A 72,089-nucleotide genomic window follows, 5' to 3' on the forward strand; every position below is an offset into this window, starting at 1 on the left:
GGAGGGAGACACAAGACACGGTGGTTCCGGCGCACGAACGCCTGCCGCACGAACGACGTCTTCCTCGAGCACGAACTCGAGCCCCACGCAAACAACAGTACGCGGGGTGGAGCTTTAAAAAAGGGCGCGCCCACACGACACCGCGCTCCCCACTCCTCCACGCCCGCATGCTCCACACGCCCTGGCTCACGCACCCGTCGCGCACCAACGCGATCAACGCGGCTGAGCTCCAACAGAACACCGTGGTCACCCCCGCCACTATCGCCAACTACCCACGCAACAGGTGCGTACACAATGCACGCCCCGCGCCACACACACACGCACGCACACAAGCCATACACTAGTCGGACCATGGCCAGACCAAGGTCAGACTATGCCCAAACATGAGCTCGACGCGACCACGGACCGGACTGGCACGCCTGACACCGGTCACCACGGCGGGGATATGGCTTATGCGCCAACACACTCGACGTCGTGGTATCAGCCGAAGCCTTCTTGACGTCAGCGACTGAGCGGCGCGCGCCGGATTGGATTGGAACGCCTGCTCTTGTATTAGGGAGGCTAGGTCTGATTCCAGCCGCCCTCGCAACGTGCAGGTGTGCAATGGGCGATGGGCCCAGACCCCTGTGCCATAGGATTTAGACCGGCGTGCTGACCTCTCTGTTGTGCCTAGGTAGGGCTGCGACGTGTTGATCTTCCGAGGCCGGGCATGATCCAGGAAAGTGTGTCCGGCTAGAGGGATCGAGCGTGTTGGGTAATGTGGTGCACCCCTGTAGGGAAGTTTATCTATTCGAATAGCCGTGATCCTCGGTAACAGGACGACCCGGAGTTGTACCTTGACCTTACGACAACTAGAACCGGATACTTAATGAAACACACCCTTTCAAGTGCCAGATACAACCCGGTGATCACTCTCTCACAGGGCGACGAGGAGGGGATCGCCGGGTAGGATTATGCTATGCGATGATACTTGCTGAACTTACCATCTACTCTCTTCTACATGCTGCAAGATGGAGGCTGCCAGAAGTGTAGTCTTCGACAGGACTAGCTATCCCCCTCTTATTCTGGTATTCTGCAGTTCAGTCCACCAATATTGCCCCTTTACACAGATACCCATGCATATGTAGTGTAGATCCTTGCTTGCGAGTACTTTGGATGAGTACTCACGATTGCTTTGCTCCCCCTTTTCCCCTTTTCCTTTCTACCTGGTTGTCGCAACCAGATGTTGGAGCCCAGGAGCCAGACGCCACCGTCGACGGCGACTCCTTCTACACCGGAGGTGCCTACTACTACGTGAAGGCCGCTGACGCAGGAGGCCTGCGCCTCTTTCGATATGTATCCCAGTTTGTGCTAGGATCTTATGGCGACCTGTTTAACCTATGTCCGTACCCAGATATTGTTGCTTCCGCTGATTCTTCTATGATCGAGCAATTGTATTCGAGCCCTCGAGGCCCCTGGCTTGTATTGTGATGCTTGTATGACTTATTTGTGTTTAGAGTTGTGTTGTGATATCTTCCCGTGAGTCCCTGATCTTGATCGTACACATTTGCATGCATGATTAGTGTACGATTGAATCGGGGGCGTCACACTTTCCCTCTCCCTCTCCCTCTCCTTCCTTCTTCTCCTAATTGGAGTAGGAAAGGGGGGATCCTATTCCTACTTGGAGTAGGATTCCCCCCCTTGGGCGCGCCCCTTGTGGCCGGCCGGCCCCCTCCTCCCCTCCTTTATATACGGGGGAGGGGGCACCCCATATACACGCAAGACAATCTCTTAGCCGTGTGCGGTGCCCCCTTCCACAGTTTTACACCTCGGTCATATCGTCGTAGTGCTTAGATGAAGCCCTGCGCCGGTAACTTCATCATCACCGTCACCACGCCGTTGTGCTGATGGAACTCTCCCTCGTCCTCAGCTGGATCTAGAGTTCGAGGGACGTCACCGAGCTGAACGTGTGCAGATCGCGGAGGTGCCGTGCGTTCGGTACTTGATTGGTTGGATCGCAAAGACGTTCGACTACATCAACCGCGTTACTAAACGCTTCCGCTTTCGGTCTACGAGGGTACGTGGAGACACTCTCCCCGCTCTTTGCTATGCTTCTCCTAGATAGATCTTGCGTGATCGTAGGAATTTTTTTGAAATACTACATTCCCAACAGTGGCATCCGAGCCAGGTCTATGCGTAGATGTTATATGCACGAGTAGAACACAAAGAGTTGTGGGCGATAATAGTCATACTGCTTACCAGCATGTCATACTTTGATTCGGCGGTATTGTTGGATGAAGCGGCCCAGACCGACATTACATGACCGCGTTCGTGAGACTAGTTCTACCGCCGTGCTTCGCATACAGGTGGCTAGCGGGTGTCTGTTTCTCCAACTTTAGTTGAATCGAGTGTGACTACGCCCGGTCCTTGTTGAAGGTTAAAACAACACACTTGCCGAAAAATCATTGTGGTTTTTGATGCGTAGGTAAGAACGGTTCTTGCTAGAAGCCCATAGCAGCCACGTAAACTTGCAACAACAAAGTAGAGGATGTCTAACTTGTTTTTGCAGGGCTTTCTGTGATGTGATATGGTCAAGACGTGATGATATATACATTGTTGTATGAGATGATCATGTTTTGTAACAGTTATCGGCAACTGGCAGGAGCAATATGGTTGTCGCTTTATTGTATGAAATGCAATCGCCATGCAATTGCTTTACTTTATCACTAAGCGGTAGCGATACTCGTAGTAGCAATAGTTGGCGAGACGACAACGATGCTTCGATGGAGATCAAGGTGTCAAGTCGGTGACGATGGTGATCATGACGGTGCTTTGGAGATGGAGATCAAAGGCACAAGAAGATGATGGCCATATCATATCATTTATATTGATTGCATGTGTTGTTTATCCTTTATGCATTTTATTTTCCTTAGTACGGCGGTAGCATTATAAGATGATCTCTCACTAAATTTCAAGGTACAAGTGTTCTCCCTAAGTATGCACCGTTGCGACAGTTCGTCGTGCCGAGACACCACGTGATGATTGGGTGTGATAAGCTCTACATTCACATACAACGGGTGCAAGCCAGTTTTGCACACGCAAAATACTCGGGTTAAACTTGACGAGCCTAGCATATGCAGATATGGCCTTAGAACACTGAGACCGAAAGGTCGAGCGTGAATCATATAGTAGATATGATCAACATAGTGATGTTCACCACTGAAAACTACTCCATCTCACGTGATGATCGGACATGGTTTAGTTGATATGGATCACGTGATCACTTAGATGATTAGAGGGATGTCTATCTAAGTGGGAGTTCTTAATTAATATGATTAATAGAACTTTAATCTATCATGAACTTAGTACCTGATAGTATTTTGCATGTCTATGTTGTTGTAGATAAATGGCCCGTGCTACTGTTCCGTTGAATTTTAATGTGTTCCTAGAGAAAGCTAAGTTAAAAGATGATGGTAGCAACTACATGGACTGGGTCCGTAACTTGAGGATTATCCTCATTGCTGCACAGAAGAATTACGTCCTGGAAGCACCGCTAGGTGCCAGGCCTGCTGCTGATGACATTAAGATCGTCTGGCAGAGCAAAATTTATGACTAGTCAATAGTTCAGTGTGCCATGCTTTACGGCTTAGAACCGGGACTTCAACGACGTTTTGAACGTCATGGAGCATATGAGATGTTCCAAGAGTTGAAGTTAATATTTCAAGCAAATGCCCAGATTGAGAGATATGAAGTCTCCAATAAGTTCTACAGCTGCAAAATGGAGGAGAATAGTTCTGTCAGTGAACATATACTCAAAATGTCTGGGTATCATAATCTTTCGGTTGATAGTGTCATTGACAGAGTTCTTCAATCACTGCCACCAAGCTACAAAAGCTTCGTTATGAACTATAATATGCAAGGGATGGATAAGACAATTCCCGAGCTCTTCGCAATGCTAAAGGCTGCGGAGGTAGAAATCAAGATGGAGCATCAAGTGTTGATGGTCAACAAGACCACTAGTTTCAAGATAAAGGGCAAAGGGAAGAAGGGGAACTTCAAGAAGAACGGCAAACAAGTTGCTGCCCAAGTGAAGGAGCCCAAGTCTGGACCTAAGCCTGAGACTGAGTGCTTCTACTGCAAAGGGACTGGTCACTGGAAACGGAACTGCCCCAAGTATTTGGCGGATAAGAAGGATTGCAAAGTGAAAGGTATATTTGATATACATGTTATTGATGTGTACCTTACTAATGCTCGTAGTAGCGCCTGGGTATTTGATACTGGTTCTGTTGCTCATATTTGCAACTCGAAACAGGGGCTACGGATTAAGCGAAGATTGGCTAAGGACGAGGTGACGATGCGCGTGGGAAATGGTTCCAAAGTCGATGTGATCGTCGTCGGCATGCTACCTCTCCATCTACCTTCGGGATTAGTTTTAGACCTGAATAATTGTTATTTGGTGCTAGCGTTAAGCATGAACATTATATCTGGATCTTGTTTGATGCGAGACGGTTATTCATTTAAATCAGAGAATAATGGTTGTTCTATTTATATGAGTAATATCTTTAATGGTCATGCACCCTTGATGAGTGGTCTATTTTTACTAAATTTTGATAGTAGTGACACACATATTCATAGTATTGAAGCCAAAAGATATAAGTTTAATAATGATAGTGCAACTTATTTGTGGCACTGCCGTTTAGGACATATTGGTGTAAAGCGCATGAAAAAATTTCATGCTGATGGGCTTTTGGAATCACTTGATTATGAATCACTTGATACTTGCGAACCATGCCTCATGGGCAAGATGACTAAGGCTCCGTTCTTCGGAACAATGGAGCGAGCAACAGACTTGTTGAAAATAATACATACTGATGTATGCGGTCCGATGAGTGTTGAGGCTCGCGGCAGGTATCATTATTTTCTTACCTTCACAGATGATTTGAGCGGATATGGGTATATCCACTTGATGAAATATAAGTCTTAAACATTTGAAAAGTTCAAAGAATTTCAGAGTGAAGTGGAAAATCATCGTAACAAGAAAATAAAGTTTCTACGATCTGATCGTGGAGGTGAATATTTGAGTTACGAGTTTGGTCTTCATTTGAAACAATGCGGAATAGTTTCGCAACTCACGCCACCCGGAACACCATAGCGTAACGGTGTGTCCGAACGTCGTAACCGCACTTTATTAGATATGGTGCGATCTATAAAGTCTCTTACTGATTTACCCCTATCGTTTTGGGGTTATGCTTTAGAGACGGCTGCATTCACGTTAAATAGGGCACCATCTAAATCCGTCGAGACGACACCATATGAACTGTGGTTTGGCAAGAAACCCAAGTTGTCGTTTCTTAAAGTTTGGGGCTGCGATGCTTATGTGAAAAAGCTTCAACCTAATAAGCTCGAACACAAATCGGAGAAATGTGTCTTCATAGGATACCCAAAGGAAACTGTTGGGTACACCTTCTATCACAGATCCGAAGGTAAGATTTTCGTTGCTAATAATGGATCCTTTCTAAAGTAGGAGTTTCTCTCGAAAAAAGTGAGTGAGAGGAAAGTAGAACTTGATGAGGTAATTGTACCTGCTTCCTTATTGGAAAGTAGTTCATCACAGAAATCAGTTCCAGTGATTCCTACACCAATTAGTGAGGAAGTTGATGATGATCATGAAACTTCAGATCAAGTTACTACTGAACCTCGTAGGTCATCCAGAGTAAGATCCGCACCAAAGTGGTACGGCAATCCTGTTCTGGAAGTCATGTTACTTGACCATGACGAACCTACGAACTATGAGGAAGCGGATGAGCCCAGATTCCGCGAAATGGCTTGAGGCCATGAAATCTGAGATGTGATCCATGTATGAGAACAAAGTGTGGACTTTGGTTGACTTGCCCGATGAACGGTAAGCCATAGAGAATAAATGGATCTTCAAGAAGAAGACTGACACTGACGGTAATGTTACTGTCTACAAAGCTTGACTTGTTATGAAAGGTTTTCGACAAGTTCAAGGAGTTGACTACGATGAGACTTTCTCACCCATAGTGATGCTTAAGTCCGTCCGAATCATGTTAGCAATTGCCGCATTTTATGATTATGCAATTTAGCAAATGGATGTCAAAACTGCATTCCTGAATGGATTTCTGGAAGAAGAGTTGTATATGGTGCAGCCAGAAGGTTTTATCGATCCAAAGGATGCTAACAAAGTGTGCAAGCTCCAGCGATCCATTTATGGACTGGTGCAAGCTTCTCGGAGTTGGAATAAATGTTTTGATAGTGTGATCAAATCATATGGTTTTATACAGACTTTTGGAGAAGCCTGTATTTACAAGAAAGTGAGTGGGAGCTCTGTTGCATTTCTAATATTATATGTGGATGACATATTGTTGATTGGAAATGATATAGAATTTCTGCATAGCATAAAAGGATACTTGAATAAGAGTTTTTCAATGAAATACCTCGGTGAAGCTGCTTATATATTGGGCATCAAGATCTATGGAGATAGATCAAGACGCTTAATTGGACTTTCACAAAGCACATACCTTGATAAAGTTTTGAAGAAGTTCAAAATCGATCAAGCAAAGACAGGGTTCTTGCCTATGTTACAAGGTGTGAAGTTGAGTCAGACTCAATGCCCGAAAACTGCAGAAGATAGAGAGAAAGTGAAAGTCATTCCCTATGCTTTAGCCATAGGTTCTATCATGTATGCAATCCTGTGTACCAGACCTGATGTGTGCCTTGCTATTAGTTTAGCAGGGAGGTACTAAAGTAATCCCGGAGTAGATCACTAGACAACGCTCAAGAACATCCTGAAATACCTGAAAAGGACTAAGGATATGTTTCTCGTTTATGGAGGTGATAAAGAGCTCGTCGTAAATGGTTACGTCGATGCAAACTTTGACACTGATCCGGATGACTCTAAGTCACAAACCGGATACGTGTTTATATTGAATGGTGGAGCTGTCAGTTGGTGCAGTTCTAAACAGAGCGTCGTGGCGGGATCTACGTGTGAAGCGTAGTACATAGCTGCTTCGGAAGCAGCAAATGAAGGAGTCTGGATGAAGGAGTTCATATCCGATCTAGGTGTCATACCTAGTGCATCAGGTCCAATGAAAATCTTTTGTGACAATACTGGTGCAATTGCCTTGGCAAAGGAATCCAGATTTCACAAGAGAACCAAACACATCAAGAGACGCTTCAATTCCATCCGCGATCAAGTCAAGGAGGGAGACATAGAAATTTGCAAGATACATATGGATCTGAATGTTGCAAACCCGTTGACTAAGCCTCTCTCACGAGCAAAACATGATCAGCACCAAGACTCCATGGGTGTCAGAATCATTACTATGTAATCTAGCTTATTGACTCTAGTGCAAGTGGGAGACTAAAAGAAATATGCCCTAGAGGCAATAATAAAGTTGTTATTTATATTTCCTTATATCACGATAAATGTTTATTATTCATGCTAGAATTGTATTAACCGGAAACTAAGTAAATGTGTGAATACATAGACAAACAGAGTGTCCCTAGTATGCCTCTACTAGACTAGCTCGTTAATCAAAGATGGTTAAATTTCCTAGCCATAGACATGTGTTGTCATTTGATGAATTTCATCACATCATTAGAGAATGATGTGATGGACAAGACCCATCCGTTAGCTTAGCACTATGATCGTTTAGTTTATTGCTATTGTTTTCTTCATGACTTATACATGTTCCTATGACTATGAGATTATGTAACTCCCGAATACCGGAGGAACACTTAGTGTGCTATCAAACGTCACAACGTAACTGGGTGATTATAAAGATGCTCTGAAGGTGTCTCCGATGGTGTTTGCCGAGTTGGCATAGATCGAGATTAGGATTTGTCACTCCGATTGTCGGAGAGGTATCTCTGGGCCCTCTCGGTAATGCACATCACTATAAGCCTTGCAAGCAATGTGATAAATGAGTTATTTATGGGATGATGCATTACGAAACGAGTAAAGAGACTTGCCGGTAACGAGATTGAACAAGGTATGATGATACCGACGATCGAATCTCCGGCAAGTAACATACCGATGACACAGGGAACAACGTATGTTGTTATGCCGTTTGATCGATAAAGATCTTCATAGAATATGTAGGAGCCAATATGAGCATCCAGGTTCCGCCGTTGGTTTTTGACCGGAGATGTGTCTCGGTCATGTCTACATAGTTCTCAAACCCGTAGGGTCCGCACGCTTAACGTTCGATGACGATTAGTATTATGAGTTTATGTGATTTGATGTACCGAAGGTTGTTGGAAGTCCCGGATGAGATCACGGACATGACAAGGAGTCTCGAAATGGTCGAGACATAAAGATTGATATATTGGACCATGTTATTCGGACACCGGAAGTGTTCCGGAGAATTTCGGATAAAACCGGAGTGCCGGAGGGTTACCGGAACCCCCCCCCCCCGGAAGTTATGGGCCTTAGGGGAGAGAGAGGGCCGCAGCCAAGAGGTGGCGCGCGCCCCCCCAAGGGGAGTCCGAATAGGACTAGGGGAGGGGGCGCGACCGCTCTTTCCCTCTCCCTCTCCCTCTCCTTCCTTCTTCTCCTAGTTGGACTAGGAAAGGGCGGAACCTATTCCTACTTGGAGTAAGATTTCCCCCCTTGGGCACGCCCCTTGTGGCCGGCCGGCCCCCTCCTCCCCTCCTTTATATACGGGGGAGGGGGCACCCCATAGACACACAAGACAATCTCTTAGCCGTGTGTGGTGCCCCCCTCCACAGTTTTACACGTCGGTCATATCGTCGTAGTGCTTAGGCGAAGCCCTGCGCCGGTAACTTCATCATCACCGTCACCATGCCGTTGTGCTGACGGAACTCTTCCCTGGCCTCAGCTGGATCTAGAGTTCGAGGGACGTCACCGAGCTGAACATGTGGAGATCGCGGAGGTGGCGTGCGTTCGGTACTTGATCGGTTGGATCGCGAAGACGTTCGACTACATCAACCGTGTTACTAAATGCTTCCGCTTTCGGTCTACGAGGGTACGTGGACACACTCTTCCCGCTCGTTGCTATGCTTCTCCTGGATAGATCTTGCGTGATCGTAGGAATTTTTTTGAAATACTACGTTCCCCAACAGGCTTCATTCCATTATTTTAGTGGCATGGATGAATTTGCTAGTAGAGATAGCCCTACTTCAACAACATGGCGATACTTCCTTCCAGCGGAGCCATTCTGTTGATGTGCATGAGGACATGCACATGATGTGAAACGCCAAGTTCTTGAAATTAGGAATTTAGTTTTCTATATTCACCTCCCCAGTCGGTTTGCATGGCGATGATTTTAGTGTTTAGTTTGCGCTCAACAAGATTTTGGAAGTTCTTGAAAACTTGAAATACTTCGGATCGTTTCTTGAGGAGGTTGATCCATGTAAATTTCCTATAGTCGTCAATGAAACTAACATAATATGAGTGTCGACCAATGGAGGTGGGGGCTGGCCCCCACACATCTGAAAACACAAGTTGCAATGGTGCAGTGGAAATACTGGTAGATATGGGATATGGCAACTGATGACTTTTAGCTTGTTGACATGGATCACAAACAGACTCAATACTGGACTCATGAGAGTACGGAAGCTTATTCTTGCTAAGAACAAATTTAACATAACTGACAAGGATGACCTAGTCTACTTTGCCACTTTGATGATGAAGGCTTGACAACAACGAAAGCCTGTTTATTTGATGGTGTCGATGAAGATATGAGCGGGTAGAGACCTCCCACGCATTTGCCCCTAAGAAGTATTCTCCTCGTGTCCAAGTCCTTTACCAAAAAGAAATATGGATGGAATTCAATAAGAACACGATTATCAAGGGTAAATCTATGAATAGAAAGGAGGTTCTTTGATGTTGTGGGCACATATAGAACTCTTTTAAGATGCAAGTTTTTATGGGGGTTTTAACAATTGAACTACCAACGTGAGTGATTTTCATACCAGAACCACTTGCAGTGTGCACTTGGTCATGTCCACGGTACTTGTCTCTGATTGTCAGCTTGTCAAGTTCCCCTGTAATATGATTAGTGGCACCGGAATCCGCATACCAATTTGTGTCGCCGTAGGAGTCGGTGACGACATTTGCCTCCTTTTCTTCATACTCATCTTCCTCATAGCGATCCCAACACTCACGGACGCCCCCGCGGTGATGCTTGAGGCATATCTGGCACTCGGGATAGTCCCGGTGCTGTGGACGTTGCTGCTGCGGTTGTTGGGGACGACCGCCTCTCCTGTTGCCGCCGCTTGAAGAAGAGGAGGAGGGCGAGCATCTCCCTCGGCCGCGGCCTCTGTTGTCGCGCACGCGCCCTCTGCCACCAGGCTGACCACGCTGCATGTACACCATGTTTGCGGAGGTGTTGAAGCCAGCTTTTGGACCGTCACCTAGCATCTCCACCGTTGATCGAAGGCGGCGATCTGGGTGAAGAGTTCGTCGACAGTGATGGAGGATTTGATGACGCCAATCGCCGCCACAACCGGATCATAGTCCCGATCGAGACCAGCAAGGACATAGTCCACCATCTCTGGATCAAAGACAGGCCGGCCTGCTGCAGCAAGTTCATCCCCCAGATTTTTCATCCGGGCGATGTAGGAGGTGCTTGACATGGAGCCTTCTTGGTGGTGGTGATAGCAATTCTCAAATTCGTGATTCGAGATTGAGACTGCAAAGCAAACATAGTGGTGATGGCAGTCCATAAATCAAAGGTATTTTCTTTACTCACAACTTGGGCGACGATTTCCTTTGACAGAGAGTTCAGGAGGTGGCTGAGGACTTGCTGATCTCTGGACAGCCATGGCGCATAAAGTGGATTGGGCACCATGACCGTCGTCTTGTCCGACTGCTGCTGCTCCACCGTCTTCGGGGGCGCTACATCGGTTCCATCCAGGAGGCCGGTGACCTGCGCTCCTTGCAGGCCCGGCATCACTTGAGCCTTCCATAGGAGAAAGTTCCCCTTGGTAAGCTTCTCGGCAGGTGGCGCTCCGAGGTTGAGGGCGACGGGAGCCGAGGAGGACATGGCGATCTGATTTGGTGATCGATGGAGCTTTGGCTAGATAGATGGGAAGAGGATGGCTCTGTATACCATGTCAGATGGAAGCATTCCTACTCTCTGTAGAGAGCCGCGTGTGTTTATATTGATCGATGGCAAGAAGAGCCCTTGCCGTGGCTTACAAGTCAAGCCCGATCGCTAGGATTCAGGTTCGTTACAAGGGGATAGAGATAGGAGTTTATTTTTTGCGGGGTATAGAGATAGGAGTTGTTACGGGAGAGAGAGAAGATAAACAGTTGAGATTACAATATATCTCTAATTCTAACAGTCACTTTATCCCAATTTGGTGCGTACAAATTATCATGTTGTTTCTCGAAACCTACAAGGATAAATTTCAAGCTGTATGAATCTGTTCGAAAGTACATTTTGGGGGCAAATTTCAGAAAATAAATTGTAGGTCCGCGATCGCATTTTCCATGTGAAGATTCCCTGTCCAATTCTCGCATGCGTGAAGCCAAGGCAGCGCGCACCACTGCTTCAGCCGGCCGGCCGACAACACCATTTTTGCACTGCATCCTCTTCTCTTCCGGCGAGCGAGCTTGGTGTCCAAGGCAAGTGGATCGAGCAAGCCGCACAGGGAGAGAATAATGTTTCATGCATGTGGCCATGTTGCACGTCTTTAATATTAATTGCCATATTGCATTCCATTCCATATTCTACTCTGTTGAATATAATTCCCCTGTTTCCCCCCTGATTAAAGTAGTACTACATCTGAGGAGATTCCTCTCTCACTCGCCTTTTCCCCTGTGTTTCCGTTGTTGAGCAGTAGTATAAAATTGCTGGCGTAGATTTCAGATTATGTGTTCGGCTTTTCAGAAATACAAAAAGAATCTAAAGTGGATGCCTGGTCGTAGAAAGAATCTCAAAAGCAACAAGCTTATCATTTCAGTTTGGTTCCCTGGATTTTTCTAGGATGCTGCGTACGGGTTATTCAACCTGCAGCCGACTAACGGTTGTACGCGTCCTTAGGGAAGCCACGCTGAAGCTGCGCAGGGATGCAGAGCGGCACTTTCAAGTCAAAATATCTCAGGTTAGTTTTAATTTTTCCGGCCAGATTTAGCTTATTGAACTAATATCATGCTTATGCGGGATGCCAGCCTGCACCCCTAAGCTGCGGCACATCCAGGCATCAACACATGCCCTGCTGCTTCTTTTTTAGGGGGGGAGAACACATACGCTGCTAACGGGCAATCAATCTGAAAAAGGTGTTTTTAATTTTATTATCCTCTTCTTGTTGTTTGAATTCTTTTTGTGATATTTGGTTGGAACCTTTTTTTCTGCGGGGAATTTAGTTGGAACCTTGTGAATATGTGCATGCTCCGATGCAAAGACTGAAAAGCATCCCCCTTCATCAAAATAAAAAAACCATAATTTAAATTCTCCTAAAAATACCAAAATTCGAAACATATATCCCAACAACTACTTCCTCTGTCGACTTTGCATACGAGTCATGGCTTAGCATAGCTATGTAGATGCAGAGAACAGATTAAAACGGCAGTATGGCATCTTTTCGATATTGCCAAAATTCAAAAAATACCAAAATTTGTTTGAATTGCCGTAAACTCTAACTGTATCTCTATTGCTAGCAAATATAATCACCCTTTCCCACCGTTTCTTTTTAACTCAGACACGCCTAAATCGTTCCTTGCCCAAAAGCATGACGCGACAGTAGAGCGAGAGAGATAGATGTGCTCCATCCACTAGCCCATGATGGCGCCAAATCAAGCTCACGGTACTCCACTCACTATAACCCTGCCCTCGCTCGCCATCGCCATGCATTTCGCGCCATAGCTTCCTCTCGAGAGCAACTTTGAACGCACGTCCCAGCCCCAACAAAAAAACCAAGGAAAATCCTGAGGAATAAGGCAGTTGATTAGTCCACAGAGATCATTCCTGATTAATCTCCACGTAGATTGGTTGGGGTTCAAGGCAGGTGATCCACCAAGGAGAGAATGTTTCATGGCCATGTTGCATCCTTTTAATATTGCCAAATCGTTGCACCTTTTCGATATTGTACTTTGTAGTACTACTACTTCATTGACATCCTTGGTCTAATTTAATTCTTTTGATGATTAAAGTACATGTGAACGACCCCTCTCTTGCTTGGGCCCTTTTCCCCTGTTTTTCCTTGAACAGCGTATACATTACATACGCAGGTGGTTGGGTTGGAGACTTGGAGCAGTAGAGGGGCCACTCGTTAGCCTCACCAAAATCCTCCCTATTATCAGATTGCTGGTGTAGATTTCATTCAGATGAGATAACGATCGAGGTTGCACTTTTCATTTTCTCTTCCCGTCCATAGATTTTTCTGAATTATTCAACCTGCATGCGCGGCATGACAAGTCCAGACTAAAGAGGCCAAAAGCATGACACGACAAGAAGAGCAAAGGAGATATCTCTGTGTGCTGCATCCACTAGCGAAACGATGGCGCCAAATCGAGCTCACCCAGCATGCCCGACCCTTTTGGAAGGAATTTTAACGCAACTGATGTGCACGTCCCAGCCCCATCACCAGCAGGCAGCAACAAGAGAAAGGAAACACACCATGGGGAAAAAGCAATTAGTCCACGAAGATCGTCCCTGATTGATCTCCACGATACCATGCTACCAAAACTAACCTATTTGATGATGCCCTGTCTCCCTCCCTCTCTCTGCTTTCTGTCTCTCTCTCTCTCTCTCTCTCTCTCACCAAACCTTGCCATGCTTTCCCTTGTTCCCCGTGCACCGCCTATAAGACACGCCGAGCCAAGAACGCAACTCAATTCTGCATCTTTCTTTCTCCTCCTCGTCAAACCCTCTGTGCCCTCCGTAGTGTTCGCATCAATCTCCAGCTCCGGCTCCGATGAAGGACCGCCGCGGCGGCGCCGGCTTCCCCTTCTCCATCGGCTGCATGTCGCAGTCTGCCGTAGCCGTCGCCGACCCGCTCCACAAGAAGCCGCAGCCGCCACAGCCAGCAAAGCAGGCCGACAACCCCTCCTCCTCCTCCACCACCACCACAACCATGGCGGCCACCACACTGGGTAAGTAACTAGTCTCTGAGCATACATAATTCGTATCACGATCCGATGCCACAGGCACTACATACGTAATAACAGCAGCAACCAATCGGTGGTCCATTTCAGACAGAGGCGCCGGAGAAGAAAGCAGCGAGGAGAAGACGAGAACCGCGGCGGCGGCGTCAGGGGTCCTCACGGCGGGGGTGCAGCGGCTGCTCAGGGGAATCAAGACCTTCTTCGCGGCGTACGACGGCGAGGAGGAGGACGACGACGAGGAGCGGGAGATCGTGATCGGGTACCCCACGGACGTGCAGCACGTCGGGCACATCGGCTGGGACGGGATCAACAAGGTGGGCGTGGGCATGGCCGGCGCCTTCTCGCTGCCATCCTCCCTCTCCCTCCGCCAGCTCGAGATCGCCATGGACCCCGGCGCCGCAACCACCGCCTGCATCAACTGATCCATATATAATTCTCCATTGCCATGCATCATAAATTCATAATCCACCTCACTCTGCTCGAGCGAGCAACCGTGAGTGAGGTCCAAGACTGTGTAGCACCCAGCCAGCCAGAGAAGCCCAAGATGGAGACGGAGGCCGGCAGCTGTAGAGAGTGTCGTGCTGCACTGCCTCGAGAAGAAGAGAATATATTCGTGTCTGTCCGTCGTCGCCGTGACACCGCCGATCCTGCAACAGTGGGGTCACCAACTATCCTTGCTGCTGCTGCTGCTGCACAGTTATGATCTGGTTGGTGAGACGCACACACAATCTGCTGCTGCTTCTTCTTGTTCCCAGAGTTGGCACGTTACATTGACCTGTGCTTGTGTATATAACTCTCCTTTAGTCTTACATAGATGATGACTTGATGATGGTGTTTTGCTGAGGTTTGTAACAAATGGTGTTCGCGTCGCTGCATGGTACTCCCTCCGTTCACAAATATAATATGTTTTGTATATTTCAATATAAACTATATACAGACACAAATGAGTGAACAAATATACTAAAACGTGTCTATATACATCTGATTTACGAAAAAGTTAGACCATCTTATATTTCTGAACCGAGGGAGTAAGAGGTATTATCGGATGTTATTTTATTTTATTTTTTTGAAATGGAGGCAACATCTTTGCATCATCCATTAATTAAGAGAGAAATAGAGTGTTTCTTTTCCAGTACGATGGCCAATCATCCTGTCTGGCACGTGGCACCGCGTCCGCTCCCGTGGTGGTGCCGTCAGACGACGACAATGACCCGATGGTCCGCGACATCAACCAATGCTCCCTCGGCATGAAGGAGTTGGATGTGGGCCCCCGGCATCGGATCAATGCAAAGTTCCTGGCATAGGCATCGAAGTTTCGCACTGCGATGTAGAGAAGAAGGCCGAGGACCAAGCCCGTGCTCGTGTCGTCGCCAAGGAGCAAGCCCATTCCGTTCAGTCCCTCGCCGGCCTACATGACTTGGACGACCCCATGCTTTCCGACATCTCCTCTGACTCTGGCAACAACCCCTACGCCATCTTCAATATCTCTACTACGGCAAAGACCGATGATGCTTTTCACCTAGCCTAGTCTTAGTATGAATGTATGAAGTATGTTGTTGTCGTTCTAATATATATGAACTATGTTGAACGTATGTTATCAAATGTATGTGATCGACGTTGCATGATTTTGTACGATTTGGGATAGGACAAATGAAGCGGCGTTGCGTGGTGGGAAAAATGAGGATCGACCCTTTGTTGTGCGCGGACATGTCCATGGACAATTGGGGGGGGGGGGGGGGGGGGGATTTGACCATTGCGACTGAAAATGCTCTCAGACACAACCTTGGCCAATAGGCAAATACCACCATCTCATGCATAGAGGTGCGATCGAGAAAAATCTGTCATATAGTTTTTCTATTTATGGACAATTTATGCGGCACCCACATATTAGTACTAACTTGAGGCCTTGGATGACATGTCGCATGAGTTTTGATATTAGCCTCTGCTCAGACGTGGATTACCGATGCTAAAATGTACTCCCTCCATCCCATAATGTAATGTAAGATGTTTTTTCAAGCGGCGGAGGGAGTACTTTCCTTGGGCAAAGGACAAGAGAAACCACAACACGGACATCATCAAGTGTTGCAGCATATATATGTGGTGTTTTCTTTTTTTTTGCTAGGGATATATATGGATGTTTTCGGAACAGGAAAAAACATATATGTGGATGGATGGAAGTGGATGTGGAAGTGTGTACTTGAAAAGGCTCCTGTGGCTTGTGCGCCTACGCACACGCACACGCACACACAATGGAAGCAAGGAAGAAAGGAGGGAGGAAGGAAGTGGTGGCGGTGGTTACTCACTGAGTGTCATGTCACCGGTGCAACGCAATGATGGGGGTGATGCATGTATGTAATGTACCTGCGTGTTGATTCCCCACCACAACCACCGCTGCAGTTAGCCTGTGTGCGTGCGTGCAGATATATAGGGAAATCGTTGTTGTTGTTGCTGCTGCTGCTGACGTACACATCAAGCTTAATTGTGTGTGCCCTCTTCTCAACGATGGTGCTCCTGCGACGTACGCAGTGTTATACAAGCGCAAGATGAATCATCGTGGTGGGCCGACCGTGGAGCTGGGCACGGTGCCGCGCGTGCGTGATGGTGGACAACGCGGCACCACCATGTCATCCATAATGATGAACTAATGATCATCGATGGTGCTGGCGTTGGATAGAAAGATAGTAGATAAGTTTATCATACTCCACTCCACCACAAAATCAAAGACTCTACTGGTGCAGTAGTGCAAAATTTGTGGGGTGTGGCGTTGACGGCCGGCTTCAGTTGAGGGCTCATGCTCAGTATAGTTGCTCGTACTACATCTACATCTACATCTACATCTACATGCCGGCAATCGGCGTCGGCGCATGCAGATGCAGATGCAGATGCAGCGACCACCAACTCTGCTTCACCTCATCACATACTACATGTTGCTGAATTCGGCAAAACACGTGCACCATGCATGTGTGTGTATCCCAGCTGGACCAGGTGCGGTCGCTCGTTAGCTAGGTAGCATGCATTTTTGCGTTTGCATGCATGGGGCCGCATGCATGCGTTGACATGAGTAGCAGCAGTAAGAACAAGATCTGGTCAGTGAGTAGCAGTTTACACGCACGCATGCATGCATGCATCAGTCAGCTGCCGCCGCCGATACATTTCAATTTGATCGATCGGCCTCGGAGGGGGTATACGTGGTGAGATCCATCGATCGGTATCTCCGTTGGCCGGCGATCGATCGGTATCACACCGCAGTGCTGCTTTACGACGACCATCCGGCTCTGGGCCTGATGCCTCCCTCTTGCACTAGTCTTTTTCCCCTCCTTTTCCTTGCTTGCTTCTTAGATGTACTCCCTCCATCCAAAATTCTTGTCTTAGATTTGTCCATATCTAGAAAAATCTAAGACAGAAATTTTGGGACGGAGAGAGTAGTATTTTGGAGTGTAGGGTTGCCTGCTGGGGCCGGAGCAGAGCAGGAGAAGACGAGAGAAAGATGGGATGGATGAATCGCTTGCACCCTACTCTACCCACAGATCCATGTGGATACTGCTCTGCTGCTATGCTAATGCCATGGCCACTTCCCTTCCTCTACGATTGTTTGATTGATTGGCTCTTTCTTTTCCGGGAAACTGCACGTAAAGCAAGCCGGTTGTTGGCTTCTTGCAGATTATTCATTCTCTCTCGACGACCGCCCACGCCTTTCTCGCCACCCTGGATTGCATTGCATGGCCAAATATGGTCTTCAACCCATCTCTCCTGGAAACCAATCATGTTGTTTTTGGAACTTACAATGAATTATTCTCAACTTGTAAGATTTTTGTGTGAGTAGAAATTTTTTCTTGCTGAATTTTACATTGTATAGGGCCTAAATAGGATTTTCCGTGTGAAGATTCCCTGTCCAATCCTCGCATGCGTGAAGCCAAGGCAGCGCGCACCATTTGCGCATTGCATCCTCTCCTCCTCCTCCTCTTCCTGATCAAAACCATGCATGTCCGGCGAGCTTGGTGTCCAAGGCAAGTGATCGAGCAAGCCACACAGGGAGAGAATGTTTCATGCATGTGGCCATGTTGCACGCCTTTAATATTGCCATATTGCACCATTTCTTTCCATATTCTACTCCGTTTTACTATTTAATTAACCTGTTTTTCATTATTAAAGTAGCCAGAGTAAATGTCAAGGGATTCCTCTCTCATCCCCTGTTTTTCGTTGAGCGGCAGAGACATGCAGGTGGTTGCGTTGGACTTGTTGACCTCGCCAGAGTCCATCCTTACCACTATCTAATTGCTGGCGTAGATTTCAGATTATGAGTTCAACTTTTCATCAGAAATACTGTATAAAAAGAATCTCGAAAGCAACACGCTTATTATTTTCATTTTGTTCCAAGGTTCTTCTGGGATGGTGCGATTCAGCCTGCATCTAGCTAATGGATATACCCGTCCTTAGAGAAGAGAAGCCACGCGGAAGCTGCGGCACATCCAGATTCAGGCATGATGAACACATGCCCTGCTAATTGCCAATCCATCCGAAAACGAGTATTTTCATTTATTTTTCTTGGTGAAATTTGCTTGACAATCTTTTTTGTGACCATAGTCAGTCGGAACATTGTGTTCACCTTTAAATGTGTGCATTCTCGGACGTAGAGGCCCAAAAAGTATCTCTTTTGAATTTTCCTCTCGACGCGTGAAAAAAAAAATCTCTCATTTTTATCTTCGAATTTACCTAAAATAATAATTCAAAAACATATATCATCACACCTATTAGACACGCCTAAATCGTTGCCGTCCAAAAGCATGACACGACGAAAGAGCGGGAGAGATCGCTGTGCTCCATCCACTAACCTATGATTACGCCAAATCAAGCTCATGACACTGCCTGTAACCCAGCCCCAGCTCGCCATCGCTATGCACAGTCCGGTTGGGTGGCAGTTTGCTTTCTGGGCAGTGACCAGGCAGGCCGTCCGGACGTTTATGAAGGATATGGGGGCCTCTGGTTGTAGACGCTCTGATTCATGAACAGTTGATGACTTCGTTAATTCAAAACTGGATTGATCTAAAGCCTTCTTTCTAAAACAAATGCATGGCCAGTCCAAACATCTGGGCTGACTGGGACCTCCCATACGCAGCTCACATGTGGGCTTGCACCATGATGGAGGGCTTCGACTTTCCCTTTGTCAAGGAGGGAGCCCCCGGCTTCAGCTACGCCACGGTGCCCTTGACGGTGTTGACCGCCTTGCCTCCCTTTTGCATCTTGCGCTCTCCAGACATGGCTCCAGTGGTGGTGCGGCGCTGCGATGCGCGAAGAATAATGCTTGATGGCGGTGGACTATGGAGCACTTGAGCGTTTGGAGGTTAGGGCACGAGGAAGAAGATGACTGCGAGGGGACTGACCATAAAGCTTCCCCCTGTATCGCCTCCTCCTTTTGTTAGGAGGGGGTAAATGTGCAATGGCGGCAGGTTAATGCTGCCACGTGGCAACGAATTCCTTTGTTTTTCCCATGCTTAAGTGACGATTATGCATGAAAATCAAGGCATTGTCGTTAATCCTCGTGTAGGGATCGAGGCACATGACCCCTCTTGATGGGACATGACCTTGCTGGGCCCCTAACCCACTCCTGCACGTCACGTTGACCATCAGGTCAAAGACGCCATGTGGCCAGGTGGGCCTGTGGATGAGACCGGTCTGGCTTGTCAGAACCAGACTGGGTAACCTTCATGATGGAGCGTGGAAGTTCTTCCACCAAACTGGCCGTCTGCGCGGGAAGCAGTTCCCGCATGCGTCTTGGCTATACTCCTAACTCCTTCAACATTTTCGAAACCGAGGTGCTCTGCATCAGCACGGATGCAGTCCAATGTTGGAGCTCGGATGCGTGAATGCACTCTTCCAAAGACACTTCATTGAACCTGTATCAATACTGGCGACAGAAAACGACGTGCAACATGGATGGCTCGAGGTGCAGCCATGCTTGAAGACCGGTTCAGGGCTACTGACCATGTCCCGGCTAAGGGGGCTCTCGCCACGACTACTCTCGGTTGGTAGGCCGTGCTGAGGACCCCCTTTGTCGGTTTCGTCCTGGGTCACATAGGGTGGCCCATGACATATAACTAGAGATTCCAGGCAACTTGACGTACAAGACAAGAAGCTGGATTCGTGGAAGATTCTACCTCCTCATACGTAGCTGACTAGGATCCATATAACCTAGGGTCCCGGTAGGCTATATAAAACAGGGCCCGGGCTCGTAGATAGACAACTTACAATATATCAATATTTTATACTTTGTACACACCTCAACGCAAGACGTAGGGTATTATCTACCCTGAAGAGCCCGAACCTGGGAGAAACCTCGTCTCTGTTACCATCATGCCAAGTAGACTAGCTTAGGATACCCTAGCGAGGGATCTGCCGGATTTAGCTCCGACGGAGCCCGCTAGTAGCCAAGACCGGCGCAAGAGAGATAATAGCGGAGTACCTCCAAATCCAGCAAGGAGGAGGAGCTCCGCGCTGCTACTGACTTCTATCGATGATTCACTGGTCACTGCCCACGTGGTCGAGCGCATCGACCAGCTTCACCACCCATGAGCGTCGCCTGCTGCAAAGTCGCTACCGCCACACGATCTGGGGTTGAGTCCATAGTCCTCCGTGTGAGGGCGGAGTGACGAGATCCTTGCCCCCACCGTCACGGGTGCCTGCACGGGCTTGCCGGTCATCTCGGATGAGAGCGGAAGGGGAAACCTAGTCGTCCGACAAGATGACGCGAGGGCCAAACCTTTTTCTTTTCGAGAGCAACTTTTTGTTGCTGAAAAAGCAATTAGTCCACGAAACGAAGACCGTTTGTGTTTAATCTCCTCCTCCTTATCCTCCCGATCCCGCATGGCCGGCCGAGCTTGGTGTTGAATGCAAGTGATCTGCCACAGAGGAATGTTTCAGGTGGCCAGGTTTCACGCTTTTAATATTGCCAAATTGCATTACTTTTCGATATTGTAATGGTACTACATCATTAGCAGACTTGGACTAATTTAGTTCTCCTGTTCTCTTCTGATGATTAAAGTAGTACATGTGATAAAAGACCCCTCTCGCGCCATTTCCCCTGTTTTCCGTTGAGACACAGGTGGTTGGTTGGGTTGGAGCAGCAGAGAGGCCGAATGTTTAACCTCACCAAAATCCTATTATCAAATTGCTGGTGTAGATTTCATTCAGACCAGATCATGATCGAGTTTGCCCTTTTCATTTTGCACAAGCAAAAATAAGGTCAAAAGGGGGCCCCTCAAGAATCTCAAAAGCGGGCAGGCTTATTTCCCTTTTCCATTGATCGGTTTTTCTGAATTATTCAACCTGCACGCGGCTTGTGGTTGGACGCGTCACGCTGGACCTGCCGCACAAACATTTTACTCGCACGCCATGACACGTCCAGAGCATGCCCTGTTATCTGCAAAATCCGGCCTAGTTTACGGAAATTTTGTAAATTTGGAAGGATACAAATTTTGTATGAAAAAATCTTTTAGAACTTTTGGTTTGTAGAAATGAATTTCGTATGTTAGGAACCAATCCTCCACATTTCAAAGAAAGAAAAAACATTAGCCTAGACCCAATGAAAAACTTCCTATCCTATGAATGAAATGACATCCCTTTCTCTATTTATCTATTCCCATGATATTCCTATCCTATGAACCCAAAAAGCCTTCATATGAAACATACTTGTTTTAGTTTTTTAATGAAGTCTCTCTGCGATAAGTTTTTAGCCGCGGGCATTCTCGGGTGCAGAGACCGGGAGAGTTCAAGTATAATCTCAAGTCACGTGGTCACACTTTTACAATTCTTTTTTACAAAAAGCACAACTTTTTTTTGGACGGGACCTCGTCAAGAGGGTAGGGTGTTCGTGTGATTTCATAATAAAAATTAAACTTGGTCCTGTTTATATGAGAAACTAGGTCGAAAACCACACTTCCACAACGAATTGACACACTCCCTAATTCTGTAATTCACATCACTGCACCAGCACACCACACCCACCGCTGCAGCATGCGTGCGTGCAGATATATACATAGGGAAATCGTTGCTGCTGCTGTAGATATAGTACACATCAAGCTTAAGTACACATTAAGCCCTCTTCTCAACCATCGTGCTCCTGCGATGTACGTAGTGTTATACAAGCGCAAGATGAATCATCCTGGTGCCGCGCGTGAGTGATGGTGGACCACGGGGCACCACCATGCCATCCATAATGATGCACTAATGATCATCGATGGTGCTGGCGTTGGATAGATAGATAGATACTCCCTCCGTTCGGAATTACTTGTCTCGGAAATGGATATATCTAGAACTTTTAGATACATCCATTTTCGCGACAAGTAATTCCGAACTGAGGGAGTAGATAGGTTTATCATCCACCACTCCACCACAAAATCAAAGACTCTATCGCTGCACTAGTGCAAGTTTGTGGGGTCTGGCGTTGACGGCCGGCTTGAGTTCAGGGCAATCGGCGTCGGCGCATGCAGATGCAGCGACCAACTCTGCTTCACCTCATCACATACTACATGTCTACATGTTGCTCAATTCGGCAGAACGCGTGCACCATGTCCATGTGTGCCCCAGGACCAGGTGCCGTGCGGTGCGCTCGCTCGTTAGCTAGCTAGAGTAGCATGCATTTTAGCGTCTGCATGCATGCGTTGACATGAGTAGCAGCGGTAAGATAAGATCTGGTCGGTGAGTCGCAGTTTACATGCATGCATGCATGCATCGGTCAGCTGCTGTCGCCCGTACATTTCACTTTGAATCTTTGATCGATCGGCCTCGGAGGGTTTAAACGTGGTCAGATCGATCCATCGGTCGGTATCTCCATTGGCCGGCGGCGGCGCGGAAACCCTAGGCGGAAGGGGAGCTCCGGCGAGGTCGGGGCCGGGGGCAGCCTCATTTACATTCTGTTTGCGTAATTGTTTTTTTCGATAAGATCTTTAAAACAAGACTAATATTGAATATATTTTGGAAATTAGTTTTTAGACAACTAAATAACCATGCTTCAAACTTGCTTCGTACAATTGTTTTAATTCCATGTAATTTTTTTAATAATGTTGCATTCTATTTCATAAAGAAAAAAAATCTAACTATTACACTATGGCTCGCCGTGTTCCGTTGTGTATCATAATGTTACATTCTCTGCCGATGTGTATCAAATTAATTCTTCTTAATTTTACAGTGTTTCGCCATGTTTTGGAACATGAATTTTCAAACTTGTTAAAATACATTCAAAAGTGGTCTAGTTTTAAAGTTCTCATTGTCATAAACACATATATGCAAATGGGTCATACATTATACTTTTGATTCAAAAGATAAAGTAGATTTTAACTTGGCAATAGAATAAAAAAGTATGGGATGGTGGAGCCTAGCCGGGACAGTGTGCTTTCATGTGTCAGAGAAAGATGTAGCAAGTATCAGCAGCATTAAACCATCAATGCATGGCATCAGATCTTCAAGAAAAATCAACGACTCTCCCATGCATGGTACCTCCCGTGAATGGGAGAATTGCTTTTCTCTCTCATGCTCAGTTGCTCGTACTACATCTACATGGGGACGCATGCATGCGTTGACATAAGTAGCGGCGGTAAGAATAAGATTTGGTCAGTATACTTTTTTTCTCGAATATGCATAGCATGCGTATCTTGCATTAAAGAGAGAAAGGGGTACAAGGACTCTCCACCGAGGGTGTTACAACACACCCACGCCACCGAAGGTGCTACAAAACACCCTCGCCACCGTACCCTAGTCTAGCTCTACGTCTCGTCCATTGCCCACATGTGAATCTGCCCGAAGAAGTGCTCCATGTCCGTCCTTATGAGGCCCGCCGTCTTCCAGGCTCTACCCTCAGTAAGGCACCTACGAACTAGCCTAGCGAGCGAAGGGGAATCCCCGTCAAAAACGATCCTGTTGCGATGCTTCCATAGCTCCCAGAGAGCAAGTATGATGATGGATCTCACGTCCTTGCCCGGTGTGCCCTCTATGTTCTTGTTGAGCAACCACTCCGGCAACGTGTCGTCAGGTCCTGGAGTCCACCCTGGCTTGCCCAACGCCGTGCATATCTGGAACCAAAACTTCCTGGAGAAAGCACAGTGCAACATGATATGATTCATCGTTTCCTCCTCCTGGTCGCAAAGCGGGCAAGCGTCCTGGTGCGACAGGCTCCTCCCACTACAGGAAACAGCTACTTTGCCGTCTGCCACGGCGGACGGCAAAGGCTCGAAAGGCGGACGGCAAAGACCTTTGCCGTCAGCCGCGGACGGCAAAAGGCTCCGGCAAAGAAGGCTACGGCAAAGACCTACTTTGCCGTCTGCTTCCAGGCGGCGGACGGCAAAGGCTCTTTGCCATCTGCGGCGGACGGCAAAGAAGCGGACGGCAAAATGAGTAGTGTTAGTGTCCGTTAGGTGGCTAACGGCAGCCTTTGCCGTCCGCCAGCTGACGGCAAAGGCTGCAGGCTCTTTGCCATCTGTTGGCAGATGGCAAAGAGACCAAATAGGCATTAATTCTGTTTCTTCTTATATCAATTCATTTTCACAGAAAATCAAACACATATATATATATATGACCAATATAGCATATCCAACACATATTACCAATACTCATGAACACATATATATCCAACACATGTTACCAATATATAGTCATGAACACATATATATCCAACACATATCCATGAACACATATCCAACAAATATTACAAGGAATGATCTAAAACTAAATATCTATTTTCCTAAAAGACTATCTTATTACTAAGATCTTCTCCGGATCTTCTTCTTTTCTTCCAACCTGCATAACAAAAACACTAAGAAAGAGAGAATGGGTTAGGAGTAGAAATGTAGCATTTCACTTGGTGAAATGCAATGCCCTAGGAGCCAGTACTTGAGATCAAGATAATCAGCCAACCAGACCAAGTCCCAACACATCCAACCACCAGCAGCTTAGAAGAGATAACTATTAAGGAGAGCTACAGAAGACCTCAAGGTATACTTGAGGGATTATGTGCTCAGACAGCCTGGAAGTGCCAGGGCTAGTTCATCACAGCACAGGGATAGTCACATGTAAATTAAGCCTAAGAGAGGGGGGCTCAGACCAGCATCACTGCCCAAATCAGATGTAGTATCTGTCTTATCAGTAGAAAACTAGGAAAGTAACAGCCAAAACCAAGTATAGCATCTGTTCATAGGCTATTAGAAAGAGACAAATAGGAATAGCCAAACCAAGTGGTATCTGTTCATATCAGTATTAGAAGTAAAATAACTAAGAACAAGTGAGTATCCGTTCATGAGTAAAGTAACTGACCAAAGTAACAACTCCAGGATCAACTAAACAGAACAGAGCAGTACAGGAGTATATATACTTCACAAATACACATAGATGGTCACTGACCAAAACCCTGACACAGCAAGAATCATCACAGAGAGCTCCAATACAAGTTGATGCTCATCTACAGCAGCTAACCACAGCTAATAGAGCCTCACATCCCACAAGATCAAGATCTAGAGCTATGCATTAGAGAGATCAGGAGGGGAGCAAGGAGAAGCTCACCAAAAGGAGTTGTAGCCGAAGTAGGATGCAGCCACACCATCACTATGGTGTGACCAGCATCACAACCAACACCACCACAACAAGCCGGAGCTTGCCAGAGAGCACCACAACGGCGGCACCAGTGAGGGCACGGGCACGAAGGCGCCAACCAGGGGCACCGCAGCATAGAGGCGCCACCCAGGGGCACCACCGCGCCACGGCACATCCAGCACCGCCGGCGACGTGGGCACATCCAGCACCACCGCGCCACGGCACATCCCACAACCACAACCACGACGCATTCAAGTTGTGAAGTGCCATTCATGTGTCACTAACATGTGGCCCCAGGGCACTTTTTAGGTATACATCTTTCTGTGGTACCAAGTTAAAAAAATCTTGGTACTAGTTGGCCCCAGACGCACAGAGGTCAGGTTTCTGAATATAGCAATGAGCTGCTTCGGAGGTTCTGGCTGAATCCAAATCTGCAGCAAGAACATACATGCACAACTGAAACTGGTAGAGAAGACATGGTATGACGATGCAGAAGATTTATATTTAAGTGGTGCGCAGAAATTAAGTATACCATTTGGTACCCAAAACACAGAGTCAGTGTTGACAGGTTCCTGGCATCAACACTCGTTGACAGGCATTCGCTAAGCGCGAATGGCTCTTGCCATGCCTTGGCTTTAGAAGCGAGTACTAAACCGCGAAGCTCAGGAACGTAGCCAAAGCGCACTGGAGGGTTATTGAAGAGCCAACATTTGCACTCCACTTGTCTAAGCTTGGGGACAGAGACGAGCTCGATCCGTGTGCACAAAAGGCCGATGAACTCAAGCTCCTGGAGCTCAGAGCACGGCACATCGATCTTGAGCGTGGAGTGCAGATCAAGCAGTCTGCAGAATCTCAAGCTGAGGTGCCTGAGCCTACTGCAAGTGCTAATGAGGTCAGGTGAGGGGAAGACGTGTAGAAGCTGAGGACGAGCACCTTGAGGGCACCACTCTCGCACACTCCCTCGGCGGGAGGCACCCGAGTGAGCAAGGCCCGCGCCGCGCCCGTGAACGCGTCCATGACCTGGAGCGATGTGGCGCCGCGGAAGTGACCGGCGTCGAGGTGCACGAGCGAGAGGTGGCTGGGGAGGTGCCGCCACCGCGTGGAGAGCGCGCCGGCGCGGACCGCCTCGCGCAGGTGGAGGCGCTCGAGGATGTCGAGGAGGAGGTGGTCGGGGAGGGCGCTGATTCCGTCCTCGCCGACGTGGCCGGCGTTGCGCTTGGGCGGCGGCGACTCCATGGTCCCGACCGATTGACTGAAACCCTAGCTCGAATCAATGCGCCCCAGGCGGCGGCCTCCTGTTCGAGGTCGCGGCTCCCCCACCTTGTGCCTGCCGCGCGATCCGGTGGCGAGGCCCGCCGGGAGGTCGGTGGCGCCGCCCGCGGCATCCCCGGGGCGCCGGTCCCAGGCGACGGAGACGGAGAGCGGGTGCGAGGAGTCCGGGCAGCGGCCCCGCGGGGCCTCGGCGGGCGCCCGGGAGAGGGAGACCGCGGCGGCGAGGAACCCGGCGAGGCCGAAGAGGAGGCAGGCCGCGGAGACGGCCGGCGAGGAGAGGAGGTGGCGGAGCGAGGAGCGGCGGGGGCGGCGGTGGGTGCGGATCTGGTGGGCCTCGGGGAGGGGAGAGAGGGAGAGAAGAGATAACGGCGGGGGGAGAGAGGGAGAGAAGAGATAACGTGCGGTGGGGGTGTGGATCTGGTTTGCCGTCCGCTGTTTTGTCTCTTTGCCGTCTGCTAGCAGACGGCAAAGTGGGGGCGTTTTTTTTCCGTAAACGGCTCGTTAGTGGGGGGCCACCTCTCTCTTTGCCGTCCGCCAGCTGACGGCAAAGATTCTTTGCCGTCCGCCAGCTGACGGCAAAGAACTGACTGATGGCAAAGGCCTGTTTTGCTGTCTGCCATTTTCTTTGCCGTCTGCTTTTGGGTAGCTGATGGCAAAGACCTTCTTTGCCATCCGCTAGCAGACGGCAAAGAGCTGGCAGATGGCAAATTAGCTGATTCCAGTAGTGTCCTAGCCAAGCGATCGGAGGTCCAACAGCGGTTGCGAACAGCAAGCCACAGGAAGAAACGACACTGCAGGGGTGCCCGGTTCTTCCATGTCACCATCGCCGTCGGAGCCACTACCCTGCCCATGAACTTGGCAGCATACGCAGAGCGGGCAGAGTACCTTCCACTGCGCTCCCACGCCCAGGCGATCACACCCGGCACTCCCTCCCGGAGTTGCACCGCGTCGACTCGTGCCCACAACTCCATGAATTCCCCGAGCGTCGGCCCATCCATATCGGGGCCAACCTCGTGCGCCCAAGATCCGCTCATTATCGCCTCATGAACCTGCAACCACTTTCGAATGCGTTTGGGGATTCGGGAATGAATGCTGGGGGCGATCTCCTCAATCCTATAGCCATCAAACCATCGGTCCTCCCAAAACAAAGCATCCCTGCCGTCACCAATTGTCGTGTGCATCGCCGCATTGCTCTGGTCAATATACTTACTGCTGCTACTAGCATTGCTCATTTCACTTTGATCGATCGGCCTCGGAGGGGGTATACGTGGTTAGATCGATCCATCGGTCGGTATCTCCATTGACCGACGATATGATCGATCGGGGTCGACGTGCTCACTGTAACTACTTTGATCGGGGTCCAGGGCCAGGGCCGGAGAAGAGCAGGGAAAGAAGACGAGGGAAGGAAAGATGGGATGGATGAATCGCTTGCACCCCACTCCACCCACACATCCATGTGGATACTGCTCTGCTGCTGTGCTAATGCCATGGCCCCTTCCCTTCCTCTACGATTGTTTGATTGATTGGCTCTTTCTTTCCCGGGAAACTGCAAATAAAGCAAGCAGTTGTTGGCTTCTTGCAGATTATTCATTCTCTCTCGACGATCGCCGACGCCTTTCTCGCTCTCTCTCTTGAAAACCAATCATGTTGTTTTTGGAACTTACAATTAATTATTCTCAACTTGTAAGATTTTTGTGTAAGTAGAAATTTTTTCTTGCTGAATTTCAAAGTGTATAATTTCTAGGTCCTCAATAATAGCATTTTCAGTGTGAAGATTCCCTGTCCAATTCTCGCATGCGTGAAGCCAAGGCAGCGCGCACCACTGCTTCAGCCGGCCGGCCGACAACACCATTTTTGCACTGCATCCTCTCCTCCTCCTCCTCCTCCTCCTCCTGATCAAAAGCATGCTTGTCCGGCGAGCTTGGTGTTGAAGGCAAGTGATCGAGTCACACAGAGAGAATGTTTCATGCATGTGGCCATGTTGCACGCCTTTAATATTGCCATCTTGCACCATTTCATTCCATATTCTACTCTGTTTTTTCTGATTTAAGTAGAGTAAATGTGAAGGGATTCCTCTCTCGTCCCCTGTTTTCCGTTGAGCGGCAGAGACATGCAGGTGGTTGGGTTGGAGCAGCGGCAGACTTGTTGACCTCGCCAAAATCCATCCTTACCAGTATCTAATTGCTGGCGCAGATTTCAGATTATGAGTTCAACTTTTCATCAGAAATACTGTATAAAAAGAATCTAAAGTTGATGCCTGATTGAAGAATCTCGAAAGCAACACGCTTATCAATTTATCATTTTCATTTCGTTCCTAGGTTCTTCTGGGATGGATATACGCGTCCTTAGAGAAGCCACGCGGAAGCTGCGGCACATCCAGGCATGATGAATACATGCCATGTTAATTGCCAATCCATCCGAAAACGAGTATTTTCATTTATTTTTCTTGGTGGAATTTGCTTGACAATCTTTTTTGCGACCATAGTCAGTCAGAACCCTGTGGTCACCTTTAAATGTGTGAATTCTCGGATGCAGAGACCCAAAAAGTATCTCTTTCAAACATCCTTCTTGATGCTAAAAAAATCCCTCGTTTTTTTTTTCAAATTTACCTAAAAATAATAATTCGAAAACTTGTACCCTCATACCTATTAGAAACGCATAAATTGTTCCTACCCAAAAGCATGACGCGACGGAAGAACGGGAGAGATCGTTGTGCTCCATCTGCTAACCGATGATGGCGCCAAATCAAGCTCACAACACTCCTTGTAAGCCTGCCCCAGCTCGCCATCGCTAAGCATTTGTTTTAGAAAGAAGGCTCTAGATCAATTCAGTTTTGAATTAATCATAGTCATCAACTGGCCATGAATCATAGTGTCTATAATCGGAGCCCCCATATCCTTCCCAACATCCGAACGGCCTGTCTGGTCACTGCCCGGAAAGCAAATTGCCACCCAACCGATTGTGCCTAGCTAGTCCAAACGTTTGAGCTGACCGGGACTCCTCATCCCCGGCCCATATGTGGGCTTGCACGATGATGGAGGGCTTCCACTTTCCCTACGTCAAGGAGGGTTCCTTGGCTTCAGTTGCGCTGCGGTGCCCTTGCCGTTGTTGACCGCCTTGCCTCCCTTCCACAGCTTGTGCCCTCTGGCCATGACTCCAGTGGCATCATGGATGGCTCGAGCTGCAGCGATATTTGAACACCGGTTCAGGGACTACTAATGGTGTCCCAGCTAGGGGCCTCTTACCACGACTACTCTCGACCTGGTGGGTCAGACTGAGGACGCCCTTTGTCGGTTTCGTCCTGGGCCACATAGGACGGCCTGTGACGGGTAACGGAAGACTCCAAACAACTTGACTTATAATACAAGAAACGAGATTCGTGGAGGATTCTACCTCCTCATAGGTAGCTGACTAAGATCCATGTAACCTAGGGTCTTGGTATGCTATATAAACCTGCGTCCGGGCCCATAGATAAGCAACTTATAATCTCTCGGTACTTAGTAATTTATACACACTTCAATGCAATAAAACACAAGCAGGACATAGGGGTATCATCTCCCCTGGAGAGACCGAACTTGGGCAAAAACCCTCTGTTACCATCGTGCCAGGTAGCCTAGGTTGGGATACCCTACCGGGTGATCTGCCGGATTTAGCTCCAACAAAGCCCGCTACCAGCCAAGATCAGTAGAAGAGAGACAACAGAGGAGTACCTCCAAATCCGACTAATAGGAGGAGCTCCGTGCTCTAACCGACCTCTACCGATGACTCACTGCCCATGCGGTTGAGCGCATCGACCAGCTTCACCACCCACAGGCGTCGCCTGTCGTGAAGGCGTTACCGCCTCACCTACCGGGGTTGCCGCCCAGAGCCCGCAATCCTCCGCATGAGGGCGGAGCGACGAGGTCCTCGCCCCCACAGTCACCGGTGCCTGCACAGCCTTGCCGACCATCTTGGATGAGAGCGACTTTTTGCAGCTGAAAAAGCAATTAGTCCACGAATCAAAGACCGTTTGTGTTTAATCTCCTCCTCCTATCCTCCGGATCCCGCATGGCCGGCCGAGCTTGGTGTTGAATGCAAGTGATCTGCCACAGAGAATGTTTCATGTGGCCATGTTTCACGCTTTTAATATTGCCAAATTGCATTACTTTCCGATATTGTACTGGTACTACATCATTAACAGACCTGGACTAATTTAATTCTCGTGTTTTCTTCTGATGATTAAAGTACGTGTGAAAAAGGATCCCTCTCGCGCCATTTTGCCCTGCTTTTTCGCTGAGACACGCGTGGTTTGTTGGGTTGGAGGCTTGGAGCAGCAGAGACGAGGACTGTTTAACCTCACCAAATCCTATTATGAATTGCTGGTGTAGATTTCATTCGGATCAGATCATCATCAAGGTTCGCCCTTTTCATTTTGCACAAGCAAAAACAAGGTCAAAAGGGGGGCCCTCAAGAATCTCAAAAGCAGGCAGGCTTATTTATTTCCCTTTTCCATTCATTGGTTTTTTGAATTATTCAACCTGCGCGCGCGCGGCTAATGGTTGGACGTACGCGTCACGCTCGACCTGCCGCACAAACATTTTACTCGCGCACGGCGCACCATGACACGTGCAGAGCATGCCCTGTTATCTGCAAAATCCGGCCTATTTGGTTTGCGGGAATTTTGTACTCACTCTATCGTATAATGTAAGACGTTTTTTGATATTACTATAGTGTAAAAAACATGTTACATTATGAGACTGAGGGAGTAGTAATTATGAAGAATACTTTTTTTTAGGAAAAAATCTTTTGGAACTGTTGGGTTGTAGAAATGAATTTCGTATGATAGGAACCAATCCTTGCACATTTCAAAGAAAGAAAAATATTAGCCTAGACCCGATGCAAAAGTTCGTATCCTATGAATGAAATGACATCCCTTTATCTAGAGAACTAAGATACATATTCTCACGATATTCCTATCCTATGAATCAAAGAAGCCTTCATCTGAAACATACATGTTTCAGTTTTTTTAGTGAAGACTCTGCGATAACTTTTTAGCCGCATGCATCCTCGGGTGCACAGACCGGGAGAGTTCAACCATAATCTCAAGTCACGTTGTTGCACTTTTACAATTTTAAAGGACAATTTTCTTTTGGATGGGACCTCGTCAAGAGAGTAGGGTGCTTGTGCGATTTCGTAATGAAAAAAAAACCTTGGTCCAGTTTATATGAGAAACTAGGTCGCAAACCACACTTCCACTATTCGCAAAAACACACACACACACACACACACTTCACAGCGAATTGAGACACCTAAATCTGTAATTCATATCACTGCACCCGCCCAAAAGGATGACACGAAAAAGAGGGAGGAGGAGGAGAGACATCTCTTTGTGTGCGTGCTGCATCCACTAGCGAAATGATGGCACCAAATCAAGCTCACCCCACCCTTTTGAAAGGAATTTTAACGCAATTGATGTGCACGTCGCAGCCCCGGCACCAGCAACAAAAAAAGGAAACACACCATGGGAAAAAAGCAATTAGTCCACGAAGATCGTTCCTGATTGATCTCCATGATACCATGCTACCAAAACTAACCTCCATGATGATACCCTGTCTCCCTCTTCCTCGCTCAGCTTTCTGTCTTTCTCTCTCACCAAACCTTGCCCTGCTTTCCTCTGCTCCCCGTGCACTGGGTATAAGACACGCCGGGCCAAGAACGCAACACCATTCTGCCTGCATCTTTCTTCCAACCCTCTCTACCCTCCGTCAGAACCTCCGTAGTCTCAGTGTCAATCGTCTCTGGCTCCGATGAAGGACCGCCGCAGCGGCGCCGGCTTCTCCTTCTCCATCGGCTGCATGTCGCAGTCCGCCGTCGCCGTCGCCGAACCGCTCGACAAGAAGCCACCAGCACCGGCGCCGCAGCCGCAGCAGGAGGCCGACACCCCCTCCTCCTCCACCACGACCACGGCGGCCACCGCACAGGGTATGTACTTCCTGATCACAATTCATATGAAGATCCATGCCACCGGCACTCCACATACTAACAGCAAGCAGAACATCCATTTCAGAGAGAGGCGCCGGAGAAGAAAGCAGCGAGGACAAGGCCAGAACCGCGGCGGCGGCGTCAGGGGTCGTCACGGCGGGGGTGCAGCGGCTGCTCAAGGGAATCAAGACCTTCTTCGCGGCCTACGACGGCGAGGAGGACGAGGAGGAGGAGGATAGGGAGATCGTGATCGGGTACCCCACCGACGTGCAGCACGTCGGGCACATCGGCTGGGACGGCCTCAACAAGGTGGGCGGCATGGGCGTGGGCATGGGCATGGTCGGCGCCTTCTCCCAGCCCTCCTCCCTCTCCCTCCGCCAGCTCGAGATCGCCATGGACCCCGGCGCCGTCGCCACCACCTGCATCAACTGACCAATCTCTGCTGCCATTGCCATGCTCCTCGAGCTCGACAAACCACCCTCACTAGTGCTAGTAAAAAAAGAGTTGAGACGAGTGATCTCATCTTTTAGTTCTTCCACGTGCTTGCTGATGATTGATAATTACCTTGTCATTTGGTAAAATCTTTGTTTTAACTTTGGGTGAGATAAAGAAGCATATGCATAGGTTTGTGTATATATTATGCATTCATGTGGAGTGGAGTTGTGTACATACTTGGTAGATTGTGGGAGCTTCAGCTTGTTTCAAGATCTCTACGGGCCATGGGGCCCCCTCTCTTCCTCTTTTCCATTGAAGTTGCTCTTAAACCAGATGGTAAAATCTTGTCAGGAGTGATGGTGATTAATTGCTGCTGCTGCTGCTGGTACAATAATAGTCGTGCAAATTTATTCAAGTCTACATGTTTGTTGGACTACATGCATGCCGCCATGCGTGCACGCAGCTAGTACTGCATAATGGTTAAGGCGAATTAACTCGTTTGTTCATCATAGACCTAGCTAGCTAGATGCCAGATGGTACACTTGTCTCAAGGAAATGAAAAATAATCTTTTGCAGTCCATGAGTGCAGAATCATGATCAAATCTGCTTTCAACTTAGACAAAGAACAAAAAATTCAGACAAAGTCAAACGTCGACCCGATCAAAATTCAGTTAATTCAACAGTAAACAGTATAAACGTGTTCACATGGGAGGCAGTCCTACAAAAATGCAAATCAAAACTACTTTTGATGGTGTAATTCACACACTAGTCGCTATATGTGAATCCGTGGCCACTGAACCGAGCTGACGCGTTCCTTAACCAGTCAACATCACCAACCACTGATTAACAATGTTGACACTGTATCTTTGTAATAAGAAACAGTGATGTGCCACTACTGCTACTGTTGGAACGTGACTCACTACTTAGCTTCTTTATCATCATGGGAACTTAATCCCACTTCAAGTTCAAGACAGATTAGCAGGATGCAGGCCTCAGTCTGAATCAGAGCACACGCAACGGGGAACAGATTTCTGATGTGATGCTTCATCGCTAACAGTTTTATTAATTGCGATTAGTACGTTTACTACTAGTTGTGCAGTACGGCAATTAACTGGATTCGAGCGACAGCTTGGTTCACCAGCTAGCCAGTGTGACTCGTTCAGAACATGAACAGTAAAACATGTCTTTTGATAAAAAAAATAATATTATTATTAATATGAGGCAAAACAGGCATGTTCTAAAAATAAATGATACAAGTGTTCCAATGCACCCATTTATAGGTGTTCGCATGATTCGTGGCTTATTCATGGCCTAGAATAGATAAACATGACCCGACCCCACCTGTCATGATTGGTAGCATGTTTGTTTATCATAACAGGGTTTGATTAGTGGGAAGGATCAGCCCAGATTTTGTTTTATTTATCTGCTTAATTAACTAGGAAGGAAACAAGCAGCACAGTGGGGGCATAGTGTTAGCTCCCAGGTCCTTGTTGTTTAGGGTGAGCTTTGTTTCTGGCAGAAAGCCAACCCGTGATAAAACCTAACTGCATCATCATTATCATCATCATCATCACATTACTTTCCTGGTTGGTGATTGCAAGGTATGAGTTGATTAGTCCCTTAATCTAATTCTCTCAACCAAAATCTACTGCTTTGGTCACTGTTTCGAGCCCCACGTTTTGGTGGAGGCCTTAATTTGGAAGTATAGTCAGTATAGCCTCTTCTTCTTGCGCAAATAAAGAAATGGTGGTTACATTTGCAATGATGAATTAGATGATAAAATCTTTCGGTACACGTTCAGTTGAATATTTAATGAATTCTTGAGTTGATGTGGGACTTACAGAAGCAGCTAGAGTACCTGCTTGGGCAACCTTGCAACATACTTCTGGGAAACCTTGAAAAGGTGTACAAACTGCAGCGGATGGTCGAGCTCGGAGTCACAGCCGATGCAGATTGGGCGCGCCGTTCTGCAGAGAACCAAAGGGGGGGTTAAGCTGGAAAAGAAAGGAGAACACAGGAACTGTTACTTGGTGGCTAATTTGCCTCTTCTCTTGAAGAGAGCTATGGACAAAAGCAGCATATCATTACATTCCAAGGCACTTCACAGGAAAAGGTTGCCACTTCAATGGTTTATGCTTCGAACTCACAGGAGGCCACATGCCATAGACCCTACTTCAATTTTGGCATCGTCTTGTAGCTTGACAGCTAACTCTTCCTTCACGAGATGTACTCTCAATGTCTGGCCAAGCAGGCAGTCGGTTGTTCCGTTAGACAAGTTTTGTCCATATCTGTCAGAAAAGAAGCCTCTGCTTGGGCTGATGCGTGCTTATCGTCCCTCATACTATACAGAAGCATCATGATTCATGAGTCCTGTGAACCATCGAAATATCTCTGCCACATAGTTATCTTGAATTGGCAGAATAATCATCACAAGTTGCATACCATGATTGAGTTGAGTTCACCATCAGCTGCTCCACTGATTGTCATGCCCTGGTCCCTGACGTTTATTAAATAAGACAGCGAATCCTGAGTTACAACCTCACCGGGTATCAGCACAGGGATACCTGGTGGATACGGGCAGATGAGCTCACCACAAATCTCCCCAAGGCTGTCCTCAATGCACACTCTCCTTTTCTTTGTAAAGAAGGCCTCTCTTGGACTCAGCTTGACAGAGAACTTATCCAATGGGCTACGAACATAGTTATGCTTACTAAATCTCGATTCGTTTGCAGACATGTATTTATCTGAGAGATGTTTTGCACACTGTACAAGCTTTTGAACATCTTGCCTGCTGGTCCCTAAGTTGACTGCAAACGTCACCGCCTGTGTTCCGACAAGCTCAGATACAATTTGATGCTCTTCCAAAATGTCATCTGCTTCGTATCCAGATAAATGTAGATCTGAAGCACTTAGTGTGACACGCAAAGGATCAATGGCAGGGAAGTCAGAAGCAAAGCATGACAAGTCCAGCACAGATAACCCTGGGATTACCATCAGCTGATCTTTTGTTTCTAAAGCCATAGCCACCGGTTCATCAAAAGATTTCGAGTTCTCGCTTAACTGAGCTCTTGCAGCATCTAATGATGACAGTAGGAGGTAACTTGGGCTTGAGCTCTGGAGCAACTGGAGGCATTGACTCACTTTATCTGCATCAACCAGACCTCTAGCCATGTGAAGCATCGAGGACTGTGTAAGAGAGCTCAAAACCTTGTGTGTGGATTGCACAGCTAAGTCAGCACCTTGCTCAATCGCCGTGCTTGGAAAACTGTGATGGAACCTGAAGTGTGCACCATGAGCCTCATCAACTATAACCGGAATGTGTAAGGGACGGCAAACATCGACGATACCTTGCACATCGCTGCATATGCCATGGTAGGTCGGTGAAGTAACAAGAACAGCACCTACTTTCTTGCCATCCTTCTCAAGCTCCTTCAGCGCTTTATCCACCTGTGACGGCGTAACACCACCAGCAATGTCCCATGCAGAATTGTACTCTGGTACTATATACTTGGGCACAGCGCCGGACAGAACCAGGGCGGAGATCACTGAAATGTGACAGTTCCGAGGTATAATGATGTAGTCACCGGGGGAGCAGGTGGCCATCACCGCGGCCTGGATTCCGCAGGTACTCCCGTTGATCAGGAACCATGTTTTAGATGACCCAAACAGTTCAGCTGCCCTGTTCTGAGCATCCAAGATCACACCCTTGGGGTAGAAGAGGTCGTCGAGCTCAGGTAGCTCGGGCAAGTCATGCGAAAACGTCTCCGTGCCAATAAGGTTTGACAACAATGACGGAGCAGCTTTCCCTCGGTTGTGTCCAGGGAAGTGAAAGCAGGACACGTCTTGGGCTGCAGTTGATTTCAGTGCCTGAACCAGAGGGGCGGTACCACCTTGGACAGCTGCTGAAGGTTGAGCAAGCGTAGCTTCAGTTTCAGTTTCAGATATTCTTGGCGTGCTCCGTGAAGTGTCACACCGTGCTATGGCATGTCGTCTGGGTGATTCCTGCAAGACTAAAGAAACCTTGGATTGGCACATTGGATACAAGAAGATGGAGACGAACATAGGCTGCGTCCATTAGCATGATCGATCAAAGATTGCAAAGTAGATACTGTATGTATGCTGTAATCATGACCAATGCCGGACGCAAATTTGAAAGCATCTTCAGTTACGCAGTGTTCAGAAGCAAGTAATGACGCATGAATTCATCAGTTGGAGCACACTAGAACAGAGATCACCGGCTCCCACGCGGTCATGCGCCTGCCCGGTTCAGCCCATAACTCAGAAGCGCCGGCGGCCACGTTCTGTATCCCATCATCGACGCCGGCGCCGCGCCTCCACGCTCCAGCCACCCCCTAGCCACGTGAGCACATCGCACCCCCTTGTGCACTTACAGTGGCAGCACGTCGCCGTCGACTGCGCCGGTGGAGCGTCGTGCCGGAGCAGCCGTCCGCCCCGGCCGGCCTTTGCGGCTGCACTGCTTTCTTTCTTTGTTTTTTGGGGGGGAAGGCTGCTCTGATTTCTGGTATGTGTAGCTGAGAGGAGGAGGCCGGGGGTGGGGGTGCGCGGATGCCGCAAATGCAACAAGGGAAGGGGGCGAGCAATTCGACAAACAGGTTGCGGGCACTAGACTAGAGTAGAAAGGCACTGAGACCAGAACCAGAACCATAGTGGAGCGAAGAAGGCGAGAGGGAGGTGTAGGTGAGGAGTTTACCGTCCGTGGAGAGATAGGCGCGCGCGGGGAGCGGAGGGCTGGAGGAGCTGGCATTGTCCAGCTGCTGCTGCTGGGAGGAAGAAGAAGCATGGTCGGTCGTCGGCGCGTGGTCGAAGCAGAGTGACGTGCGGGAAGGGGGGAGGTGTAATCTGATCTGATGTGTATATGGGCCTCCATGGACAAGCCTTTGGGCCGTCACACCGCTGGGCCAGACTACAAGGTAACTCTCACCAAAAGAAAAAAAAACAAGAGCACTCGAAGAGAAAAGACTCGAATCTCAAAAAATAAAACGAAATATGTATGTGGCAATAGTGTGGCAGATTGCAAAAACTACCACGCGCATCTAGCGCCGTCAGATCCGATCACGATAACTAACGCACCACCAACATGATAACTTTTGTATACCACACGTTACATTATGTGTAAGTAGCATGACCATATAAGCACCGGAGTCGTGATAACTTTGATGAAAGCATCGTGGTAACTTTGATCATTGGGAAGAAATTTGTTGACCCCCCCGCCCCCAACCCCCCGTAATTTCTGTAAATAATATGATAACATTCACACCATAGACCTGATAATTTAGAATTTAGATACAAACATCATGGTATCTTTAACCATTGGGGAAGAAAAATGTGAAAATATACCCGATAATTTCTGTGTAAATAGATGGTAATATACGCAGCGCACATCTGATAACTGAGGTAGAAACACCATGGTAACTTTGACTATAGGGAAGAAAATTATCGAAAAGACACTCCGGTAACTTATGTGTAAATAGCACAGTAGTATACTTCCCTCCCCTGGGTTTTTTTCTGTGTAATAGCATGAAAAACATATGCACTACGATAACTAAACACCATGATAAGTTTTTGACCCGTGGGGGGGGGGGGGATTTGCTGAAACATACCCCTGATAAATTTTGTGTAAATAGCATGATATTTTAAGCACGGCGGGCTTGATAGGTTACCTAGAATCACCATGATAACTTTTTGATCCGGGAAAAGTTGTTCAAAACATCCCCGAGATTTTGTGTGTGTAAATAATATGATAATACAAGCACCCATAACCGATAACTTACATATACGCATCATGGTAACTTTCACCAAAGGAAAAGAAGTTGTTAGAAACATACACTCGCCTCGCGGGGCCTCTTGGATGAACACAACACATGGCGTGCCACGGAAAAGTCACATAATGTTTAGTGTCATGAGGGGCACACGTGCTCATGGGTTGGCCCCCAAAAAAAGGGTCCGCTTTGACCCGCTATAGGCGTGATAAGTTACACAAAAATATTGTGGTAATTTTTTACCTATGAAAAAAGCACACACCCGGATTTTTAGGTGTAAGTACCATGATAATATACTAACCGTAGAACCGTTAATTCATGTACAGTCCCCCGTGGTAACTTTGACCAGGGGGAGGTTTATGTAAACATACCCTGATAAGTTATGTGTTAGTACCACGGTATTTTACGCATCGAGGACCTGCTAACTTGTGTACAAAACACAGTGGTAACTTTGAAAGGGGGTGTAGTTGTTGAAACATACTATCTGGTAAGTTCTATGTAAATAACACGGTAACTTACGCAACATAGACCCGATAACTTGCATACGAATACCATGGTAACTTTGACCCGAGGGGAAATCGTGGTAATTTTCTGTAATAACACGACTGTAAAAAAAAGGAGTCAAAACGAATAGGTTTCTTTAGTTGAGCAACAAATCCCTAAGGGTGAGTTGGTTGTGGTGGTGCGCTTTGGTGCCAGGGAGTCGTGGGTTCGAATCTCACATGCATAATTTTTTTAATCACGTGGGAGACATGAAGTGGCAGTTTTCCCGGGGGGTGGGCGCGCGAGATGTGCGGGAGAAGCAGTTTTCTCGGGAGAGCCTGCGGGATCATTCGGGAGGAGGAGGGATCGAAGGGAGGGAGGGTCGTTCTGTACTTAGAGGGAAGGAATAAGATGTGTGTGGTAGTTTTAGCTATGTGGCACACGTGTGTCAAATATCACAGTCCTAAATAAAAAAAGAAAAGACTCACCGGTGAAAATTTCATTTTTCCAAGTTTATTCATGGATATCTAATTCTTCCTAGTTATCTAGCGTTCTCAATTTCACTAGCAGCCTCCACTGCAAAGTCCATGTATCAATCTACCGACCTTTCGAGAATTCTCACCGACAGTGATGTAGTCGACGACAGGGTGATCCAAGGACACCGACGTGTTTAGGGAGACTTCGCAGACTCATGAGAGGTGGAAGTAGTCATCAACGGTGATGGAATCGACAATGCCGTTGGAACCGTAGGACGGTGCTACAGTAATTGGCCCAAGTCGACGACTCACATAGCCAGAACTAAAATTAATGACAAAGTTAGCTTTGGGGGATCTAAAGGCCCCCAAGAATATAAGAAATCGAGAGGTAGGATGCCAACTCAGGAGACTTACGATGATGGCCAAGGCAGAGTTCTATGGCCCAAGACAAGTTCAGAGGTGAGGATTTGGTGGCACAAGCACACGATTGAGGGAGATATGTGAGTGGGGTGAGGTCGAACGTGCCAGAGGGGCTGGAGGGAGGGGGCCACGCGCTGCAGCATCCATCGTTTTGACGAACATGGGGAACTAGCAAGCCAGGAGGGGTCAGTTTTTTTTCTTATTTGTTTTTATGTATTTTTGGGTTTTTAAGTTCTTTCATTCATATTTTATATTTTAAATACATGTCGACTTTTCTAGTACACATTGTACATTTTCGTATACATGTGAAATATTTTTTTGATACATGTTGAATTTTTTAATGCATGATGAACATCTCTTCTAACACATGTTTAATATTTTTTGAATACATGTTAAACATTTTCCAATACATATTGATATTCTTTTGAATGGTAAGATTTTTTTTTTCAAATTACATGAATATCTGCTTACATTGTATAAACATTTGAAAAAATGTCATGATTTTTTTAAATGGTACAAAAAATGTTTTTTTAAATTATGCAACCATTTTTCACTTTTTATAAACATTTGTTTAAATGTCATGAACATTTTTTAAAACATGACCCTTTTTTTTGAATGGTACAAATATTATTTTAAGCCACGCGGACAATTTTTAATATGCAATGAATGTTTTAAAAATGTAAGTAAATTATTTATATTGAATTTTTGAAATATAAACAAAACTGAAAAATGATTTTCAAAAAGTAGCAAAACGAGCAAACTGCCCTCACATTGGTTGCAATTAATGGGCCGGCCCGGGACAATGCCGCGAGAGGCAAGGGCTCCCTGCGCCTCACGAGTAGGCTAGACACAGATGCTTGGGAGACCCCAATCAGCCACAACATGCGAGGGATGGTCGGCGGTCTAACTCGTATGGCGGCGCCACCAGCAGGATATGCCAAAGTCCATGTAGATGCGTGCCTTGCTAGATCAGGCATCGGATGAGGGCCTTGCTAGATCAGGCATCAGGGGTCTGCGACGGTTTGCTTGGATTCAAATGAAAATTATCTAGGCTCATATGCATTGGTGATCCATGGTGTTCGAGATGTGGTTACTCTCGAAATAATTGCTTGCAGGAGCGCAGTGGCGGATCTAGAACAACACGACCGGGGGTGCCGTGCATGAGAGGACTCTCCAGGATGGTGCGGCAATGGAGAAGGGTTTGAATGGCATATCCAAGAGGAATCAAGTCCACCGCAGGTGGAGTTTATGCGGGAGAATATGATGGCAAGGTCGAGGATTCCCTGCTAGATTCGTCTTCTGCAGTTCTGCAAAACAAGTTTTAGGGGTTGAATCCTCATGGAGAAGAGTAGTCAGGCCTTGATTTCTAGGATGAAGTGAGGACTTGATCACGAAGGAGAGGTGACTACGACTATTTAGGGTTTATACCTTAAACCCTTCAGTCGTGTGGCATTGTTTTCTATTACTTATGCGATGAATAAGAATGGCTATGCCTGTGAAGATGTGTATGTGAGAATGTTCCCTTTGAAGTCCAATTGCAGGGCTGACTGCAATAAATAAATAACATGCCAACCCTGAACAAGAAATCGAGGCGATTCTGCATTGGGGACCACTTTGAATGATAAATTATTCTAGGCAGTTCAGTGCACGAAATCATCAAGAATGTAAAGCATCAGAAGCGGCTCTATTTAGGGAACAACTTGCGACGGGAAGTATTGGATGTGGTTTTAAAACCACCTTTCATGGTTTGAGCATTAGCGACGATTGCTTCAAGGTGGCATGCAAAATTGCTGTAGGCGCCTCAAAAGCCTTTTTCTATACTAGTGCCTTATGTGGGCTACAGCCACCTAGTAGACCCAGATGGATAAGAACCCTTAATTTTCTCCTCTTTTGCTCCTCGCCTTTCAACACGGTCATGACATTTTGACATGTAACAACAAAAGCAATATACGAGGTACTACCTCCATCCGGGTTTATTAGGCCCCTTTGTATTCTGGGCCCAACTTTGACCACATATTTGACTAAAAAAATATAAAGTATATGGTATAAAGAGTATATTATTGGATTTGTATTCAAAAGATGTTTTCTATGATATAACTTTTGTGACATATAGTTCACATTTTATTAGTTAAATTCATGGTCAAACTTTGTCGCAAAATAAAAGGAGGCCTAATAAACCCGAACGGAGGTAGTAATGATTAACTTTCACTCTTAAGCTCTCATTCCTCGTCATATTTATGTCACGGCCAAACCACTTGTTGACACCTTCGTACATTCTAGAATTTTCTACAAGTTACAACTAAGTTAGGATACTATACTCTACAAAAAATCTATAAAGAACTTTTCTAGGCTCATTTGTTGCAAGATCAAAGTTGAAGGATCGATGCTAAACAGAACTAAACATGCATATATAAGCTGTTCATGGTAGACCTAAATCGCACATACTATTCCTTACACGAACGTGATTTGTTATCTTTTATGTCTTTTATATTTATATATTATATATTTTGATAAGATGTTCAATCTAAAATATGAAAATTCATTAAAAGTCGCACTCAAAACGAGTAATTGTAGTTCTAATCTTATTAGTGGTATATATGCTTTCAAAGATAGATGTTTAAATTGTATAATCAAATCACAGATGCACTTTTCATTTGTGTTGTTAGATACGGTAATAAATCTTCATGGCATGATTCAATAAAAATGTATGGATGGAAAATATTTACATTTTAAATACAAAATAAGTTGTTCAAAGGTAAAAATGTTTAGTATAAATTGAATGTCTACTATTAAAGGGCAGTTCATAAAGCGTCGCATCAATAAAAAAGAACCATGCTGATATTCCCCCTGATTGAACCCTACTGTCGCAACAATGAACTTATTTCTTTAAATTGATGCTACAAATGACACAAATGTGGAACAAAACGTTTGAAGACCAATTGGGCACAAGATCATACGATCATATTAAACAAGAAAAGGGAAGGAATTTCAAGAACATTGCACCTCTGACAAGAATAACTAGCTCGCCGGAGTCAGGCCAACTTAGAAAATTAGGCTGCGACCTTCCTCTACCTGTGCTGGGTACCTCCTCGCCTACCTCCGTCGCCTCCCTTCACCTTCAGTGGGAACCTCCCGCAGAGGCGAATGACTCCTACCGCTAGTCGCTGGGAACCAAATACAGATGCCATTGACTCACTCTATCATCGTCGGGAACAAACCTAAGACGTGGACACGGCTGCCTCGCAAAGTCTCGGATTGGAAGCAACTGCAGAGGCGGTTTCCTTCCATGCCAGTCGCTGGGAACCAATTGCAGACGCCGCTGATGTCGGTGTCAAAACCGGCGGATCTCGGGTAGGGGGTCCTGAACTGTGCGTCTAAGGTCGATGGTAACAGGAGACAGGGGACACGATGTTTACCCAGGTTCGGGCCCTCTCTATGGAGGTAATATCCTACTTCCTGCTTGATTGATATTGATGAATATGAGTGTTACAAGAGTTGATCTACCACGAGATCGTAATGGCTAAACCCTAAAAGCCTAGCCTGTATGACTATGGTCATGAATATCTCCCTACGGACTAAGTCCTTCAGTTTATATAGACACCGGGAGGATCTAGGGTTATACAAGGTCGGTTACAAAGAAAGGAATCTACATATTTGGTCGCCAAGCTTGCCTTCCACGCCAAGGAGAGTCCTATCCGAACACGGGTGCAGTCTTCGGTCTTCGTATCTTCACAGCACATCAGTCCGGCCCATGGCCAACAGGCCGGACGCCCGAGGACCCCTTAGTCCAGTTGCGAGGCGGCATATTCAGTATGTGACCGACTGCTCCTCATATCAGTTTGGAGATGAAAATTAGCTAATGTAGGTGTTTTTGTAGGTATGCTGACGGGCCGTCCTGAAGAGGAGGTGTCCGGATCATCGGACGAATTGCTTCAAGGGCTATCTCAAATGCACGAGCAGGCTCGACAGGCAATGTGGAGTGTTGCCAAAGCCTTGTGGCCCGCCGCGTCCCCTCCAGGAAGGATGGAGGAGCTTGTAGAGTTGTTCAAAGGAGCACGGCGGCGTTTCTGATTGTGAAAGATATCTGCCTGCCGGGAAGGTGCACGAGAGGCCTGGGCTATGGTAAAAACGCGGTATACCAAGCTTGATCCAAATCACATGGCCCGGGTCGGACCTCTAGGGTCAGATGGGAAGGAGATTCCCGTTAGTTTGGTGTACAACCAAGTAGAAGTAGCCGCCAGGTATTCCCAACAGGATTGTAAATTAGATTGTCTGCTGGACGGCGTAGAACAGGAAGTTTTTGAGTCCTAAGTGACTATGTACTTTCCTTCTAGCTGGATTGTAAAACGATTGTCATGGCCGACCTTTTCGCTTCGACCTCTCGACCCGAAGGTGCGGAGTGCTTTCCGAATACCTGAGCGGCAAAATAAACCGGGGTATGCGTGAAAACCAGGCGTAGGGGTCATAGTTGCTTAAACAGACAAGTTGTATCCGGCTAGTTATGTTATATTACATTAAAATTATACGAAACATCTTCCAGAGAGAATAGTTCTGTTAGGGGTTCCTTTCCCTGGGTGTGCATGCATTGATGTGCATGTCCGAACTGTGATGACGAAACCACAGTGTGTATAGCTTTTGGGGGTTCACGATGGAACTAATGCAAAAACATCTTTAATTCACCAATCGAATATTCCCTTAAGAACGCTAGCTTTCGGCTTCACCCACTCTGAGGTACACATCCGGATGACCGGGCAGTAACAATCGTAGAGGTGCTCCCTTTATGTCCTAGCTGAACTAACGGGAACGTAGGGCATAAGCACAGGAGCTAGGCAACCCAGCTTGGCCAAAACTTAAGTCATATCGATGCATATAATGGCGAAGAAAAGGTACATATGGGAAAAACGCATATGTGATGAGCTTGATGCTCGGAGAATAATAATAGAAAACTTCTGTACAAGAAGCCCCCAGGTAAAATGGACGTACATATTTGAAGATGTATGCGTCACGGGTGCACGGTCTAACCGCACGAAAGCTTTAAGGCTAGAGAGAAAAAACGAAAAGAGAGAAAAAGGTGAAGGAGACGACAGGGGGAAGGGGACGAACAAGGGGTTCGGCTCTAGGCGTAGAATCTTCGGAGTCAGGCCGTGTTGTCTGACGCATTACGCAGGCGGTACGCTCCTCCAGTGAGAACTTCGTCGATGATGAAGGGACCCTCCCACTTGGGCTTGAGTTTGTCCTTTTTCTTCTCCGGCGGGTGTAGAACAAGTTCGCCAACGCTATAAGTCTTGGCCCGCACTTCTCTGCTTTGATACCTGCGAGCTTGCTATTTATAAAATGCGGAACGGGCTTTTGCGATGTCGCGCTCCTCCTCCAGGACATCTAAGCTGTCCTGCCGATCAAGCTCGGCCTCTCTCTCTTCGTACATGTGCACTCGAGGTGAGTCATGAATAATGTCGCAGGGTAACACTACCTCTGCGCCGTACACCATGAAGAAAGGTGTGTATCTGGTAGTGCGATTGGGCGTGGTCCGCAGCCCACAGAGTACGGAGTCGAGCTCCTCAACCCAGTGCTTGTCTGATTCTTTCAAAGACCGCACTAGTCTAGGCTTGATGCCGCTCATAATAAGACCATTGGCTCGTTAGACTTGATCGTTGGTCTGCGGATGATAGACAGAGGCGTAATCAAGCTTGATGCCCAGATTAGCGCACCAGGTTTTTACTTCGTCGGCTGTGAAGTTGGAGCCGTTATCAGTGATGATGCTGTGTGGAACACCATAACGGTGCACGACGCCGGATATGAATTCTATCACCGGCCCGGATTCGGCCATTTTAACTGGTTTGGCCTCTATCCACTTAGTGAATTTATCCACCACGACCAGCAGATATTTTTTCTTATGGCTTCCTCCTTTAAGGGGTCCTACCATGTCCAGTCCCCTGACCGCGAAAGGCCAAGTGATGGGGACTGTTTATAGGGCAGTGGGGGGCATATGGCTTTGGTTGGCGAAGAGTTGGCATCCGACGCAATGTTGGACAAGGTCCTGTGCAGCTGCTCGGGCCGTCGGCCAATAAAACCCTGTACGGAAGGCCTTGCTAACAAGGGCCCGAGCTGCGGCGTGGTGTTCGCCGAGACCGGCATGGATCTCAGCCAGGAGCTGGCGCCCCTCCTCCTCGGAGATACATCTTTGAAGGACTCCAGTAGCGCTTTTCTTATAGAGCTCTCCGTCGTGAACCATGTAGGCCTTTGAACGCCGCACAATGCGACGGGCCTCATTCTGATCCTCAGGAAGTTCTTTCCTATTAAGGTAGGCCAAGAAGGGTTCGGTCGATGGGGCAATGACTGCCATAATGAGATGGGCCGACGGTGTTATTTCGGTGGTTGAGCCTCCGATGATATCGGTGTGTTCGGAATCTGGGGTTGTGTTCGGATCCGGACTAGTGTTGCCGCTTTCCCCTTGCCACACCACAGATGGCTTAAAAAGCCTTTCCAGAAATATATTAGGTGGGACGGGGTCGCGCTTGGCGCCGATACGAGCGAGAACGTCCGCCGCTTGATTACTTTCTCGGGCCACGTGATGGAACTCGAGCCCCTCGAACCGAGCCGACATTTTTAGGACGGGATTACGATAAGCTGCCATCTTTGGATCTTTGGCATCGAAGTCTCCATTTATTTGAGATATTGCAAGGTTTGAGTCCCCGTGCACCTCTAGGCGTTGTATGCCCATGGAGACAGTGTTGGTAATCGTAGCATAATTTTAAAATTTTCCTACGCTCACCAAGATGCATCTATGGAGTATACTAGCAACGAGGGGAAAGGAGTGCATCTACATACCCTTGTAGATCGCGAGCGGAAGCGTTCCAATGAATGTGGATGACGGAGTCGTACTCGCCGTGATCCAAATCACCGATGACCGAGTGCCGAACGGACGGCACCTCCGCGTTCAACACACGTACGGTGTAGTGACGTCTCCTCCTTCTTGATCCAGCAAGGGGGAAGGAGAGGTTGATGGAGATCCAGCAGCACAACGGCGTGGTGGTGGATGTAGCGGGTCTCGGCAGGGCTTCGCCGAGCTTCTGCGAGACGGAGAGGTGTAGCAGGGGAGGAGGGAGGCGCCCAAGGCTGTCATGTTGCTGCCCTCCCTCCCCCCCTTTATATAGCCCCCCTTGGGGGGGGCGCCGGCCCTGGAGATGGGATCTCAAGGGGGGGGGCGGCCAAAGGGGGGAAGGGGGTGCCTTGCCCCCCAAGGCAAGTGGGAAGCCCCCCCACCCTAGGGTTCCCAACCCTAGGCGCATGGGGGGAGGCCCATGGGGGGCGCCCAACCCACTAGGGGCTGGTTCCCTTCCCACTTCAGCCCACGGGGCCCTCCGGGATAGGTGGCCCCACCCGGTGGACCCCTGGGACCCTTCCGGTGGTCCCGGTACAATACCAGTAACCCCCGAAACTTTCCCGGTGGCCGAAACTTGACTTCCTATATATAATTCTTCACCTCCGGACCATTCCGGAACCTCTCGTGACGTCCGGGATCTCATCCGGGACTCCAAACAACTTTCGGGTTTCCGCATACACATATCTCTACAACCCTAGCGTCACCGAACCTTAAGTGTGTATACCCGTAGTGCACCTTTATAGTCACCCAGTTACGTTGTGACGTTTGGCACACCCAAAGCACTCCTACGGTATCCGGGAGTTGCACGATCTCATGGTCTAAGGAAAAGATACTTGACATTGGAAAAGCTCTAGCAAACGAAACTACACGATCTTTTATGCTATGCTTAGGATTGGGTCTTGTCCATCACATCATTCTCCTAATGATGTGATCCCGTTATCAACGACATCCAATGTCCATAGTCAGGAAACCATGACTATCTGTTGATCAACGAGCTAGTCAACTAGAGGCTAACTAGGGACACGTTGTGGTCTATGTATTCACACATGTATTACGATTTCCGGACAATACAATTATAGCATGAATAATAGACAATTACCATGAACAAAGAAATATAATAATAACCATTTATTATTGCCTCTAGGGCATATTTCCAACAGTCTCCCACTTGCACTAGAGTCAATAATCTAGTTACATTGTGATGAATCGAACACCTATTGCGTCCTGGTGTTGATCATGTTTTGCTCTAGGGAGAGGTTTAGTCAACGAATCTGCTACATTCAGGTCCGTATGTACTTTACAAATATCTATGTCTCCATTTTGAACACTTTCACGAATGGAGTTGAAGCGACGCTTGATATGCCTGGTCTTCCTGTGAAACCTGGGCTCCTTCGCAAGGGCAATAGCTCCAGTGTTGTCACAGAAGGGAGTCATCGGGCCCGACGCATTGGGAATCACCCCTAGGTCGGTAATGAACTCCTTCATCCAGACTGCTTCCTGTGCTGCCTCCGAGGCTGCCATGTACTCCGCTTCACATGTAGATCCCGCCACGACGCTTTGCTTGCAACTGCACCAGCTTACTGCTCCTCCATTCAAAATATACACGTATCCGGTTTGTGACTTCGAGTCATCCAGATCTGTGTCGAAGCTAGCGTCGACGTAACCCTTTACGACGAGCTCTTCGTCACCTCCGTAAACGAGAAACATATCCTTAGTCCTCTTCAGGTACTTCAGGATATTCTTGACCGCTGTCCAGTGTTCCATGCCGGTATTACTTTGGTACCTTCCTACCAAACTTACGGCAAGGTTTACATCAGGTCTGGTACACAGCATGGCATACATAATAGACCCTATGGCCGAGGCATAGGGGATGACACTCATCTTTTCTCTATCTTCTGCCGTGGTCGGGCATTGAGCCGTGCTCAATTGCACACCTTGCAATACAGGCAAGAACCCCTTCTTGGACTGATCCATATTGAACTTCTTCAATATCTTGTCAAGGTATGTACTCTGTGAAAGACCAATGAGGCGTCTCGATCTATCTCTATAGATCTTGATGCCTAATATATAAGCAGCTTCTCCAAGGTCCTTCATTGAAAAACACTTATTCAAATAGGCCTTTATACTTTCCAAGAATTCTATATTATTTCCCATCAATAGTATGTCATCCACATATAATATGAGAAATGCTACAGAGCTCCCACTCACTTTCTTGTAAACACAGGCTTCTCCATAAGTCTGTGTAAACCCAAACGCTTTGATCATCTCATCAAAGCGAATGTTCCAACTCCGAGATGCTTGCACCAGCCCATAGATTGAGCGCTGGAGCTTGCATACTTTGTTAGCATTCTTAGGATCGACAAAACCTTCCTGCTGCATCATATACAACTCTTCCTTAAGGAAGCCATTAAGGAATGCCGTTTTGACGTCCATCTGCCATATCTCATAATCATAGTATGCGGCAATTGCTAACATGATTCAGACGGACTTCAGCTTCGCTACGGGTGAGAAAGTCTCATCGTAGTCAACCCCTTGAACTTGTCGATAACCCTTAGCGACAAGTCGAGCTTTGTAGATGGTCACATTACCATCCGCGTCCGTCTTCTTCTTAAAGATCCATTTGTTTTCTATGGCTCGCCGATCATCGGGCAAGTCAGTCAAAGTCCATACTTCGTTTTCATACATGGATTCTATCTCGGATTTCATGGCTTCTAGCCATTTGTCGGAATCCGGGCCCGCCATCGCTTCTTCATAGTTCGAAGGTTCACCGTTGTCTAACAACATGATTTCCAGGACAGGGTTGCCGTACCACTCTGGTGCGGAACGTGTCCTTGTGGACCTACGAAGTTCAGTAACTTGATCCGAAGCTTCATGATCATCATCATTAACTTCCTCCCCAGTCGGTGTAGGCACCACAGGAACATTTTCCCGCGCTGCGCTACTTTCCGGTTCAGAAGGGGTGACTATCACCTCATCAAGTTCCACTTTCCTCCCACTCAATTCTTTCGAGAGAAACTCTTTCTCCAGAAAGGACCCGTTCTTGGCAACGAAGATCTTGCCTTCGGATCTGAGGTAGAAGGTATACCCAATCGTTTCCTTAGGGTATCCTATGAAGACGCATTTTTCCGACTTGGGTTCGAGCTTTTCAGGTTGAAGTTTCTTGACATAAGCATCGCATCCCCAAACTTTTAGAAACGACAGCTTAGGTTTCTTCCCAAACCATAATTCATACGGTGTCGTCTCAACGGATTTCGACGGAGCCCTATTTAAAGTGAATGCGGCAGTCTCTAAAGCATAGCCCCAAAATGAGAGCGGTAAATCGGTAAGAGACATCATAGATCGCACCATATCCAATAGAGTGCAATTACGACGTTCGGACACACCGTTTCTCTGAGGTGTTCCAGGCGGCGTGAGTTGTGAAACTATTCCACATTTCCTTAAGTGTGCACCAAATTCGTGACTTAAATATTCTCCTCCACGATCTGATCGTAAGAACTTTATTTTCCTGTCACGTTGATTCTCAACCTCACTCTGAAATTCCTTGAACTTTTCAAAGGTTTCAGACTTGTGTTTCATTAGGTAGACATACCCATATCTACTTAAATCATCAGTGAGAGTGAGAACATAACGATATCCTCCGCGAGCCTCAACACTCATTGGACTGCACACATCGGTATGTATGATTTCCAATAAGTTGGTTGCTCGCTCCATTGTTCCGGAGAACGGAGTCTTGGTCATCTTACCCATGAGGCATGGTTCGCACGTGTCAAATGATTCGTAATCAAGAGACTCCAAAAGTCCATCTGCATGGAGCTTCTTCATGCGCTTGACACCAATGTGACCAAGGCGGCAGTGCCACAAGTAAGTGGGGCTATCGTTATCAACTTGACATCTTTTGGTATTTACACTATGAACATGTGTAACATCACGTTCGAGATTCATCAAAAATAAACCATTGACCAGCGGGGCATGACGATAAAACATATCTCTCAAATAAATAGAACAACCATTATTCTCGGATTTAAATGAGTAGCCATCTCGAATTAAACGAGATCCAGATACAATGTTCATGCTCAAAGCTGGCACCAAATAACAATTATTGAGGTTTAAAACTAATCCCGTGGGTAGATGCAGAGGTAGCGTGCCGACGGCGATCACATCGACCTTGGAACCATTCCCGACGCGCATCGTCACCTCGTCCTTCGCCAGTCTCCGTTTATTCCGTAGTTCCTGTTTTGAGTTAGAAATATGAGCAACCGCACCGGTATCAAATACCCAGGAGCTATTACGAGTACTGGTAAGGTACACATCAATTACATGTATATCACATATACCTTTGGTGTTGCCGGCCTTCTTCTTGTCCGCTAAGTATTTGGGGCAGTTCCGCTTCCAGTGACCACTTCCCTTGCAATCAAAGCACTCAGTTTCAGGCTTGGGTCCATTCTTTGACTTCTTCCCGGCAACTGGCTTACCGGGCGCGGCAACTCCCTTGCCGTCCTTCTTGAACTTCTTCTTACCCTTGCCCTTCTTGAACTTAGTGGTTTTATTCACCATCAACACTTGATGTTCTTTTCTGATCTCTACCTCAGCTGATTTCAACATTGAATATACCTCAGGAATGGTCGTTTCCATCCCCTGCATATTGAAGTTCATCACAAAGCTCTTGTAGCTTGGTGGAAGCGACTGGAGGATTCTGTCAATGACCGCGTCATCCGGGAGATTGACTCCCAGCTGAGACAAGCGGTTATGCAACCCAGACATTCTAAGTATGTGCTCACTAACAGAACTGTTCTCCTCCATTTTACAGCTGAAGAACTTGTCGGAGACATCATATCTCTCGACCCGGGCATGAGCTTGGAAAACCAATTTCAGCTCCTCGAACATCTCATATGCTCCATGTTTCTCAAAACGCTTTTGGAGACCCGGTTCTAGGCTGTAAAGCATGCCGCACTGAACGAGGGAGTAATCATCAGCACGCTGCTGCCAAGCGTTCATAACGTCTTGGTTCTGTGGGATTGGAGCTTCACCTAGCGGTTCTTCTAAGACATAATCTTTTTTGGCTACTATGAGGATGATCCTCAGGTTCCGGACCCAGTCTGTATAGTTGCTGCCATCATCTTTCAGCTTGGTTTTCTCTAGGAACGCGTTGAAATTGAGGACAACGTTGGCCATTTGATCTACAAGACATAGTGTAAAGATTTTAGACTAAGTTCATGATAATTAAGTTCATCTAATCAAATTATTTAATGAACTCCCACTCAGATAGACATCCCTCTAGTCATCTAAGTGAAAAACATGATCCGAGTTTAACTAGGCCGTGTCCGATCATCACGTGAGACGGACTAGTCAAGATCGGTGAATATCTCCATGTTGATCGTATCTTCTATACGACTCATGCTCGACCTTTCGGTCCTCCGTGTTCCGAGGCCATGTCTGTACATGCTAGACTCGTCAAGTCAACCTAAGTGTATTGCGTGTGTTCCGAGGCCATGTCTGTATATGCTAGGCTCGTCAACACCCGTTGTATTCGAACGTTAGAATCTATCACACCCGATCATCACGTGGTGCTTCGAAACAACGAACCTTCGCAACGGTGCACAGTTAGGGTGAACACTTTCTTGAAATTATTATAAGGGATCATCTTACTTACTACCGTCGTTCTAAGCAAATAAGATGCAAAAACATGATAAACATCACATGAAATCAAATAGTGACATGATATGGCCAATATCATTATGCTCCTTTGATCTCCATCTTCGGGGCACCATGATCATCTTCGTCACCGGCATGACACCATGATCTCCATCATCATGATCTCCATCATTGTGTCTTCATGAAGTCGTCACGCCAACGATTACTTCTACTTCTATGGCTAACGCGTTTAGCAACAAAGTAAAGTAAATTACATGGCGTTATTCAATGACACGCAGGTCATACAAAATAATAAAGACAACTCCTATGGCTCCTGCCAGTTGTCATACTCATCGACATGCAAGTCGTGATTCCTATTACAAGAATATGATCAATCTCATACATCACATATATCATTCATCACATCTTCTGGCCATATCACATCACATAGCACTTGCTGCAAAAACAAGTTAGACGTCCTCTAATTGTTGTTGCAAGTTTTTTTAACGTGGTTTGTAGGTTTCTAGCAAGAACGTTTCTTACCTACGTATGACCACAACGTGATTTGCCAATTTCTATTTACCCTTCATGAGGACCCTTTTCATCGAATCCGTTCCGACTAAAGTAGGAGAGACAGACACCCGCTAGCCACCTTATGCAACTAGTGCATGTCAATCGGTGGAACCTGTCTCACGTAAGCGTACGTGTAAGGTCGGTCCGGGCCGCTTCATCCTACAATGCCGCCGAAACAAGAAACGACTAGTAGCGGCAAGAAGAATTGGCAAACTCAACGCCCACAACTGCTTTGTGTTCTACTCGTGCATAGTAACTACGCATAGGCCTGGCTCTGATACCACTGTTGGTAATCGTAGCATAATTTCAAAATTTTCCTACGCTCACCAAGATGCATCTATGGAGTATACTAGCAACGAGGGGAAAGGAGTGCATCTACATACCCTTGTAGATCGCGAGCGGAAGCGTTCCAATGAACGTGGATGGCGGAGTCGTACTCGCCGTGATCCAAATCACCGATGACCGAGTGCCGAACGGACGGCACCTCCGCGTTCAACACACGTACGGTGCAGCGACGTCTCCTCCTTCTTGATCCAGCAAGGGGGAAGGAGAGGTTGATGGAGATCCAGCAGCACAACGGCGTGGTGGTGGATGTAGCGGGTCTCGGCAGGGCTTCGCCGAGCTTCTGCGAGACGGAGAGGTGTAGCTGGGGAGGAGGGAGGCGCCCAAGGCTGTCATGTTGCTGCCCTCCCCCCTTTATATAGGCCCCCTGGGGGGGCGCCGGCCCTGGAGATGGGATCTCAAGGGGGGCGGCGGCCAAAGGGGGGAAGGGGTGCCTTGCCCCCCAAGGCAAGTGGGAAGCCCCCCCACCCTAGGGTTCCCAACCCTAGGCGCATGGGGGGAGGCCCATGGGGGGCGCCCAGCCCACTAGGGGCTGGTTCCCTTAACACTTCAGCCCACGGGGCCCTCCGGGATAGGTGGCCCCACCCGGTGGACCCCCGGGACCCTTCCGGTGGTCCCGGTACAATACCGGGAACCCCCGAAACTTTCCCGGTGGCCGAAACTTGACTTCCTATATATAATTCTTCACCTCCGGACCATTCCGGAACCTCTCGTGACGTCCGGGATCTCATCCGGGACTCCGAACAACTTTCGGGTTTCCACATAGACATATCTCTACAACCCTAGCGTCACCGAACCTTAAGTGTGTAGACCCTACGGGTTCGGGAGACATGCAGACATGACCGAGACGCCTCTCCGGTCAATAACCAATAGCGGGATCTGGATACCCATGTTGGCTCCCACATATTCCACGATGATCTCATCGGATGAACCACGGTGTCGAGGATTCAATCAATCCCGTATACAATTCCCTTTGTCAATCGGTATGTTACTTGCCCGAGATTCGATCGTCGGTATCCCAATACCTTGTTCAATCTCGTTACCGGCAAGTCTCTTTACTCGTACCGCAATGCATGATCCCATGACTAACACCTTAGTCACATAGATCTCATTATGATGATGCATTACCGAGTGGGCCCAGAGATACCTCTCCGTCACACGGAGTGACAAATCCCAGTCTCGATCCGTGCCAACCCAACAGACACTTTCGGAGATACTGTTGGGAATCGTAGCATAATTTAAAATTTTCCTACGCTCACCAAGATGCATCTATGGAGTATACTAGCAACGAGGGGAAAGGAGTGCATCTACATACGCTTGTAGATCGCGAGCGGAAGCGTTCCAATGAACGTGGATGACGGAGTCGTACTCGCCGTGATCCAAATCACCGATGACCGAGTGCCGAACGGACGGCACCTCCGCGTTCAACACACGTACGGTGCAGCGACGTCTCCTCCTTCTTGATCCAGCAAGGGGAAGGAGAGGTTGATGGAGATCCAGCAGCACGACGGCGTGGTGGTGGATGTAGCGGGTCTCGGCAGGGCTTCGCCGAGCTTCTGCGAGACGGAGAGGTGTAGCAGGGGAGGAGGGAGGCGCCCAAGGCTGTTCTGTTGCTGCCCTCCCTCCCCCCTTTATATAGGCCCCCTGGGGGGGGCTCCGGCCCTGGAGATGGGATCTCAAGGGGGGGGGGGCGGCGGCCAAAGGGGGGAAGGGGTTGCCTTGCCCCCCAAGGCAAGGGGGAAGCCCCCCCACCCTAGGGTTCCCAACCCTAGGCGCATGGGGAAGGCCCATAGGGGGGCGCCCAGCCCACTAGGGGCTGGTTCCCTTCCACTTTCAGCCCATGGGGCCCTCCGGGATAGGTGGCCCCACCCGGTGGACCCCCGGGACCCTTCCGGTGGTCCCGGTACAATACCGGTAACCCCCGAAACTTTCCCGGTGGCCGAAACTGGACTTCCTATATACAATTCTTCACCTCCGGACCATTCCGGAACCTCTCGTGATGTACGGGATCTCATCCGGGACTCCGAACAACTTTCGGGTTTCCGCATACACATATCTCTACAACCCTAGCGTCACCGAACCTTAAGTGTGTAGACCCTACGGGTTCGGGAGACATGCAGACATGACCGAGACGCCTCTCCGGTCAATAACCAACAGCGGGATCTGGATACCCATGTTGGCTCCCACATGTTCCACGATGATCTCATCGGATGAACCACGGTGTCGAGGATTCAATCAATCCCGTATGCAATTCCCTTTGTCAATCGGTATGTTACTTGCCCGAGATTCGATCGTCGGTATCCCAATACCTTGTTCAATCTCGTTACCGGCAAGTCTCTTTACTCGTACCGCAATGCATGATCCCGTGACTAACGCCTTAGTCAAATAGAGCTCATTATGATGATGCATTACCGAGTGGGCCCAGAGATACCTCTCCGTCACACGGAGTGACAAATCCCAGTCTCGATCCGTGCCAACCCAACAGACACTTTCGGAGATACTGTTGGGAATCGTAGCATAATTTAAAATTTTCCTACGCTCACCAAGATGCATCTATGGTGTATACTAGCAACGAGGGGAAAGGAGTGCATCTACATACGCTTGTAGCTCGCGAGCGGAAGCGTTCCAATGAACGTGGATGACGGAGTCGTACTCGCCGTGATCCAAATCACCGATGACCGAGTGCCGAACGGACGGCACCTCCGCGTTCAACACACGTACGGTGCAGCGACGTCTCCTCCTTCTTGATCCAGCAAGGGGAAGGAGAGGTTGATGGAGATCCAGCAGCACGACGGCGTGGTGGTGGATGTAGCGGGTCTCGGCAGGGCTTCGCCGAGCTTCTGCGAGACGGAGAGGTGTAGCAGGGGAGGAGGGAGGCGCCCAAGGCTGTTCTGTTGCTGCCCTCCCTCCCCCCTTTATATAGGCCCCCTGGGGGGGGCTCCGGCCCTGGAGATGGGATCTCAAGGGGGGGGCGGCGGCCAAAGGGGGGAAGGGGTTGCCTTGCCCCCCAAGGCAAGGGGGAAGCCCCCCCACCCTAGGGTTCCCAACCCTAGGCGCATGGGGAAGGCCCATAGGGGGGCGCCCAGCCCACTAGGGGCTGGTTCCCTTCCACTTTCAGCCCATGGGGCCCTCCGGGATAGGTGGCCCCACCCGGTGGACCCCCGGGACCCTTCCGGTGGTCCCGGTACAATACCGGTAACCCCCGAAACTTTCCCGGTGGCCGAAACTGGACTTCCTATATACAATTCTTCACCTCCGGACCATTCCGGAACCTCTCGTGATGTACGGGATCTCATCCGGGACTCCGAACAACTTTCGGGTTTCCGCATACACATATCTCTACAACCCTAGCGTCACCGAACCTTAAGTGTGTAGACCCTACGGGTTCGGGAGACATGCAGACATGACCGAGACGCCTCTCCGGTCAATAACCAACAGCGGGATCTGGATACCCATGTTGGCTCCCACATGTTCCACGATGATCTCATCGGATGAACCACGGTGTCGAGGATTCAATCAATCCCGTATGCAATTCCCTTTGTCAATCGGTATGTTACTTGCCCGAGATTCGATCGTCGGTATCCCAATACCTTGTTCAATCTCGTTACCGGCAAGTCTCTTTACTCGTACCGCAATGCATGATCCCGTGACTAACGCCTTAGTCACATAGAGCTCATTATGATGATGCATTACCGAGTGGGCCCAGAGATACCTCTCCGTCACACGGAGTGACAAATCCCAGTCTCGATCCGTGCCAACCCAACAGACACTTTCGGAGATACTGTTGGGAATCGTAGCATAATTTAAAATTTTCCTACGCTCACCAAGATGCATCTATGGAGTATACTAGCAACGAGGGGAAAGGAGTGCATCTACATACGCTTGTAGATCGCGAGCGGAAGCGTTCCAATGAACGTGGATGACGGAGTCGTACTCGCCGTGATCCAAATCACCGATGACCGAGTGCCGAACGGACGGCACCTCCGCGTTCAACACACGTACGGTGCAGCGACGTCTCCTCCTTCTTGATCCAGCAAGGGGAAGGAGAGGTTGATGGAGATCCAGCAGCACGACGGCGTGGTGGTGGATGTAGCGGGTCTCGGCAGGGCTTCGCCGAGCTTCTGCGAGACGGAGAGGTGTAGCAGGGGAGGAGGGAGGCGCCCAAGGCTGTTCTGTTGCTGCCCTCCCTCCCCCCTTTATATAGGCCCCCTGGGGGGCTCCGGCCCTGGAGATGGGATCTCAAGGGGGGGGGGGCGGCGGCCTAAGGGGGGAAGGGGTTGCCTTGCCCCCCAAGGCAAGGGGGAAGCCCCCCCCCCCACCGTAGGGTTCCCAACCCTAGGCGCATGGGGAAGGCCCATGGGGGGGCGCCCAGCCCACTAGGGGCTGGTTCCCTTCCACTTTAAGCCCATGGGGCCCTTCGGGATAGGTGGCCCCACCCGGTGGACCCCCGGGACCCTTCCGGTGGTCCCGGTACAATACCGGTAACCCCCGAAACTTTCCCGGTGGCCGAAACTGGACTTCCTATATACAATTCTTCACCTCCGGACCATTCCGGAACCTCTCGTGATGTACGGGATCTCATCCGGGACTCCGAACAACTTTAGGGTTTCCGCATACACATATCTCTACAACCCTAGCGTCACCGAACCTTAAGTGTGTAGACCCTACGGGTTCGGGAGACATGCAGACATGACCGAGACGCCTCTCCGGTCAATAACCAACAGCGGGATCTGGATACCCATGTTGGCTCCCACATGTTCCACGATGATCTCATCAGATGAACCACGGTGTCGAGGATTCAATCAATCCCGTATGCAATTCCCTTTGTCAATCGGTATGTTACTTGCCCGAGATTCGATCGTCGGTATCCCAATACCTTGTTCAATCTCGTTACCGGCAAGTCTCTTTACTCGTACCGCAATGCATGATCCCGTGACTAACGCCTTAGTCACATAGAGCTCATTATGATGATGCATTACCGAGTGGGCCCAGAGATACCTCTCCGTCACACGGAGTGACAAATCCCAGTCTCGATCCGTGCCACCCCAACAGACACTTTCGGAGATACTGTTGGGAATCGTAGCATAATTTAAAATTTTCCTACGCTCACCAAGATGCATCTATGGAGTATACTAGCAACGAGGGGAAAGGAGTGCATCTACATACGCTTGTAGATCGCGAGCGGAAGCGTTCCAATGAACGTGGATGACGGAGTCGTACTCGCCGTGATCCAAATCACCGATGACCGAGTGCCGAACGGACGGCACCTCCGCGTTCAACACACGTACGGTGCAGCGACGTCTCCTCCTTCTTGATCCAGCAAGGGGAAGGAGAGGTTGATGGAGATCCAGCAGCACGACGGCGTGGTGGTGGATGTAGCGGGTCTCGGCAGGGCTTCGCCGAGCTTCTGCGAGACGGAGAGGTGTAGCAGGGGAGGAGGGAGGCGCCCAAGGCTGTTCTGTTGCTGCCCTCCCTCCCCCCTTTATATAGGCCCCCTGGGGGGCTCCGGCCCTGGAGATGGGATCTCAAGGGGGGGGGGGGCGGCGGCCAAAGGGGGGAAGGGGTTGCCTTGCCCCCCAAGGCAAGGGGGAAGCCCCCCCACCCTAGGGTTCCCAACCCTAGGCGCATGGGGAAGGCCCATAGGGGGGCGCCCAGCCCACTAGGGGCTGGTTCCCTTCCACTTTCAGCCCATGGGGCCCTCCGGGATAGGTGGCCCCACCCGGTGGACCCCCGGGACCCTTCCGGTGGTCCCGGTACAATACCGGTAACCCCCGAAACTTTCCCGGTGGCCGAAACTGGACTTCCTATATACAATTCTTCACCTCCGGACCATTCCGGAACCTCTCGTGATGTACGGGATCTCATCCGGGACTCCGAACAACTTTCGGGTTTCCGCATACACATATCTCTACAACCCTAGCGTCACCGAACCTTAAGTGTGTAGACCCTACGGGTTCGGGAGACATGCAGACATGACCGAGACGCCTCTCCGGTCAATAACCAACAGCGGGATCTGGATACCCATGTTGGCTCCCACATGTTCCACGATGATCTCATCGGATGAACCACGGTGTCGAGGATTCAATCAATCCCGTATGCAATTCCCTTTGTCAATCGGTATGTTACTTGCCCGAGATTCGATCGTCGGTATCCCAATACCTTGTTCAATCTCGTTACCGGCAAGTCTCTTTACTCGTACCGCAATGCATGATCCCGTGACTAACGCCTTAGTCACATTGAGCTCATTATGATGATGCATTACCGAGTGGCCCAGAGATACCTCTCCGTCACACGGAGTGACAAATCCCAGTCTCGATCCGTGCCAACCCAACAGACACTTTCGGAGATACTGTTGGGAATCGTAGCATAATTTAAAATTTTCCTACGCTCACCAAGATGCATCTATGGAGTATACTAGCAACGAGGGGAAAGGAGTGCATCTACATACGCTTGTAGATCGCGAGCGGAAGCGTTCCAATGAACGTGGATGACGGAGTCGTACTCGCCGTGATCCAAATCACCGATGACCGAGTGCCGAACGGACGGCACCTCCGCGTTCAACACACGTACGGTGCAGCGACGTCTCCTCCTTCTTGATCCAGCAAGGGGAAGGAGAGGTTGATGGAGATCCAGCAGCACGACGGCGTGGTGGTGGATGTAGCGGGTCTCGGCAGGGCTTCGCCGAGCTTCTGCGAGACGGAGAGGTGTAGCAGGGGAGGAGGGAGGCGCCCAAGGCTGTTCTGTTGCTGCCCTCCCTCCCCCCTTTATATAGGCCCCCTGGGGGGCTCCGGCCCTGGAGATGGGATCTCAAGGGGGGGGGGGGCGGCGGCCTAAGGGGGGAAGGGGTTGCCTTGCCCCCCAAGGCAAGGGGGAAGCCCCCCCCCCCACCGTAGGGTTCCCAACCCTAGGCGCATGGGGAAGGCCCATGGGGGGGCGCCCAGCCCACTAGGGGCTGGTTCCCTTCCACTTTAAGCCCATGGGGCCCTTCGGGATAGGTGGCCCCACCCGGTGGACCCCCGGGACCCTTCCGGTGGTCCCGGTACAATACCGGTAACCCCCGAAACTTTCCCGGTGGCCGAAACTGGACTTCCTATATACAATTCTTCACCTCCGGACCATTCCGGAACCTCTCGTGATGTACGGGATCTCATCCGGGACTCCGAACAACTTTAGGGTTTCCGCATACACATATCTCTACAACCCTAGCGTCACCGAACCTTAAGTGTGTAGACCCTACGGGTTCGGGAGACATGCAGACATGACCGAGACGCCTCTCCGGTCAATAACCAACAGCGGGATCTGGATACCCATGTTGGCTCCCACATGTTCCACGATGATCTCATCAGATGAACCACGGTGTCGAGGATTCAATCAATCCCGTATGCAATTCCCTTTGTCAATCGGTATGTTACTTGCCCGAGATTCGATCGTCGGTATCCCAATACCTTGTTCAATCTCGTTACCGGCAAGTCTCTTTACTCGTACCGCAATGCATGATCCCGTGACTAACGCCTTAGTCACATAGAGCTCATTATGATGATGCATTACCGAGTGGGCCCAGAGATACCTCTCCGTCACACGGAGTGACAAATCCCAGTCTCGATCCGTGCCACCCCAACAGACACTTTCGGAGATACTGTTGGGAATCGTAGCATAATTTAAAATTTTCCTACGCTCACCAAGATGCATCTATGGAGTATACTAGCAACGAGGGGAAAGGAGTGCATCTACATACGCTTGTAGATCGCGAGCGGAAGCGTTCCAATGAACGTGGATGACGGAGTCGTACTCGCCGTGATCCAAATCACCGATGACCGAGTGCCGAACGGACGGCACCTCCGCGTTCAACACACGTACGGTGCAGCGACGTCTCCTCCTTCTTGATCCAGCAAGGGGAAGGAGAGGTTGATGGAGATCCAGCAGCACGACGGCGTGGTGGTGGATGTAGCGGGTCTCGGCAGGGCTTCGCCGAGCTTCTGCGAGACGGAGAGGTGTAGCAGGGGAGGAGGGAGGCGCCCAAGGCTGTTCTGTTGCTGCCCTCCCTCCCCCCTTTATATAGGCCCCCTGGGGGGGCTCCGGCCCTGGAGATGGGATCTCAAGGGGGGGGGGCGGCGGCCAAAGGGGGAAGGGGTTGCCTTGCCCCCCAAGGCAAGGGGGAAGCCCCCCCACCCTAGGGTTCCCAACCCTAGGCGCATGGGGGAGGCCCATAGGGGGGCGCCCAGCCCACTAGGGGCTGGTTCCCTTCCACTTTCAGCCCATGGGGCCCTCCGGGATAGGTGGCCCCACCCGGTGGACCCCCGGGACCCTTCCGGTGGTCCCGGTACAATACCGGTAACCCCCGAAACTTTCCCGGTGGCCGAAACTGGACTTCCTATATATAATTCTTCACCTCCGGACCATTCCGGAACCTCTCGTGACGTCCGGGATCTCATCCGGGACTCCGAACAACTTTCGGGTTTCCGCATACACATATCTCTACAACCCTAGCGTCACCGAACCTTAAGTGTGTAGACCCTACGGGTTCGGGAGACATGCAGACATGACCGAGACGCCTCTCCGGTCAATAACCAACAGCGGGATCTGGATACCCATGTTGGCTCCCACATGTTCCACGATGATCTCATCGGATGAACCACGGTGTCGAGGATTCAATCAATCCCGTATGCAATTCCCTTTGTCAATCGGTATGTTACTTGCCCGAGATTCGATCGTCGGTATCCCAATACCTTGTTCAATCTCGTTACCGGCAAGTCTCTTTACTCGTACCGCAATGCATGATCCCGTGACTAACGCCTTAGTCACATAGAGCTCATTATGATGATGCATTACCGAGTGGGCCCAGAGATACCTCTCCGTCACACGGAGTGACAAATCCCAGTCTCGATCCGTGCCAACCCAACAGACACTTTCGGAGATACCCGTAGTGCACCTTTATAGTCACCCAGTTACGTTGTGACGTTTGGCACACCCAAAGCACTCCTACGGTATCCGGGAGTTGCACGATCTCATGGTCTAAGGAAAAGATACTTGACATTGGAAAAGCTCTAGCAAACGAAACTACACGATCTTTTATGCTATGCTTAGGATTGGGTCTTGTCCATCACATCATTCTCCTAATGATGTGATCCCGTTATCAATGACATCCAATGTCCATAGTCAGGAAACCATGACTATCTGTTGATCAACGAGCTAGTCAACTAGAGGCTTACTAGGGACACGTTGTGGTCTATGTATTCACACATGTATTACGATTTCCGGACAATACAATTATAGCATGAACAATAGACAATTACCATGAACAAAGAAATATAATAATAACCATTTATTATTGCCTCTAGGGCATATTTCCAACAGTCTCCCACTTGCACTAGAGTCAATAATCTAGTTACATTGTGATGAATCGAACACCCATTGCGTCCTGGTGTTGATCATGTTTTGCTCTAGGGAGAGGTTTAGTCAACGGATCTGCTACATTCAGGTCCGTATGTACTTTACAAATATCTATGTCTCCATTTTGAACACTTTCACGAATGGAGTTGAAGCGACGCTTGATATGCCTGGTCTTCCTGTGAAACCTGGGCTCCTTCGCAAGGGCAATAGCTCCAGTGTTGTCACAGAAGAGAGTCATCGGGCCCGACGCATTGGGAATCACCCCTAGGTCGGTAATGAACTCCTTCATCCAGACTGCTTCCTGTGCTGCCTCCGAGGCTGCCATGTACTCCGCTTCACATGTAGATCCCGCCACGACGCTTTGCTTGCAACTGCACCAGCTTACTGCTCCTCCATTCAAAATATACACGTATCCGGTTTGTGACTTCGAGTCATCCAGATCTGTGTCGAAGCTAGCGTCGACGTAACCCTTTACGACGAGCTCTTCGTCACCTCCATAAACGAGAAACATATCCTTAGTCCTCTTCAGGTACTTCAGGATATTCTTGACCGCTGTCCAGTGTTCCATGCCGGGATTACTTTGGTACCTTCCTACCAAACTTACGGCAAGGTTTACATCAGGTCTGGTACACAGCATGGCATACATAATAGACCCTATGGCCGAGGCATAGGGGATGACACTCATCTTTTCTCTATCTTCTGCCGTGGTCGGGCATTGAGCCGTGCTCAATTGCACACCTTGCAATACAGGCAAGAACCCCTTCTTGGACTGATCCATATTGAACTTCTTCAATATCTTGTCAAGGTATGTACTCTGTGAAAGACCAATGAGGCGTCTTGATCTATCTCTATAGATCTTGATGCCTAATATATAAGCAGCTTCTCCAAGGTCCTTCATTGAAAAACACTTATTCAAATAGGCCTTTATACTTTCCAAGAATTCTATATCATTTCCCATCAATAATATGTCATCCACATATAATATGAGAAATGCTACAGAGCTCCCACTCACTTTCTTGTAAACACAGGCTTCTCCATAAGTCTGTGTAAACCCAAACGCTTTGATCATCTCATCAAAGCGAATGTTCCAACTCCGAGATGCTTGCACCAGCCCATAGATTGAGCGCTGGAGCTTGCATACTTTGTTAGCATTCTTAGGATCGACAAAACCTTCCGGCTGCATCATATACAACTCTTCCTTAAGGAAGCCGTTAAGGAATGCCGTTTTGACGTCCATCTGCCATATCTCATAATCATAGTATGCGGCAATTGCTAACATGATTCGGACGGACTTCAGCTTCGCTACGGGTGAGAAAGTCTCATCGTAGTCAACCCCTTGAACTTGTCGATAACCCTTAGCGACAAGTCGAGCTTTGTAGATGGTCACATTACCATCCGCGTCCGTCTTCTTCTTAAAGATCCATTTGTTTTCTATGGCTCGCCGATCATCGGGCAAGTCAGTCAAAGTCCATACTTCGTTTTCATACATGGATCCTATCTCGGATTTCATGGCTTCTAGCCATTTGTCGGAATCCGGGCCCGCCATCGCTTCTTCATAGTTCGAAGGTTCACCGTTGTCTAACAACATGATTTCCAGGACAGGGTTGCCGTACCACTCTGGTGCGGAACGTGTCCTTGTGGACCTACGAAGTTCAGTAACTTGATCCGAAGCTTCATGATCATCATCATTAACTTCCTCCCCAGTCGGTGTAGGCACCACAGGAACATTTTCCCGCGCTGCGCTACTTTCCGGTTCGGAAGGGGTGACTATCACCTCATCAAGTTCCACTTTCCTCCCACTCAATTCTTTCGAGAGAAACTCCTTCTCCAGAAAGGACCCGTTCTTGGCAACGAAGATCTTGCCTTCGGATCTGAGGTAGAAGGTATACCCAATAGTTTCCTTAGGGTATCCTATGAAGACGCATTTTTCCGACTTGGGTTCGAGCTTTTCAGGTTGAAGTTTCTTGACATAAGCATCGCATCCCCAAACTTTTAGAAACGACAGCTTAGGTTTCTTCCCAAACCATAATTCATACGGTGTCGTCTCAACGGATTTCGACGGAGCCCTATTTAAAGTGAATGCGGCAGTCTCTAAAGCATAGCCCCAAAATGAGAGCGGTAAATCGGTAAGAGACATCATAGATCGCACCATATCCAATAGAGTGCGATTACGACGTTCGGACACACCATTTCTCTGAGGTGTTCCAGGCGGCGTGAGTTGTGAAACTATTCCACATTTCCTTAAGTGTGGACCAAATTCGTGACTTAAATATTCTCCACCACGATCTGATCGTAAGAATTTTATTTTTCTGTCACGTTGATTCTCAACTTCACTCTGAAATTCCTTGAACTTTTCAAAGGTTTCAGACTTGTGTTTCATTAGGTAGACATACCCATATCTACTTAAATCATCAGTGAGAGTGAGAACATAACGATATCCTCCGCGAGCCTCAACACTCATTGGACCGCACACATCGGTATGTATGATTTCCAATAAGTTGGTTGCTCGCTCCATTGTTCCGGAGAACGGAGTCTTGGTCATCTTACCCATGAGGCATGGTTCGCACGTGTCAAATGATTCGTAATCAAGAGACTCCAAAAGTCCATCTGCATGGAGCTTCTTCATGCGCTTGACACCAATGTGACCAAGGCGGCAGTGCCACAAGTATGTGGGACTATCGTTATCAACTTTACATCTTTTGGTATTCACACTATGAACATGTGTAACATCACGTTCGAGATTCATCAAAAATAAACCATTGACCAGCGGGGCATGACCATAAAACATATCTCTCAAATAAATAGAACAACCATTATTCTCGGATTTAAATGAGTAGCCATCTTGAATTAAACGAGATCCAGATACAATGTTCATGCTCAAAGCTGGCACTAAATAACAATTATTGAGGTTTAAAACTAATCCCGTGGGTAGATGCAGAGGTAGCGTGCCGACGGCGATCACATCGACCTTGGAACCATTCCCGACGCGCATCGTCACCTCGTCCTTCGCCAGTCTCCGTTTATTCCGCAGTTCCTGTTTTGAGTTACAAATATGAGCAACCGCACCGGTATCAAATACCCAGGAGCTACTACGAGTACTGGTAAGGTACACATCAATTACATGTATATCACATATACCTTTGGTGTTGCCGGCCTTCTTCTTGTCCGCTAAGTATTTGGGGCAGTTCCGCTTCCAGTGACCACTTCCCTTGCAATAAAAGCACTCAGTCTCGGGCTTGGGTCCATTCTTTGACTTCTTCCCAGTAACTGGTTTACCGGGTGCGGCAACTCCCTTGCCGTCCTTCTTGAAGTTCTTCTTACCCTTGCCCTTCTTGAACCTAGTGGTTTTATTCACCATCAACACTTGATGTTCTTTTCTGATCTCCACCTCCGCTGATTTCAGCATTGAATATACCTCAGGAATGGTCTTTTCCATCCCCTGCATATTGTAGTTCATCACAAAGCTCTTGAAGCTTGGTGGAAGCGACTGAAGGATTCTGTCAATGACCGCATCATCCGGGAGATTAACTCCCAGCTGAGTCAAGCGGTTGTGCAACCCAGACATTCTGAGTATGTGCTCACTTACAGATCTATTTTCCTCCATTTTACAGCTGAAGAACTTGTCGGAGACATCATATCTCTCGACCCGGGCATGAGCTTGGAAAACCAATTTCAGCTCCTCGAACATCTCATATGCTCCATGTTTCTCAAAACGCTTTTGGAGACCCGGTTCTAAGCTGTAAAGCATGCCGCACTGAACGAGGGAGTAATCATCAGCACGCTGCTGCCAAGCGTTCATAACGTCTTGGTTCTCAGGGATTGGTGCATCACCTAGCGGTGCTTCTAAGACATAATCTTTCTTGGCTACTATGAGGATGAGCCTCAGGTTCCGGACCCAGTCCGTATAGTTGCTGCCATCATCTTTCAGCTTGGTTTTCTCTAGGAACGCGTTGAAATTGAGGACAACGTTGGCCATTTGATCTACAATACATAGTGTAAATTTTTTAGACTAAGTTCATGATAATTGAGTTCATCTAATCAAATTATTTAATGAACTCCCACTCAGATAGACATCCCTCTAGTCATCTAAGTGAAACATGATCCGAGTTTAACTAGGCCATGTCCGATCATCACGTGAGACGGACTAGTCAAGATCGGTGAACATCTCCATGTTGATCGTATCTTCTATACGACTCATGCTCGACCTTTCGGTCCTCCGTGTTCCGAGGCCATGTCTGTACATGCTAGGCTCGTCAAGTCAACCTAAGTGTATTGCGTGTGTTTCGAGGCCATGTCTGTACATGCTAGGCTCGTCAACACCCGTTGTATTCGAACGTTAGAATCTATCACACCCGATCATCACGTGGTGCTTCGAAACAACGAACCTTCGCAACGGTGCACAGTTAGGGTGAACACTTTCTTGAAATTATTATAAGGGATCATCTTACTTACTACCGTCGTTCTAAGCAAATAAGATGCAAAAACATGATAAACATCACATGCAATCAAATAGTGACATGATATGGCCAATATCATTATGCTCCTTTGATCTCCATCTTCGGGGCACCATGATCATCTCCGTCACCGGCATGACACCATGATCTCCATCATCATGATCTCCATCATTGTGTCTTCATGAAGTCTTGACGCCAACGATTACTTCTACTTCTATGGCTAACGCGTTTAGCAACAAAGTAAAGTAAATTACATGGCGTTATTCAATGACACGCAGGTCATACAAAATAATAAAGACAACTCCTATGGCTCCTGTCGGTTGTCATACTCATCGACATGCAAGTCGTGATTCCTATTACAAGAATATGATCAATCTCATACATCACATATATCATTCATCACATCTTCTGGCCATATCACATCACATAGCACTTGCTGCAAAAACAAGTTAGACGTCCTCTAATTGTTGTTGCAAGTTTTTTTACGTGGTTTGTAGGTTTCTAGCAAGAACGTTTCTTACCTACGTATGACCACAACGTGATTTGCCAATTTCTATTTACCCTTCATAAGGACCCTTTTCATCGAATCCGTTCCGACTAAAGTAGGAGAGACAGACACCCGCTAGCCACCTTATGCAACTAGTGCATGTCAGTCGGTGGAACCTGTCTCACGTAAGCGTACGTGTAAGCTCGGTCCGGGCCGCTTCATCCTACAATGCCGCCGAAACAAGAAAAGACTAGTAGCGGCAAGAAGAATTGGCAAACTCAACGCCCACAACTGCTTTGTGTTCTACTCGTGCATAGTAACTACGCATAGGCCTGGCTCATGATGCCACTGTTGGGAATCGTAGCATAATTTAAAATTTTCCTACGCTCACCAAGATGCATCTATGGAGTATACTAGCAACGAGGGGAAAGGAGTGCATCTACATACCCTTGTAGATCGCGAGCGGAAGCGTTCCAATGAACGTGGATGACGGAGTCGTACTCGCCGTGATCCAAATCACCGATGACCGAGTGCCGAACGGACGGCACCTCCGCGTTCAACACACGTACGGTGCAGTGACGTCTCCTCCTTCTTGATCCAGCAAGGGGAAGGAGAGGTTGATGGAGATCCAGCAGCACGACGGCGTGGTTGTGGATGTAGTGGGTCTCGGCAGGGCTTCGCCGAGCTTCTGCGAGACGGAGAGGTGTAGCAGGGGAGGAGGGAGGCGCCCAAGGCTGTTCTGTTGCTGCCCTCCCTCCCCCCTGGGATGGGGGCGCCGGCCCTGGAGATGGGATCTCAAGGGGGGGGGGGGGCGGCGGCCAAAGGGAGGAAGGGGTTGCCTTGCCCCCCAAGGCAAGGGGGAAGCCCCCCCCCCCCACCGTAGGGTTCCCAACCCTAGGCGCATGGATTTCGGGTTTCCGCATACACATATCTCTACAACCCTAGCGTCACCGAACCTTAAGTGTGTAGACCCTACGGGTTCGGGAGACATGCAGACATGACCGAGACGCCTCTCCGGTCAATAACCAACAGCGGGATCTGGATACCCATGTTGGCTCCCACATGTTCCACGATGATCTCATCGGATGAACCACAGTGTCGAGGATTCAATCAATCCCGTATACAATTCCCTTTGCCAATCGGTATGTTACTTGCCCGAGATTCGATCGTCGGTATCCCAATACCTTGTTCAATCTCGTTACCGGCAATTCTCTTTACTCGTACCGCAATGCATGATCCCGTGACTAACGCCTTAGTCACATAGAGCTCATTATGATGATGCATTACCGAGTGGGCCCAGAGATACCTCTCCGTCACACGGAGTGACAAATCCCAGTCTCGATCCGTGCCAACCCAACAGACACTTTCGGAGATACCCGTAGTGCACCTTTATAGTCACCCAGTTACGTTGTGACGTTTGGCACACCCAAAGCACTCCTACGGTATCCGGGAGTTGCACGATCTCATGGTCTAAGGAAAAGATACTTGACATTGGAAAAGCTCTAGCAAACGAAACTACACGATCTTTTATGCTATGCTTAGGATTGGGTCTTGTCCATCACATCATTCTCCTAATGATGTGATCCCGTTATCAACGACATCCAATGTCCATAGTCAGGAAACCATGACTATCTGTTGATCAACGAGCTAGTCAACTAGAGGCTTACTAGGGACACGTTGTGGTCTATGTATTCACACATGTATTACGATTTCCGGACAATACAATTATAGCATGAACAATAGACAATTACCATGAACAAAGAAATATAATAATAACCATTTATTATTGCCTCTAGGGCATATTTCCAACAGATACCCGTAGTGCACCTTTATAGTCACCCAGTTACGTTGTGACGTTTGGCACACCCAAAGCACTCCTACGGTATCTGGGTGTTGCACGATCTCATGGTCTAAGGAAAAGATACTTGACATTGGAAAAGCTCTAGCAAATGAAACTACACGATCTTTTATGCTATGCTTAGGATTGGGTCTTGTCCATCACATCATTCTCCTAATGATGTGATCCCATTATCAACGACATCCAATGTCCATAGTCAGGAAACCATGACTATCTGTTGATCAACGAGCTAGTCAACTAGAGGCTAACTAGGGACATGTTGTGGTCTATGTATTCACACATGTATTACGATTTCCGGACAATAAAATTATAGCATGAATAATAGACAATTACCATGAACAAAGAAATATAATAATAACCATTTATTATTGCCTCTAGGGCATATTTCCAACAGACAGCCATCCGGAGACCATGCAATAAGGCCTCGTCGGCGTTATTGGAGTGTGTGTATAGTATTTGGAGTACATACTGAACAACGTCTCCAGTGGGGGACATTAAAACGACACCCGCTCCTAGCCCTGCCAGCATTTTGGAGCCATTGAAATGCAGAACCCAATTGGAATATGTGCCGTACTCTTTAGGGAGTTCGGCCTCTGTCCATTCGGCGACGAAGTCAGCCAGTACTTGGGATTTAATAGCTCGACGTGGTTTGTATGTAATATCAAATGGAAGGAGCTCAATGGCCCATTTGGCAATCCGGCCCGTGCCATCGCGGTTGTTTATTATGTCGTTGAGTGGTACTTCGGAAGCCACCGTGATCGAACACTCCTGGAAGTAGTGTCGTAGCTTTCGGGATGCCATGAAGACCGCGTGTGCTATCTTTTGATAACGGGGGTACCGAGATTTGCATGGTGTAAGGACAGTGGATACGTAGTATAGTTGCTTCTGAAGCGGGAATTTATGTCCGTCCTGTTCTCGTTCAACGACGAGCACGGCGCTCACCACCTGATGTGTTGCCGATATGTATAGTAACATGGGTTCACCGACATTTGGCGCAGCCAGGATTGGGTTGCTCGCTAGAAGGGTTTTTATTTCTTCCAGTCCAGTTGTTGCCGCGTCCGTCCACTCGAAGTGATCGGTTTGCCGTAGAAGGCAATAGAGTGGCAGTGCCTTTTCTCCCAATCTGGGGATAAAGCGGCTTAGAGCTGCCATGCAACCCGTGAGTTTTTGGACTTGTTTAAGGTCTGTTGGCGTAGCCAATTGTGACAGAGCTCGAATTTTGGCTGGATTTGCTTCAATTCCTCTATTGGAAACGATGAAGCCCAGCAGCTTTCCTGCGGGGACACCAAAAACACACTTTTCCGGATTGAGCTTAATGTCATATGCGCGGAGGTTGTCGAATGTGAGACGTAGGTCGTCTATTAGTGTTTCGACGCGCCTTGTCTTGATTACGACGTCGTCCACGTAGGCTTCGACTGTCTTTCCGATCTGTTTCTCCAGACATGTTTCGATCATGCGTTGGTAGGTGGCGCCGGCGTTCTTGAGCCCGAAGGGCATGGTGTTGAAGCAGAATGGCCCATATGGGGTGATGAATGCTGTTGCAGCTTGATCAGACTCCTTCATTTTGATTTGATGGTATCCAGAATATGCGTCGAGGAAACACAGTAAGTCGTGTCCTACAGTAGCATCAATGATTTGATCAATGCGGGGGAGGGGAAAGGGATCCTTAGGGCAAGCCTTATTGAGGTCTTTAAAATCGACGCACAGGCGCCAGGATTTATCCCTCTTTGGTACCATCACCAGGTTTGCTAGCCAGTCCGGATGTTTTATTTCTCTAATGAATCTGGCCTCGATTAGCTTGGCTAGCTCCTCTCCCATGGCTTGGCGTTTGGGTTCGGAAAAGCGCCGCAGTGTTTGTTTGACCGGTTTATATCCCTTTAATATGTTGAGGCTGTGTTCGGCCAGCTTGCGTGGGATTCTTGGCATGTCAGAAGGGTGCCAGGCGAATATATCCCAGTTTTCGCGAAGAAAATCCCGTAGCGCGGCGTCGGCC

At 48.3% G+C, this 72,089-nt stretch overlaps 3 protein-coding genes across 4 annotated transcripts; 1 reads left to right on the forward strand and 2 right to left on the reverse strand.

The window, feature by feature from the left end:
• The first annotated feature begins 13,758 nt into the window (after positions 1–13,758).
• Positions 13,759–33,591, forward strand: LOC123123791 (CRIB domain-containing protein RIC4). 2 transcript variants are annotated; one of them, XM_044544409.1, is made up of 3 exons: positions 13,759–14,062; positions 14,165–14,388; positions 33,194–33,591. In XM_044544409.1, exons 1-3 carry the CDS (start codon positions 13,885–13,887, stop codon positions 33,314–33,316), a joined length of 525 nt encoding a protein of 174 aa, XP_044400344.1. In that variant the 5' UTR covers positions 13,759–13,884; the 3' UTR covers positions 33,317–33,591. The 2 variants fall into 2 exon arrangements, with proteins under 2 accessions (XP_044400344.1, XP_044400345.1); XM_044544410.1 differs by lacking the exons at positions 13,759–14,062; positions 14,165–14,388 and adding an exon at positions 32,242–32,884 and having other exon boundaries at positions 32,970–33,591.
• LOC123123792 (FBD-associated F-box protein At1g60410-like) lies at positions 26,242–26,890 on the reverse strand. The gene has a single exon (XM_044544411.1). The coding sequence runs from the start codon at positions 26,885–26,887 to the stop codon at positions 26,504–26,506; it is 384 nt and encodes a 127-aa protein (XP_044400346.1). The 5' UTR covers positions 26,888–26,890; the 3' UTR covers positions 26,242–26,503.
• Positions 33,592–35,022: 1,431 nt separating the features above from the next.
• Positions 35,023–38,161, reverse strand: LOC123123793 (arginine decarboxylase). The gene is made up of 2 exons (XM_044544413.1): positions 38,031–38,161; positions 35,023–37,321 (listed from the first exon to the last, which is right to left on the reverse strand). Exons 1-2 carry the CDS (start codon positions 38,118–38,120, stop codon positions 35,747–35,749), a joined length of 1,665 nt encoding a protein of 554 aa, XP_044400348.1. The 5' UTR covers positions 38,121–38,161; the 3' UTR covers positions 35,023–35,746.
• Positions 38,162–72,089: the final 33,928 nt, after the last annotated feature.

Source organism: Triticum aestivum, chromosome 5D (assembly GCF_018294505.1).
Source record: "Triticum aestivum cultivar Chinese Spring chromosome 5D, IWGSC CS RefSeq v2.1, whole genome shotgun sequence".
Lineage (NCBI taxonomy): Eukaryota > Viridiplantae > Streptophyta > Magnoliopsida > Poales > Poaceae > Triticum > Triticum aestivum.

What these genes read in the sequence shown, in the direction of transcription:
- LOC123123791 (XM_044544409.1), top strand. Translation starts at nt 13,885, where the DNA reads ATGAAGGACCGCCGCGGCGGCGCCGGCTTCCCCTTCTCCATCGGCTGC. An exon ending in CATGGCGGCCACCACACTGG is followed by an intron (nt 14,063 to 14,164) that starts GTAAGTAACTAG and finishes GGTCCATTTCAG; the next exon opens with ACAGAGGCGCCGGAGAAGAA. An exon ending in GCTGGGACGGGATCAACAAG is followed by an intron (nt 14,389 to 33,193) that starts GTGGGCGTGGGC and finishes GGCCTCAACAAG; the next exon opens with GTGGGCGGCATGGGCGTGGG.
- LOC123123793 (XM_044544413.1), bottom strand. Translation starts at nt 38,120, where the DNA reads ATGCTTCTTCTTCCTCCCAGCAGCAGCAGCTGGACAATGCCAGCTCCT. An exon ending in CGCCTATCTCTCCACGGACG is followed by an intron (nt 37,322 to 38,030) that starts GTAAACTCCTCA and finishes TTAGTCTTGCAG; the next exon opens with GAATCACCCAGACGACATGC.
- LOC123123792 (XM_044544411.1), bottom strand. Translation starts at nt 26,887, where the DNA reads ATGGAGTCGCCGCCGCCCAAGCGCAACGCCGGCCACGTCGGCGAGGAC.